Source organism: Cannabis sativa, chromosome 9 (genome assembly GCF_029168945.1).
Source record: "Cannabis sativa cultivar Pink pepper isolate KNU-18-1 chromosome 9, ASM2916894v1, whole genome shotgun sequence".
In the NCBI taxonomy this organism is placed as follows: Eukaryota; Viridiplantae; Streptophyta; class Magnoliopsida; order Rosales; family Cannabaceae; genus Cannabis; species Cannabis sativa.
The window spans coordinates 23,293,775-23,356,528 of record NC_083609.1 but is presented as its reverse complement, the minus strand read 5'-3'; the positions used below and the strand labels follow the sequence as shown (position 1 = coordinate 23,356,528).

The following is a 62,754-nucleotide window of genomic DNA, read 5'->3' as shown; positions in this document are numbered from 1 at the left end:
CAGTTTCACTTTCACAAGTGCTTAATAACCATTTTCTATCAATGGATTCAAACTGTATGGAATATGAGTTTAGTATTCTGTGACCAGGATCCACTTGGACTATCCTAAGAGCTTTTTAATATAACTATACCTAAGTCATCAAAAGACTACAACCATATTTTCCAAATCTATGGCATTTGTATCTTGTTCATAGTGGTTTTGACAAGATCAATCTCTGCAAAGAGTTAATATGCCTATATCCACTAAAAGTAAGTTCATCTCATTCGCAGATGGATGTACATTCAGGGGTGGATATGAGTTTTTCGTTGTATTCTTAAAACAATCACTCTAGATTATACCTTATGCAAAGAAATTTGAAATGTTTGAAAAATTTCATGAATTTCTAGCAATGGTGAAAACCCATTAAGGTAAGTGGTTAAAGATCTTGCGAACTGATAGGGGTGGAGAAATAGTTAGTAGATATGCAGTTCAAAGATCATTAAATTGATTTTTGAATTATATCCATACTTACCTCCCCAGAAATTTCGATTTGCATATTGATGATTAGTTACTAGTCGTTGCCTAAGTCCTTCTATGGTAATACAATTTCAGAATGATGCAATGGTTGGGTACTTAGTGTAAACCATTACTAGATTCATGGATGACCTAATCAAAATCTTAAGAAAAGCTAGAACTGTTAACCGTGGTGTGCATGTTTGTTAGCTATTCTAAGTGATTAGGGGTGGACCATCCCATAGTCAATAGATAAGAAAGTGTTTGTTTAAACAAATACTACTTTTCTAAGAAAAATAACTAAGTCTGAAAATAAAGTAGCAATTAAAGGAGATATTTTTTTTCTTGATTTCAAAAGTGTTCTATCATCTTATTTGACATATGATGATCTCACTCCCTCTGTTGTCTTGTCACAACCGAAGAGGTTAATACCATTTAGTTTTCTTAGACATAATTCATGGTACCTTGTGGTAGTGGGAGAGTCTCAAGGAACTTCACTTCTTATGACTTGGAAGACACTAGTGATTAAAATCCATTGTGAGTTTAAACAAGTAATGGATTGTCAAGATAAGAAACTAAGAAGAAAAGCCAATAGAACTATTGTTTGATCCATTCACATGGAATAACCTAAGGTTTTCTATTACAAGGACGTGAAAGAAAATTTTAGTTTATAAGTCTATTCAATGGACTTAACAAAACTTCATGTTCCTAGTATTATAGGTTTGAGTTTATCTAAACTTATGGCTTGTGGTATACCTGGTAATTACTTACTCTAATGCAAGCAACTTACTTTAGTAAGATGCTGAAGCATTTTCTTTCTAATGGCAATCTATAGAAGCTTCTCGACTTCTAGGCATAGATTTTATTTATCTAAGGAAAAGTCTCAACTATTCCAGAAAAGATAAAGCCATGAAAGAATTTCTTAAATCAACAGTGAGAGGTCTCAGGTATGCTTTAGTATGCCTTAGACCAGACACCTGCTGTTGAGTAGGAGTAATGAGTAGGTATCAGATTAATCCAGGAGAAGAACATTGGAAGACAATCAAGTAAATCTTAAGATTAAGAAGAGGAACTATCTGTTAGTCTATAAGGGTGTGTTTAAAATCTTAGACTACACCACATCAGATTTCGAGACTTGCCTTTGTGCTAGAAAGTCTGCTGATAATATGGTGATTACTCTAGGGGTGGAGTAGTGATTTTGGAAAAGTGTAAAAACCTATCTGAAATCTCTAGGTCTACCAAAGAGAGACTGAATGTTAAAGTTGCAGGAAACGTACTTATTCAGTCCAAGGAAAGTTCTATACAATTGTGGCACCGTTCCAACTTGTCTTAACTACTAGTGTTATTTCCTGAATAACCAAAAGTAGTTGCCAAAGGTATAGAATCCAGTATCCCAAAAGAGTAGACATATAGAGAGGAATTTCACAATATCAAGAATTTTGTGATTAAGGGAAAGTAATGGTGGAGAAAAGGTTGTTGTTAATTCAACCTGTCAGATCCTATTACGAGGAGTTTACTACTACTACACTTGATTAGTATATCAAGGTGTTAATGATTATTTGAAATGCACATTTTTTTTATATTAGTGCAAGGGGGAGTTTGTTGGGTTTTGTGCCCTAAATAAAACCCATTTCAATATAATCAGATTTACTTATTAATAAAGATCAGAAATAACATTTTATGTTGCATGGTTCACATGATTTATTTCATGATTATATACATATAATGTATGAATTCTATTTAAGTCCAGAACATATGAATTTGTTAATGATTATAGTGTTGTCAGCACAGTGGAATATAATCTTAATTATATGTTCGAAAGTTTATTCCTTGATTTGTCAGTTCACTGGATTTAGACTGACATGATAATCAGCGATAGGTATTCTTACACCTTGGATAAGTGTTATGTCCTTTCCAAGATATTGGCAAAGTTTACCAACATCGGATGTATGGAGTATACATCGGAAGGGACCGATATTGAACTTTAATTAGATATATTAAAATTTACCATAATATCTATTCAATTCAATATCACCCGTTGATCCTAGATCAAATGATCTTAATCTTGATATGTTTAGGTTCGATCTCAAGAGTATTATACATGTTCTTTGATTTGTTAGTTAAGCCTACTTTTGGGTCAGGGTGATGCGTACATTTTGGGAACATGATAGTATAATTGAGTGGGAGCACTAACATAAATATGGAATCTATAACTTCTATAGGAATTTAGAAGTGAAACGATGATATCCTTCGAGCTTGGCTAAACAGAGATAAATGGTGGAGATCTCATTTCACTTCGCTGAAATATCATTTATACGGAGCTAAGTGTTTTAAGGATAAAATACAATGAAGGTGTAACGGTAACTTAGTGCCTATTCAATGTAGATCATCTATTAGAGGATCATTGATCAAATTAGGATTATAACAATGGATAACTGATGAAGTATCTATATCGTGGAACATATAGAGCGCTCTATATACTGAGAGTGCAATTCTAAGTTCTATGCGTGGATTCAACGAAGAATTAATAAGTCAGTGAATTTAAAATATAAATTCTTGATCTGCTTATTGGAAGCTTGGATATATAGACCCATGGTCCCCATACTAGTTGAGACCATACTGCTTGTAAGACTCAGTTAATTGATTTTGATTAATCAATTATAATTCTAAAGTTAGACTATGTCTAGTTTATGAATTTTCACTAAGCAAGGGCGAAATTGTAAAGAAAAGAGATTCTAGGTTTATTTATTAATTAAGAGACTTTATATGTCTAATTAATAAATATATTAAATGACAATATTATTTAATAATTAATTTTAGTTGTCAAATAATTAGAATTGGCATTTAAATGGTTGAATTTGAAAATTGGTGTTTTTGAGAAAATGAGATGCAGAAATGATAAAACAACAAAATTGCATAAGTGAGGCCCATTATCCAAAGCCCAGGCCGGCCACTATTGTAGGCTTTTATCATTTAATTTTTCATTATTTTAATGCCAAATAATTTTAACTTAAACTAGGTGGTTACCTATAAATAGGTAGTGATGGCTTCAGGAAAAGATGATACATTTCATTCCTTCAGAGAAAAATTTCTAGCCGCCACCTTCTCTCTTCTTTTCTTCTCTTAATTTCGAAATCCTTGAGTGAATGAGTGAGTGCCCACACACATCAAGTGATATCTCAATCATAGTGTGTAAGACTATGGAAAATCAACCAACAAGAAGGAGAATCAGCATCAAAGGAAGAAGAGAAAGAGATCCAGGTTCAGATCTTGGTGATGCTCTGCTACAGAAAGGAATCAAGGGCTGGAGATCTGAACGGAAAGAGTCATTATATTCCGCTGCACCCAATGTAATGTTTCCTAAACTTTATGTGTTTATTTCATTGTTTTAGAATTCATATTAGGATGTTAATGAAACATACTTGTTAGTAAATCTAGATCCTGGTAAAATATATCCAACATCCACGAATGCCTAAATGAGAGGGAGTTAGTTTACTCTGTACTCTTTTTTCTTTTGGCTAAGTTTTTTAGCAAGGTTTTATTGAGACAATTATGTGGGAGTATTATGAAATATTATTTATGGATGTCCAAATCACAAAATTAATTATTATTATTATTAATGTTTGATTGTATTTTCCTTTATTATATATTAATTTAGTTTCCTATTTTTTTAGTCATTTGTATAAATAGGGTTCACCTATTAGAATAAACAATTTAAAAAAATTTATTCACTTTCTCTTTCTCTCTTTCTCTTTTCATCATCTTCTTCTTTCTTCTCATTTATTTTATATTATTTTATAACATAAATAAAATTTTCTTAGCATAAACGGCTGATTTTGTTGATTAAAGGGGAATTTTTTGACGTAGGGTCCAAATTTCCCTTCGACCGGGTAGGAATAAAGATCCAAATGGGCAGCACATTCATCATGACCCGATTCTTTGACCCGAATATTAGAAACAGGTCGACGAAACAAAACCACCGCCACCACCATATATGAACTCAAAACAACTCAGTCCAGGCCTACGAAGCTTACTTTGCACCGACCAAAACAAAGCACGGCCTCATTCAATATCAACCTCAATCATACTTTCATCTTCGTTTCCATAGTTTGATTTAAAGTTTTCTTGAGGTTTTTCTTCTTAGTAGTTTTTCTTGTTTCGTTAATTTGGCTTGTCATGGCGGCGAGGGCTTGGAAGAAGTTTTATAGAGATTTTGGCCACAAAAGGGCGTTTTTAAGTCCTATTGCAAGTGCTAGGCATTGCTCTTCTACTGCAGAAACGGCTCCCAAAATCCCGCATTTTTCCAAGAAAGTAGGCTCTCTGTAATGTCTCTTAACTGTTTGTTATTATGTTTTTACGAATTTTTTAGTTATTGCCTTATTATTTTATCAATATGGACACTCAACTTGCTAATTTGGAGTTCTCTGTATTGGGTTTCGATCAATGATGGTATAAAGCTCAGAACTTTTATCTTTCTAGATAAAAATAAAGTAACTTTTTGGTTAGTTTATGAATTGTGAATTGTAGATAAAAAAAAAACAGTACTTTTCTGGGTAGTTTATGGATTGTATTTCAAAATCTGGGTTGCGAGAAGGAACGGAATCTACCTTTTCATTTGTTAAACATAACGATGTCCTTTATTATATGCATGAAATACATTTTGTTCCATATTTTCTTGGAGAGCAATGCATTTATGTTTGTATGTCCTATTGCGTATTTTGGAAGATTTCTATTTAAATTCTCTATAAAGTGTCATCTATGGAGATTACTGTCTGATTCTGAACTGCATTCTGAATATTTTGAACTTGTAGGGGAGATTACTGACAGGGGCAACAATAGGGCTAGTTATAGCTGGAGGAGCTTACGTTAGTACAGTGGATGAAGCAACTTTCTGGTACCATATTGTGATTTGAATCCTAAGCATGGCAGTTGATAGTATTTTTAATCTCATGCTTGTCATTTCCTAGTCACTCCTTTCGTGATTACTGCTATCAGTAATTAAAATATGATCTATGATGATAATATACGTTCGTTTTTTCCTAAGGCGACCTCGATATTCATTTGAATGTCTTCCTTAACATGTTGCTAAAGGAGGAAAAATGAGCGGAAACTTAACTCAGATATCCTTTAAATTCTATAACAATGTTACTACTTTTTTAAAGGATATTTATATATAATTACATTTTATTAGTTCTTGCATGTATTGGATTTTCTTAGTACTCTTTTAGTTTGTGGTCTGCTGTGACATTTGAATTACTTTACCTTGAAGACATCATTCTAATCAGTTAAAAAAAGGGTTTGTGTTTCTATGGATTTAAAAGTTTGATACCAGTGTAATTTGTCGCTGACGTTGTATTATCAAACCTATGCAGTGGCTGGCTATTTTCTGCTACAAAATTGGTGAATCCTTTATTTGCCCTGCTGGATCCAGAGTTTGCTCACACACTAGCTGTCTCAGCTGCATCTCGTGGTTGGGTTCCAAGGGAGAAGAGGCCTGATCCATCAAATTTAGGGTTAGAAGTTTGGGGAAGAAAGTTCTCCAACCCTTTAGGTCTTGCTGCAGGATTTGATAAAAATGCTGTAGCTGTTGATGGATTACTTGGTCTAGGCTTTGGCTTTGTAGAGGTTGGTTCTGTAACCCCTGTTCCACAGGAGGGAAATCCCAAGCCTCGTATTTTCAGATTGCGTGAGGAAGGGTAAAGTTAAAATTCTTGTTAAATACATAAACCTTGTCATAATGACATCAGAGCTAATACAGGCTTTTATATTCACTGTAAAAAAGTTTGCAGATGCGCTTTAACTTGAAATGTACAGTGTTTAACTGCTTTGAAGTGGTGAAAGATATAGCATATGTCTCTGTTTATGTGCTCAGAAAATGTTTTAATTTTTCAGTGCAATCATCAATCGGTGTGGCTTTAATAGTGAAGGAATTGTTGCTGTTGCAAAGCGGTTGGGTGTGCAACATGGCAAAAGGAAATTGGATGAAACTTCAACTGCTACATCTTCCTCCAATGAAGATGTAAAACAAGGAGGCAAAGCTGGTCCTGGCATTTTGGGGGTTAATCTTGGCAAGAATAAGACAAGTGAAGATGCTGCTGGAGACTATGTTCAAGGAGTACACACATTGTCCCAGTATGCTGATTACTTGGTAAACCCTCATGTTTACTTTATAAATTACAGTGATTGTATTATTATTATCTTTTTTAAGATAAATGTCAAATCTTTTCTCACAAAACCAATGTTTCAACTTTCAATATAACTGTGATGAGTGCTGACAGAAGACATCTACAAACTGTTATTTGTAACTGAGAATGTATAGAGTTAGGTAGTTAATGTTTTCTTGTTTGCAGCACCTTTTTTTTTTGGGTAAAGAACATTCCTAAGAGTATGAGTTGAAATGATATGGTAAATTGGATTGCATCTTTCCTTATTTTATATTTTGAGCTTTTTCAATTTATTTATTTATTTTAAAAATAGGAGACAAAGGTCACATGTCCATGAGTGACCTCCTCCTAAATATATTGGGAACCCTCACTTCAGGGGAGGAAAGTGTGGTTACAAACACCAACAAAGATCAGTACAAATTTTGTCCGAAAACAACCAAAACAAGCATGATATTCTAATAATACTGAAGATGATATTAAATCAATAGAAAATAACTGCTTAGTGCAGAAAAATTCCCAATCTCTGCTATGATTTAGAAAGGATAGTTCCTCAAATCCAAATTTTGAGCTTCTTTAATTATTTCATCATCTGCATTTTTCTTTCTCTCTTTCTCTTTCTTCTTTTTTGAAGCCTTGTTTTTCAGGTTGAGTTAAATGTCTTTAGTTTGATAATAAATGCATTATTATTTTTAGGTGATTAATGTTTCGTCGCCCAACACCCCAGGGCTACGAATGCTTCAGGGAAGAAAGCAGTTGAAAGATCTTGTAAAGAAGGTAGGGGGGCAGTGCAATCATTTGCATCTTTGTAAAAGTAAATAACTTTTTTAATACATATGTTGGCTCTTATACTTTCTTTTTGTCAAAGGTCCAAGCTGCTCGTGATGAAATGCAGTGGGGAGAAGAGGGCCCGCCTCCATTGCTTGTGAAAATTGCTCCCGATTTGTCTAAAGAAGATCTTGAAGATATTGCAGCAGTATGTACACATGCTTCTCATTTAGTTGCTTCTTCTGTATAATTTAATTTTATTTGTTTTGTAATTTCTGATTTCTTTCCTCTGATCATATTTTTTGCTTCTCTATTTTCTTAGGTTGCCTTAGCCCTTCGCTTGGATGGATTGGTATGTTATTTGGGAATGTCCTTCAATTATATGCTTCATTTACTTTGCCTTAAGTGTTTGAACATTGCTTTTAGAGGCTTAACTTTGCAAATGGTAAAAGTTATATCTGGAGTACTTGTGTACATATTTGATTACCACATTGTGGCATCCTTCAGTAGCATATTTCATATCAAGTCCATAATCATTTTACAAGCCAATGTATTACTCTAAGGGATTCTTTCTTTGTGACTCTCGCATTATGACATTATTTGGTCAGAACATGGGTTAAATGAAACCTTGCTTGTCATAGATTCCCATCAATGGTAGCTGTAGTTTGCAGTTCACTTTGCCCAACTGAGAAGATGCATTAGTCTAAGGGTCGTATTCTCGACAAATTGAGCTATTGATTTTAGCAATTTTCAAGTTTCCTTAAATAAAATAGCTCCCACATTCAGCTTTAATGAGCCCCCTCCCCTGCTTTGTAGCTGAAACCATGTTGTTAGCTAATAAGCAACTGTTTCATCTTTGGTGCAAAAAAATCAGTAATCAGGTTTTATTGGATGTTTTAGCTGTGTTACATCAAGTGATGTATAATTGATGTAATGCTTTCTGCAATGCATATTTCACAATGAAAATTGATCATTTGAAACATTATCAAAGAGAGAAATAACCAATCACCTTAAGCATGTCATTTTTATTCAGACCGTTAATGATTATATTTATTCTAATCAACTTCTACAGAAAATGCTCCCTTCCAAATGCATCTATCCAAGTGCATCTATGACTCTTTTCTGGTTTTGTTCCCTAGATAATATCAAATACAACCATTTCAAGGCCAGAGACTATAGCTAAAAATCCAGCAGCTTCGGAAACTGGTGGTCTAAGTGGGAAGCCTCTCTTTGGTATCTCCACTGATCTATTGAGAGAGACGTACATTTTGACAAGGGTATGCTTCCTATTTTGTAATAAGAAAAATTTTCTACTGACTAAGCTTTCGTAATGAAAAAGAATTGCACGGAGGAGAATGTGATGTACAAAATGATTTACATTTCTCCCATAAATAATATATTACAAAGATAAAGAGTTCGAGCTGGCACTATTATCTTCTTAATATCTTTTATGCTAGAAGGAAAGGATTGCACTATTGACTTGAATTTATATTTTAAGACCTGGAAGCTTCCATACTCTAGCTTCATAGTCCACGTAATATATCTTATCATACTGTGTATGAATTAGATGAAAAGGTTTTGCATTAAAGTATACAAAGTTTACATTATTACGTTTACATTTACAAGTTACTAGTTACTTAAACTTTAGTTCGTTATTTTGTTACGTTAGAGGGTTTAAAACTTTTTCGTTTATTCTTACCAGGGAAAAATTCCATTAATAGGTTGTGGGGGCATAAGCAGGTAAGATGATAACACTCCTTGATGATTACTACAAGCAACTTTCCATTTTTAGTCATTACTTTTCTTACCCCTTCTTCTGTGTCTTTTAATTTAGTGGTGAAGATGCATACAACAAAATAAGAGCCGGGGCTACTCTTGTTCAGCTATATACAGCGTTTGCCTACGGAGGACCTGCCCTCATTCCCCAAATCAAGGTATTTTCTAATGCATGCTGAAATTTAAAAGTAGTTTGTGCATGAAATTGTCTGATCAATGTGTTTGGTGCTTGGATTTATTAATTGGTGTGGAATTTCATTGATGGTTGGAAATGACTTAAGCTGATGAGATTTCGAGTTCAACTTTCTTTCTGAAAAAATGTGTACTTCTAGTTAAAGCCTTGCCCATTAACACAACACAAACCTAAGCCAAGAATCTGAAGACAAAAGTGAATATATAAGACATGTTTGATGTCAATAGTTACTTATTTTGGGCTTGGATGTTCACTTTTGTGCTACCTACTGGTACTATATAACTTTGACTAGAGATGCTTATATTGAGGTATTGTTTTCTTTATTAGGCGGAATTGTCGGAGTGCTTAGAAAGGGACGGCTTCAAGTCCGTCATTGAAGCAGTTGGTGCAGATTGCAGATAACTAGGGATCTTGGATTGAGTATGATTACTTACAAGACCCTTTTCATAGCTATACCTATGCCATTGTTGAATAATAACCATGGGTTTTTCCATGGTCGATTTATTTATGCGGGTCTTCATTTATCATTAAATGTTTACTCTTTTGGGGGTATTTCAAAAACTTGGACTTGTAAAATATGATTTTTTTTTCCTTTGGTGGAAATGAATTAAATGGGCAGTTGCTTTTCCAAGTTCATAAGAGCTTTTTAGTAACACTAAGGTGGTGTTTGGTGGTGTTTGGTTGGAAGTAATGGAATAGAATGGAATGGAAAAGAAATAATTTTTAATTTCATTCTTTTGTTTGGTTGCATTTTATTTTATTTCAATGCAAAATAATAAAAAATTTAATATTTTTTTTTCAATTGTTTTAGTCAATTTAAATTCAAATTTAATTCTATTCTTATTTTTATTTTCATTCTTATTTTAATATTTTTATTTTTTCCAACCAAATAACAGGTTGATGTTATTTTTACTGATTGTTATATAATTCTTTTGCTACTTTCCTTAAGAGCATAGCTTCTTTGTTTGTTTATTCTATCAAAACAACCTTCCATTTCCTGTTTACGTCGCGAAATTAAATGTCAATGTGTTAACTGTCAATTTTGGTGATAAATTAACACAAAAATGTTGCAGTTTTAGCACTGTTTTTTTTTTTTCTTTTTCTATATATACTAGGAAAATAATCTGTTTGGCTTTCACAATAATTGTATTTAGGATATAATATAAAATATGACATAGAATTCTGAATTAACCTTATCTTTTAATAGTTGGATCTCTTTAGACATAATATTCATCTATTTATCAATATATACTAGATAATGATAATCAGGTCATATAATAATAATAAAAAAAACTTAATCTATAAATTTTTACACATCAAATTTATAAAAAAAAAAAAATAGCATAGGTATGATCGACACTACACTCTTTCATGTTAGTTTCTTGAAAATTTTTAGCTAAAGAACAGCCCATCCCAACACCTTCGATATCGAGAAGCTTGTAATTATGAACCCAATAATTACACCAATACCAAATACGTCAAAGAAGCACTATAAGTTTCTCCATTTCATCACGAGTAAGGACAAACTCATGCTCACGGAGCAAAGAGAAGAGATTTATCCTTGGAAAAGATGTCGACGGGATAACAAAATCCACCAACTTAACCATCGGACCGAGACTAGCATAACCCCAAAGAGCATGGAATGAAGTCTCATTATCAACGCTACAAACTGGGCATGTAAGAGCAGTAGGCACTTTGTGAGTAGCAAGATTAGAGTTGGTAGGAAACCAATCCAAAAAAGCTTTCCAAATAAACACCTTAACCTTAGGAGGGATGGCAAGGCTTCAAAGATACTTCCACTAAGAACTAGGACCTGAAGAAGAATCATGTTGACCCATACCCAAGAGACGAATCGCATTCCAATATTCACTCTTAATCATGTAACTCTCGCAGAGTTATAATGCCAAATAAGATGATCTTGGGACTGATTAGACCGAGGCATGCCAAGTATTTGTGAAGCTTCGTTAGGGTCGGACCTTAGTTGAAATAGGCCATAGGCAAAAAGAAAAAAATTTGGGCCCTTATTATAAAAATAAATGGTATTTTTAAAAATTATTAAAAAAAATATGTATATTTTTTGAAAAGTAAATTTTTTATTTAGGCCCCTAAAATGAGTGGCCCTAGGTGTGGGCCTAGCCCGCCTATACCAAGGGCCGGGCCTGAGCTTCGTTACCAAAAACAAAGCATCAACAAGGTTTTTCTTTCAATCTCCATTAGCAAGTTTAAGATCACTCGCTATAGAGATAGGAGGATGGCCTCAAATATTGGAAATATTTTACCAGGATCTAGATTTATTAACAAGTATGTTGAATTAACATCCTAAATATGATTTCTCTAAAACAATGAAAATAAACACATAAGGGTTTAATAAAACCTTACATTGATTGCAGCAGAATATAACTCCTTCCGTTCAAGATCTCTAGCCCTTGATTCCTTTCTGTTGCAGAGCATTATCAAGATCTAAACCTGGATCTCTTTCTCTCCTTTGGGTTTGGTTACCACCATCTTACTCATTATGATTGAGTACTTGACTTGCTATGTGTGGGCATGTCACTCATTCACTATGGGTTTCGAATATGAAGAACAATAAAGGAGGCTAAAATCACTAAGGAACTCTCTCATCTAGGTTGGTTGAATAGTCAAGTTGACAATCGTTGGATGAGTGAAAGCATCATGTTCCTTTTATAGTGTTTCAACTAGGGCTTAGGGTTGAATTATATGGATTAAAAAAGAATAAAATATTGGGCAAAATAAACACTAGGGCCAATCTCTAGTTACAATTTTGCCACTTTTTTCAACCACTTATTCTTCTTTCAATAATGCCATATTTTCTAATTCAATCATATAAATGCCAAAACTATTTATTTAATAATTATAATTAATTACTAAATAAAATTATCATTTATGTAATTTTTTAATTTGACCATACAAAATCTCTTAAGTAACAAATTGACCCCAAAACTTCTTTTCTTCACAATTAAGCCCTTGCTTAGTGAAAATTCATAAATAAGACATAGTCTAATTTTAGAATTACAATTGATTAATTAAAATCAATTAACTGAGTCTGCAAGCAGTATTATCTCAACTAGTGAGGGGACCATGAGCCTATATAACCGAGCTTTCAATAAGTAGATCTAGAATTCACCAAGTAAATCACTAACTTATTAATTCTGACTTGGGACACTATAGATTTGGAATTGAATAATACTCTCAATTATATAGAACGCCCTATATGTACCACGATATAGATACGTTATGATTATCTATTGGTACAATCGTAATAGTCAAAGATCCTCTATAGATGATCTACACTGAATAGGGACAAATTTACCGTTCTACCCTTCAATTTATTTTATCCTTAAAACACTTAGCCACCTATAAATGATATTTCAGTAAACTAATATAATTATTGAAATGAGATCTCAATCATTTATCTCTATCAAGCCAAGCTCAAAGAAAATCATCGTTTCACTTCTAAATACTTATAGAAGCTATAGATTCCATATCTATGATCAACGCTCCCACTCAATTGAACTACCATGTTCCCAAGATGTAAATATTGCCAGAACTAAAAGTTAGCTTCCACGAACAACTTGAAGAACATAAATAATACAACTAAGTTGAACCTAACCATATCAGGATTAAGAACCATAGACCTAAGATCAACCATTGATATTGACTTAGAAAGATATAACGGTAAGTTTATGATATCTTATCCAAGATCAATATCGCTCCCTTTCAATGTATACTCCATACATCCGATATTGGTAAACTTTGCCAATGCCCTGGAAAGGACATAACACTTATCCAAGGTGTAAGTATACCTTATCGCTGATTATCATGTCAGTCTAAATCTATTGAACTGACAAATCATGTGAATCAAACTTTTGAACATATAATCATGATTATATTTTACTGTGCTGACGACACTATAATCATGAACAAATTTATATATATTTATATATATTCTGACTTAATAGAATTTTTACATTAAGTATAATCATGAAATAAATCATGTGAACCATGCAACATATAATGACTTCTGATCTTTATTAATTAGTAAATCTGATTATATTGAAATGAGTTTTATTTATGGCACAAAACTCAACATAAAAAACGATAAGAAAGAGCTGGTGAAATGTTTAGAATCCACACTTGGTTTCGGATATTAATAGAAGACCCATCACCAATAAGCCAACGACCCCCTCCACAAGCAATTCCTTACCCCATACGATACTCTTCCAAAGAAAAGAATCTTTATAAGTGTCTTCAGTAATAAGAAAGTGACCATTCAAAAAATATAAACCTTTCATAACACACACTGCAAGGGAACCAGGAACGTAGTGGATGTGCCAAGCTTGTTTAGCTAACAAAGCTTTATTAAAAACAAAGAAATCACAAATACCCATTCCACCACCAATCTTGTGTTGGAAATTGTTTTACCAGGATCTAGATTTACTAACAAGTATGTTTCATTAACATCTTAATATGAATTTATAAAACAATGAAATTAAACACATATAAAGTTTTAGAAAACCTTACATTGGGTGCAGCGCAATAATATGTCTCCTTTCAGAAAACAATGAAATAATATGTATCCTGTCTGTCGTAGAGTATCACCAAGATCTGAGCCCGAATGTCCTTCTCTTCAATCTGGATTCTTCACAATCTTCCACACTATGATTGAGATACCACTTGATGTGTGTGGGCACTCACTCTATCACTCAAGGGTTCAAAAATTTAAAGAAGAAAAGAGAGGGAATGGTGGTTCGGCTATAGAAGGATAGTAGATGGCTCAATTTTCTGAAGGCAAAAAAATTTCATCTCCTCTTAAGTGTGAGCTATCACTATCTATTTATAGGTAACCACTAGGTTTAGGTTAGGAATTATTAAGCATTAAAATAATGAAAATATTAGGTGGAAAATCCCTTTAAGTGGCCGGCCATGGTTAATGGGCCCCACTTGGATATTTTTCCAATTTTGACAATTTTCCCTTTCATTTTCTCAAAAACGTCAATTTTCCAATTCTAACCATTTAAATGTCAAAACTAATTATTTAATAATCAAAATTAATCATCAAATAAAATTATCATTTAATATATTTATTAATTAGACTTAATTGAGTCTTTCAATTAATAAATAAAATCTAGAATCTCTTTTCTTCACAATTTAGCCCTTGCTTAGTGAAAATTCACAAACTAGACATAGTCTAATTTTAGAATTTTAATTGATTGATTAAAATCAATTATCTGAGTCTTACAAGCAGTATGGTCTCAACTAGTATGGGGACCATGGGCCTATATAACTGAGCTTCCAATAAGCTGAACTAGAATTTACCAAGTAAATTCCCCAACTTATTAATTCCTTGTTGCATCCACTCATGGAACTTGGAATTGCACTCTCAGTCATATAGAACGCTCTATATGTTCCACCATATAGATACGCTATCAACATTTAACCATCGTTCTAATCTCAATAATCAAAGATCCTATATAGATGATTTACACCGAGTAGAAATAAATTTACCGTTTCACTCCTCAATGTATTTTATCCTTAAAACACTTAGCTTCCTCTAAATGATATTTCAGTGAATATAATCACTAAAACAAGAGCTCTTCCATTTACTTCTATTTAGCTAAGCTCGAAGGAAATCATCACTTAACTTCTAAACACCTATAAAAGCTATAGATTCCATATTTATGTTTAGCGCTCCCACTCAATCATACTATCATGTTCCCAAAATGTACATATCACCCTGACCCAAAAGTAGGCTTAACTAACAAATCAAAGAACATGAGTAGCACTCCTGAGATTGAGCCTAAGCATATCAGGATTTAGATCTTTTGATCTAAGATCAACTAGTGATATTGACTTGGAAAGATACAACGGTAAGTATTATAATATCTTAACTAAGATCAATATCAGTCCAGTCCAATGTATACTCCATACATTCGAAACTAGTATACTTTGCCAATGTTCTGGAAAGAACATAACACTTATGCAAAGTTTAAGTACACTTCATCTCTGATTATCACATCAGTGTAAATTCAAAGCACTGATGAAACAGGGACTTAGTCTTTCGAATCATATAATCACAATCACATTCCACCGTGTTGACACCACTGTAATTGTGAATGACTATATGTTCTGGACTTAACAGATTTTGTACATATATTAAACCATAAACATGAAAACTACATGTTAACATAAATAACTTCTAATCTCTTATTGATAACAAATCAGATTAGATTGTAATGGGTTTTATTTAGGGCATAAAATCCCAACATTCGGCCACGACCACGACCTCGTCCGTAATTATTATAGCTTGTGACATTTACTTTTATAAGTGTCATTGAACCAATAGGTCGTGATTGATGATTCTTCATTATTAGTTCATTATTTTTCTCTGCTACAAGGAGACATGTAATAAGTTCAGAATATTTCTTAAAATTACGCATCCTATATTGTTGTTGCAATGTTAAATTTGATGCATGGAATGTAGAATACGTTTTTTCTAACATTTCCTCTTCTGTGATTTTCTACCCACGGAATTTTAATTGAGAAACGATTCTAAACATTGCTGAAATTTAATCATTGACCTTTCTAAAGTCTTGGAAACGTAGACTGTTCCATTCATCACTTGTGATTGGAAGAACAACATCTTTTGATGGTCGTATCTTTCTTTAAGATCCTTCCATAATGCACTTGGATCTTTTATAGTAAGATATTCATATTTTAAACTTTCATCGGATGTTGCACTATTTATCTCCTTAATGGTATCAGTAAGGCCCATTGATTCTAGATGCATTTCAACATCAATAATCCAAGACATATAATTTTTTTCTCATGATATCAAGTGCAACAAATTCATTCTTCACAAGATTTGACATGGCAGCAACTATATGAGTTTGATGAGATAGAGTGATCGTGCTGATAACGTGTTATAAATTTAGACTGATATGAGTAATAATACTTGTTTTCTTTTTTGCTCTTCGCTTTGCTCTACATTCTTCATCAAACTTACACATATATAGGAGAATATATGCATGTATATGTATATAATCATTATACTTTACTGCTACAAGTTGAATACTATTCCTATATTATTGTAGTTTTATCATGTAGAGTATACTACATATCTATCCTATCTAGTCATTCATAACAATGTTATAGTTCTGGTGACAAATTTTATTTTTTCTATTATTATTATTGGGATACGATTTTGTCCCGTGATGTACTTTCACGGAATATATTCCGTGGTACATTAGATGGGTCTCAGTGTACATTAAATGAGTCTCAGGATACGTTACTATTTTTTAACTCTAATTATCCCTAGATCAAATAACTCCTCCATCTAACGGCTGCCGTACATCACGAAATACATTCCGTGAAAATACAATGCGGGACAAAATCGTGTCTCTATTATTATTATTGGAAAATAAAAATAGCAATCTATATATATATGAAGGAGAAGTATGAGGCGGTGACATGGCGGTCTAAAATCTCTCCAAAACTATTTTTCTTTTTTCTCCTTAATTCTCTCAATATTTTAATATCTTATTAAAGGATAAATTTACAAATTAATATATTACTATTAGTTTAATAAATTTTCTATAAATATATATATAAAGGAGAAGTATGAGGCGGTGACATGGCGGTCTAAAATCTCTCCAAAATTATTTTTCTTTTTTCTCCTTAATTCTCTCAATTTTTTAATATTTTATTAAAGGATAAATTTACAAATTAATATTTTACTATTATTTTAATAAATTTTCTATAAAAATATTTATCTTAAATTAATTATTTATTAAAAAATAAATTATTGATACAATGCTCATAAATACATTTAGAAATAGTGATTTAAAATCATTGAAAGATTTAGAAAAATCTTAGTGTAGTATCGATGCTATTATTTTTTATTATAAAAAAAAAATCATATAATTATATACAATGGGATTATGTATAGATGTATAATCATACACCTGCTAATCAAAATAAACACCAAATTAACATTGTCATCCAAATTTCCCAACTACAACTACTATATTTATCAAAAATAATAGTAGAAAAAACTACTATTATCGAAAAAAAGAAAAAAATTACTATATTTATCAAGATTTATGCCAAACTGCTAAACAATAACATATCAGTACAATAGTAGAAAACAGCGGAATAACGATTTTTTTAAAAAATAAATAAAAGTGTGAAAAACAATCAAAACGATACAAATATATATATTTTTATATATATAAAGGATCTATATATTTATATATCTATATAAAGGAGAAGTATGAACCGGTAACGTGACGGTCTAAAATCTTTCCAAAACTTTTTTATTTTCTTTTTTCTCTTTAATTCTCTCAATTTTGTTAATATTTTAATATAGGAAAAGTATTTATTTATAGAAAAAATTTATTATAAATTGAACAAAAAAAAAAAAAAAAAACAGGTATGAGATTATGAAAAGATAAACTTTAATTCCCATATGAAAAATTAAACTTTCAATCCCAATAATCAATAGAAACAACATCAAATTTCAAGTTCTTAAAATCTATAAGGTGACGTGGCGGTCTAAAATCTCTCCAAAACTATTTTTCTTTTTTCTCCTTAATTCTCTCAATTTTTTAATATTTTATTAAAGGATAAATGTACAAATTAATATTCTACTATTATTTTAATAAATTTTCTATAAAAATATTTATCTTAAATTAATTATTTATTAAAAAATAAATTATTGACACAATGCTCATTGTTGCCCCTGATTTTGCCCAATATACGTGGACCAACCAGATAAGGACACGTGGATCAAGCAATTTACAATATTTGCTAAGTCTTTATGCCATAAGGTAGCGTCCAGGACGTAGCTCCCGAAGAAGGCATATGGAACTCCATATGCTCCCGGAAGCTCGAGTAACGCTAAGGCATCTCCGCGAGGTGTCAGGTTTCTCCTGAGCAATCAAGTCTCATTAAATGTCGCATGGGAGGAAGCGTGTTGGGACTGCTACACGCAATAAAGTCTGACGGCACAACCTCCAACCAACAGCTGCACAGTAATGATCATTTAAGTCTAGCGACGGCTACACTGTGAAGAGTCACATCAGTCAAAAGGCAATAAGGACATTCCACATAAAAATCCTACAGCACCTAGGGATTTGACCATGCATTACCCATGGTATATTCATTGGGAATGCCCAACTTTATGGATACTTACAGATACACTTGTAAGGATAATTCTGGGGATCACCCCACCAAAAACACTATAAATACCCCCCTCAAAGCTCATTAAAGGAGATCGAGAATCTGGGGCTGCATATGAGCAAGTAGAGAAAATACTCACCAAGAACATTCTCTGTATTTATAAGAGTGAAACACTCCCCAAATACATTCTCTGTATTAAAGACATCCATAAATAACAAAGACTCGTGGACTAAGGCTCATTAACGCCCCAACCACGTAAAAATCCTTCTCTCAATTTCTTACAGCTCACTAACTTTATAATATTTTATTAGTTGCCGAAAACCTCGGTCAACATTTTGGTGCTTTCATTGAGAGCTGAAGAAAGCTACTGTAAACGAACACTTGACTTCACAAACATGGTGGAGACTAGAAGTACTCGTCAGCCTCGCCCTCTAGAAGATGCTCAAGACCCGAATGAGGAAGATGTAGCCTCAAGAGCAGCAGAGGGTTCCGAGGAAGAAGAAGGAATTCCAGATGATGACTACGAGGGAAACCTCGATGAGTATGCCTACGACGAAGGTAGTTACTCGGAGTTGGTGCTTCTCAGACAAAAAGCTATCAATCACGAAACCGAAATCGAAGCTCAGAAAGCGCGAAACTAGAAAACGCAAGAAGTGATGCTGGCCATGCAAAAAGCCATGGAGGCGGCTGGCATTCACGTGCACCCCAAGGCAATGACCGCTGGACTTGGCAAGGAACCAGCGACGTCCTCGCCTAGTTCCCAACAGCAGAAATCTAGGGAGCCTAGCCCTATAAGGTACCCTGCTGAAGGGAACCAAACAAAAAACCCTACCTCTACCCCAGGGCGAAAGAAAAAGGCGCAGGATCCGCGAAAGGTCCGCTCAGATTTCCCTAAAGGGAAAGGTCCGCAGAGGGGCAAGCCCCAAAAAGGGAGCTTTGGCCCTCAGGATCGAGAGGACCGAAAAAGCGTTTCCGTGCACCAAGAGCCCGGGGGTAGAGGGAGAAGAGGACAGAGGTGTCCTCCCGTTGATCTGAGAAATCAAATCAATGGGAACCAAGGTGATCTCCGAGATCACCTTGACCAAAAAAGATACGGACCCGCGGTCTCCACGGGTACGTTAAATGAAGGAATTATGGCGGAACTCGCCATACTTCGAAAAGACATTGCCCGAGTCTCCCGGAGACAGAAAGGAGACGACTCCGACTCAGACAGCGAGGATCGGGAGCCATGTGCTAAGCACATCTTAGAGGCGGAACTCCCTAAGAACTTCAAGATGCCCGAAATGGCAGCTTATACCGGGAACTCCGATCCTAGCGACCACTTGTCACGGTTCAACCGTGTCATGACGGTCATGAGGGTCAGCAATGACGCCAAATGTCTGTGCTTCCCGCTTACTCTAAGTGGGTCCGCGGAGGAATGGTTCAAAAAATTGGAACCGGGATCCGTGGGCTGTTGGAACAAGCTACAGACCAACTTCCGGAGACAGTTTGTCGCCGCAAGAAAGGTCAACCTGGAGGTCAGTGCCTTGACTAATATCAAGCAACTGCCCACCGAGACCTTGAAGAATTATATAAAGAGGTTCCGAGAGGAAGCCTCGAAAACCAAGAAAGTTGACGACGGACAACAGCTTGCGCTACTCCAAGCAGGCATCCGCACTGGGACTCCTTTCTGGAATGAACTACAGCAAGAAGGAGCCGCTAGCCTTCAGGACTTCCAGAAGAGAGTCCAAAAATATATCAACCTCGAAGAAGCCCAAATCGTGGCTTACGGAGGATACTATCCCACCGGGATAGCAGGATATACGCCCGGAGTATCGCCCTCGGGTATTACCCCGACCGCAACTCCACAAGCAAGTGGCATACAATTCTCTGCTACCCCCGGATATAGTCAGGGCCAGGCCTTGGCACCAGCATCATCCCATTTCGGCAACCCGTCCGGAATAAATGGACAAACTCCTTCGCACTCTGCTCCGGCTGCTAGCCTGGCAGGCCCTTCCCAGGGCTCGAGGAGTAAAAGGTCCTCCAAGGGTAGCACCCGGACGGGGGAGAAGCGCCAGAAAAGGGGGTACACCCCCCAGTACACTCAATACACGGAGCTGTCGGACTCCCAAGAGCGTGTGTACTTTGCTACTAGGCAAAATACACACTACCGGAGGCCACAACCGTTGTACAAGGATAGCTCCCGGAGAGATCCGAGCAAAAGATGCGAGTACCACAACGACATCGGTCATAGCACCAATGAATGCAAGAATCTCAAGGACGAGATTGAAAACCTAATCCGGTTAGGCCACCTCTACGAGTGGATCAAAAATAGGTTGCCCCACCTTAATCCGGGCCAGGCGACTGTGGGTATGCCTCAGGGAACACCGGGGGGTACAGCAGGGGCATTAGCTCCAGCTGCTCCCACGGGCGACGCCCAGCACATCCCCGGTCTGCCGCCCAGGCCTAATGGGAGGGTAGCCATGATCTCCGGAGGTCCCCATATCGGAGGAACTACTCGCAAGGAGCTTAAACGATACGCAGGGGCCGTGAAACACAATGAGGTTTGGGAGGTTACTCAACTCCCAGCTCAAAGGCCCCGGCTGATGGACCAACCCATCACGTTCACGGAAGAAGACGCCAAGACAGTGCGCTTCCCTCATCATGACCCATTGGTCATAGAGACCCCCATCGCGAATAAAGTGGTGGCCAGAGTCTTAATTGACAATGAAGTTCCGTGAACCTACTCTTCAAGGAAGCCTTCACCGCAATAGGCTTGACGGACCGGGACCTCTCGCCCAGTGGGTCCCAGCTCACAGGGTTTAACGGGACGACACTTATCCCAATGGGAAAAGTAAGGCTCCCAGTCACCTTGTGCCCGGACACCCCCCAGAGCACATTTAAATACTGCACTTTCGTGATGGTGGACTGTCCGACTGCTTACAACACGATCCTCGACCGACCGACCTTGGTAGACTTTGGCGCAGTCACATCGATTCGGCACTTGTGCCTAAATTTCCCTACCCGGGAAGCCGGGATCGGAACGGTGAGGGGAAACCAGGGGGAAGCAAGATAATGTTACAATGTCACAACCCACCTGCTCGTACTAATGGTCCAGGAATCAGTTGAGCTAGAAGTGGCTGAAGAAGATGAGTTAGACCCCCGTGTGGGGTCCGAAAGAATTGTGGAACCGATGGAGGATGTCGAGGAATTATCAGTGTGCGACCTCGACTCCACCAAAGTACTCCGGCTGGGGAAGAACCTAGATCCGGAGGAAAAAGAAAAAATAATAAAAACACTGAAGGGCGCCATCGACATCTTTGCATGGCGCCAAGAAGACATGACTGGCATAAGCCCTCATGTCATCACCCACGTACTCAACGTCAATCCGGACATGCCCCCCGTCCAGCAAAAGCGACGCCCGCTCGACTCGGTGAAAGCCGAGGCTCTGGAGAAAGAGGTGGACAAACTTTTGACTAACGGCATGATCCGCGACGTATACTATCCGGAGTGGCTAGCCAATCCGGTCCTGGTGCCCAAGCCGAACGGAACTTGGCGAGTTTGTATAGATTTCACTGATCTAAACAAAGCTTGTCCGAAGGACTGCTTCCCGCTGCCCAGGATCGACCAGATAGTAGACGCCACTTCTGGGTTCAAACTACTATCCTTCATGGGCGCCTATGCTGGGTACAATCAAATAAAGATGCATACGACAGACTAGGAGTGCACTAGCTTTAGGACCGATAAGGGGGTATACTGTTACCTAGTCATGCCCTTCGGACTGAAAAACGCCGGAGCAACCTACCAGAGAATGGTCAACCGGATGTTCAAAGGCCTCCTGGGACGAAATATGGAGGTTTATGTAGATGACATGCTCGTCAAGTCCAAAGCATGCAACAGCCATGCAAGCGACTTAGAGGAATGCTTCGAAGTGGTCCGGAGATACGGCATGAAGCTCAACCCAAAGAAATGCACCTTTGGGGTCAAGTCAGGAAAATTTCTGGGCTTCATCGTCAGTCAAAGGGGGATTGAGGCAAATCCGGAAAAAATCCAGGCCCTCCTGAGCATGCCATCCCCCAAAAAGCATAAAGATGTGCAGAGCCTGACTGGAAAGGTAGCTGCCTTAAGCCGCTTCATCTCACGGTCCACGGACAAGTGCATACCCTTCTTCAACATATTGAAGAAGTGTCAAAAGTTTGAATGGTCGGACGAGTGTGAGGAGGCATTCAAAAAACTAAAAGAGCACATGGCCAAGCCTCCTATCCTATCAAAACATGTTCTCGGAGAAGACCTATTTCTATATTTGGCTGTCTCTGAACACGCGGTCAGTGCTGCCCTAGTCTGGGAAGAAGAGAAAACTCAGCATCCTGTGTCCTATGTCAGTAAGCGCATGATAGGAGCCGAAGCAAGGTACCCAATCATTGAAAAGCTGGTTTTTTGCCTCCTGATGGCATTAAGGAAATTGAGGCCATATTTCCAAGCACATCCGATCAAGATACTGACTAACCACCCACTCCAGCAAGTCCTCCAAAAACCTGAAGCATCCGGAAGGCTCCTCAAGTGGGCGATGGAGCTAAGTCAATTTGACTTGCACTACATACCCTGAATTTCTATAAAAGGCCAAGCCTTGGCGGACTTCATTACTGAATGCAACGAAGCCGAGGCGACCGCAAATATGCCGGTACCGCCAATCCCCACATGGAGAGTATTTGTGGACGGAGCCTTCAATGAAAATGGTTCCGGGGCCGGAGTGGCGATGATATCACCAACCGGACTGCGGCTCCAAGCGGCCCTACGGTTCAACTTCGCAGCTTCAAACAATGAGGCCGAATATGAAGCCCTAATAGCAGAGCTGAAATTAGCAAAAGCTGTAGGAGCCAAAAGAGTGGAAGTCTACAGTGATTCCCAACTGGTCGTAAACCAGATATGGGGAGAATACCAAACACGGGGCAAGCAAATGGCCGCGTACGTAACAATAGTCTGGGAGCTACTCCACGAGTTCACGGACTACAAAATAGAAAGAATCCCCCGGAAAAAGAACGCTCACGCGGACTGTCTGGCTAAGCTAGCCTCAGATAGCGAAATCGAAGAGTTGGGGGTAGTACCAGTGGAACGCTTGGAAGAGCCAAGTATCAAAATAAAAGAGACCACAATAACGGTTGGGCAAGAACCCAGCTGGATGGTCCCCATCATAAAATACATAACAAAAGGTGAGTTGCCCCAAGAAAGGGCACTGTCTCGGAAGATTCAGTATCAGGCTCATCGTTATGTAATGATGGATCAAATTCTCTACCGAAGAGGACTCAGCATGCCTTATTTAAGGTGTGTATCGGACCCTGAAGCTAGACAAATCATGCTAGAGGTCCACGAAGGGTTCTGTGGAGATCGTACGGGAGGACCCAGTCTCTCAAAGAAAATATTGAGACAGGGGTACTTCTGGCCAACAATGAAAAAAGATTGCATAGACTACGTCCAAAAGTGTGATTCGTGTCAAAGGTTCGCGAACATACCGAGAGCTCCTCCAAATGAAATCACCCTGATGACTAGTCCCTGGCCCTTCGCGGTATGGGGAATAGATCTTATTGGGTCCCTGCCAACAGGAAAAGGAGGAGTAAAATATGCAATAGTAGCAGTAGACTACTTCACCAAATGGACGGAGGCTGAGCCCATGAAGACCATAACTGCTAAAAAAGCAGTAGACTTTGTTATCAAAAACATAGTGTGTCGATATGGCTTGCCTCACAAAATAGTTTCTGACAATGGAAAGCAATTCGATTGCGAGGAATTTACTGACTTCTGCAACCAACACGGAGTAGTGAAAAGCTTCTCCGCGGTGGCCAGACCTCAAACAAACGGTCAAGCGGAAGCAGTCAACAAAATCCTAAAGGTCACCTTGAAGAAAAAGCTGCTGGCCTGCAAAAACAACAGGCCTGAAGAGTTGCCTAGAGTGTTATGGGCCTACCGGACGACCCCCAGAACCACGACCGGTCACTCGCCTTTTTCAATGGCGTACGGTTGTGAAGCGATGGTCCCGGTAGAAACGTTATTCCCGTCCCACAGGAGAACGACTTACGATCTAGCCACGAATCAGGCTTTGCTTCAAGAAGCCTTGGATCAAGTTGAAGAACTCCGGGACGAGTCTCAAATACGGATGGCAGCTTATCAAAAGAAGGTGACCAAGTATTTTAACTCTAAAGTTAAAAACAGAAAATTTGCTATTGGGGATATGGTCTTAAGAAGAGTCTTCCCAGCCACCCAGGAACCCGGAGTGGGGGTACTTGGGCCAAATTGGGAAGGACCATATGAAATCGAGGACGAAATCGGCTCAGGCACTTACAAGATAAAAAGAATGGATGGAACCATTGTGCCAAGAGCCTGGAATGCCGATCACCTCAGAAAATATTACCAATAGCCAAAAATGTAACTTAGATCTTGTTTAAAGAGTTTGTACCGTCTAAATGTATACATCTTCCACATGTTGAATAAAACCGAGTGCCTTAAAAACAAAGTTTCTATGCCACTCAGGGGGGTACTAGGGTATACCGCACGGACAGACAGAAAACAAACTAAGTAAAATATCCTGACCCAAAGGGCAGGTCAAAATGAGTATGCACAAAAATAAAAAAGCATAAGTATAAAAATCCTGATCCAAAGGACAGGTCAAAAAGAGAAATATGTGCATCAAAAAAGATCACGTATAAATATCCTAGCCCTAAAGGGCAGGTCAAAATATATACAAATGGCCCAGGGACAGGCCTTAGAAATTGTCTCCCCTTTAAATAAAAACAGCTATATAAATATTGTCTCAAAATAGCTGTATATAAACAAATATATATATAAAAATGAAAAAAAAAAAAGAGAAGTGGGTGAAATCCTGGTTGTACTGGGTTAATCTCGAGCGGCCTAATCAATGCGCGGAGGGAGACGAGGTCCGATGCGTGCCTCCACCATGGCATCAAGCTTTTTCTTCTTCTCCCGAAATTTGGCGATCATCTCCTCAGGTTTGGGGTAGAAGGTAAGCTTGATATTCTGGTCATTGGTAGACCAAGCCATGAAGACGCCATCGTCAAAGCGCTTAGTGCACCGGCTGCAGGAAACGGGAGAAAGAAGCTCAGCCCTTTTTGCCTTCTTTGAGGCTTGTTCCTTGAAGTCCCTGAGCTCCTTCAGCTCCGCGGCCAGAGTGGCCCTGGATTCTAAGTTTGCCTGGTGAGTTTCCTCTAAGGATCTCACCTTGGCAGCCATCTCGTCCAAGGCTTCCCTGGCCTCCCGAAGCTCCCGCCTGGCCTTTGTAGTGGCCTCGCCCTCCGCCCTCAGCTCCTCTTGGTGCCTGGCCTCCAGCCTGTCTCTCCGCAGGGCCTCCTCCCGGATCATCGCCTCTGCCTGGGCTTCCCTCCGCTTAGCCTCTTCCTCATTAGCTTTGGCAGCGGCCTCCCGGCGCTCACCAGCCTCTTGGTAAAGCCGCCTCTCAGCAGTAAGATCCTGAAGAATTTTCCTGACTTCGTCCATGTCCCCAAAATCAGACAGGACGAAGCCATGGTTGATTATGTTCTTGGAGAGACGGCCGGCTTCAGCAGCAAGCTAAAAAACAATACAAGTATAAGAAAGAATCTCCAAAAAAAAAAAGAAAACAATAAGGGGAAAAGCAAATTACAAAACACTTACCACAGTGAGGGAGTGGCTGAGATCCTGGACTTGGAAGATGGAGTTCAAGGATGCACAAGCAGCGAACCGCTTAGGTGCGCACCGGGTAAGCTGAGACGCAAACTCGCCAGTCATCTCCGCAGCAAAGGGAGCTAAGGTGGGCCCAAGGAAGCGACCGAACCAGTCCGACAGGGGGTCCAAATTTAGGTCCCACGGATTCTGGTATTCCGGGTTGTTGATGGTGTTTTGCATCTCAACCCGCAAAACCCTCCTAAGGGCTTCCACCTCAGCATACCCCCGGGAGTATTCATCCATGGCGTAGTTGTGTTTAGCTATCCAGAGCTTCTGTCTCGCCTCATCTCCAGGAACCGGAGTCAGCACAATGTTGGGAGGGGCAGTATGTTCTTCCATGGGAGAGACCCCACCATCAAGACCGTGGGCCGGAGTATCAGCCCTCCGAGGCCGCTTGGGCTCCTCCTGGGCAATCATTTTGCCTTTACGTTTGCGAATCAGAGCAATTTCTTGCTCTTCTTCACCTTCTTCAGCTTCCTCAGGAAGAGCCCGGAGCCCTCCTGCACCTTCTTCAACTTCCTCAGAAAAGCCCCATTGCTTTTCTTGACCTTCTCCCGGCAGCACCTCCTCGTCATCCACTAAATCAATAGTGTCTGGAGGAGCACTGGAAGAAATCTTTAAAGCGGGGGCCATCGGGGAAGAAGTAAAGGGAGGAGGAGCCTCAGGAGTGTGAACCCCGGCAAGTTCGGCCATAATGGCGTCCATAGAAGCACCTGCTACAACAAAAGAAAGCAAGTGTTAGAACATCCGTGGGAAACCACCAACACAAGATATGACAAGCAAGCTAGTCCTACCCTGACTCTCTAATTCGGCCCTAGCAAAGTTCCGAATTTTGATGCTGGCAGCATCATCTCCGAGGTAGCTGTCCGAAGGCCGGAACCAGTTGGATGTAATGTAAGCTGAAGGGCCTAAGGGAACGGGCTCTGGAGGACCAGAACTCATCCGGGACCGACCTAGGAAATCTCCTAAGTTTGAAAAATAAAATTCCTTCAAATGGTCTCCCCACCGGGTCGAGGGCATCCTAAACCTATAAAGACGCTCGTCGAACCCTACGGGCCTAAGACTGGCATACTCGCCAACAGAAGGGACATAATGAACTACTAAAGGAGACTTACCGCCGGCGCCGGAAGTGCTGGCACCAGGAGCCCCAGTGTTCGGCTCCTGAGCCGAAGGCTGTGGCCTGGGAGCCCTTCTCTCCGCCGAGTCCCCAATATGAAGGGGCTTCCCGGCGATCGCCTGGCTTCTTCTCTCAACCGGGCTCCCCACGCGAAGTGACCTCCCGGAAGCCGCCTGGGCCTTAGAGTACGCCTTCTCCTGAGCCTTCCGGTAGAGATACTCCTGGTACTTCTTCTCTGCAGTGGCAATGATCTCGTCCCGGAAGGTCTTCTCCGCGACCGGCGCCCTCACGTTGGGACAGATAACCCGGGAAAGGTTAGAGTCCTCCACGGATTGGTGCGGAAGGATGAGTTTTGCCTTCCTGCAGTTCTCCGTAGTGACCAGGCCCCCGACGTCAAGATCAGCCCGGTCGTAAGAGGCAAAGGCCTGGGCTCTCCGAAGAAAGACCTGAGTAGGTGCAGTCCGTTCATAGGGAGGAATCCTGACCCACTCAGTAAGGAGCTCCGGATGGTCCACTGCCCGGAACCCGGAGGAGAAGAAAAAACGATGGCGATACTCCTTAACGTGAGTTTGCCTATTATACGGGACCACCCCTTCATTAGCAGGGTGGGCCCGGAACCCGTAAAAACCATCCTTAAGTTTGTCCCCCTTCTTGGGGACGGAAACAAGTTCGTAAAAATATAATATTTCCGATGGGTGGGAGATCCCCATCCCCGGGCGGAATAAAAAATAAATAAGCCTGAAAGCAGGCGGTATGCTTGGGGAATAAGTTGGTATGGCGCAAGGCCGACAAAAACTAAAAAATTAACAAAATAATCTTGAAGAGGAAGCATGGCCCCAGCCATCAGATGCGTCTGGCTCCAGGCCCCGAAGCCGCCGTAATTGTGATTGGGCGTCTCCGCATCGCGAGGTGGCCGATGGTAGGTCCCTGATGTGGAAGGCTTGATTCCAGCTACCTCCACGATGTTCTCTAACTGATGGGGACAGGTCAGAGTGGAGTGAAGCTCGGCCTCCTCCCATCCGGTCGCCCGAGACTTGTACCCCTCCTGGGCAACGGGACCCAGGGAGACCTCCTCGACAGTAGCCAGGCACTTGCCGCTCTTCTTTGATGATTTTGAGCCAGAAGCAGACATTTTTCGATTCTGTAAAAAGAGTAAGATTCCAGCAGTTAGGCCCCATACCAAACCCCAAATCAAGAAAAAGGGAATGGGGGTCCCCTAACCGCTGGAAAGAGGCCCCCTCCGGACACCTGTCATACAGGAAACCCTAGGAGGATTCCCTGGACAAGAGTCGGGTGCAATAAATTCACAGAAGACGGCCTTACACGCTAAAGAAAAAGAAAAGGTAGAAAACAGAAAGAAAAAAGTCTGTCCTGTGCCCTAAGCAACCATTATACGAAGAACGTATGGTCTTCTACAGAAAACAACAACAGATGCGTGACAACAGTAATCCTATCACTAGAGCAGTAAACTCAAACCGATTATATGAAGGATTTAAACACTTGCATGCCTAGAAACTTCGAATGCAAACCCACAAAAGAACAAACAAATAAGTAACAGCATGCCATTCAATAATAAAGCAAAGGGTGCAAAGAACTTACGATGAAGTGTTGAAACTGGGGGTCCTGCTGTGAATCGAATAGAGACAAGAAGGACTGATAGTAACAAACGAAGAGGAACTGGAGAAAATTGCAAAGTGTTTAAAGGCGTTGTTTTGGGTCTGAGAATTTTCTCTCTGGGAAATTTGAGCAAAGTTGGCAAGAAATGGGAAGTAACCGAAATGAAGAAAAGGTGGTGGCTTTTATAGGCAAAGCTGCATGAGGAACAGGCGTCATCACCTACCAATCAAACGGTGGGGGAAGCGCACGATTCGAATGCTCAAAGATCAACGGACCAGATTGATTTGCAATAAAGGCGGTGGAAACGTTTGAGTATCCGTCTGACACCATTAATGCGCCGTATCAATCAATGGGCGCGAAACGAATCGACCCCTGCAAAAAGTGAATCGCTGCATTAAAAGCCATCATTAAATACACCCTCACGCGCTCAAAGCTCGTGCCAGGAAACCGAGGAGTCAACCGGAAGTACTTGAACAAGCCTTGTTTTATTTTTCAAATAAACAAGGCTTGGGGGTAAATGTTGCCCCTGATTTTGCCCAATATACGTGGACCAACCAGATAAGGACACGTGGATCAAGCAATTTACAATATTTGATAAGTCTTTATGCCATAAGGTAGCGTCCAGGACGTAGCTCCCGGAGAAGGCATATGGAACTCCATATGCTCCCGGAAGCTCGAGTAACGCTAAGGCATCTCCGCGAGGTGTCAGGTTTCTCCTGAGCAATCAAGTCGCATTAAATGCCGCATGGGAGGAAGCGTGTTGGGACTGCTACACGCAATAAAGTCTGACGGCACAACCTCCAACCAACAGCTGCACAGTAATGATCATTTAAGTCTAGCGACGGCTACACTGTGAAGAGTCACATCAGTCAAAAGGCAATAAGGACATTCCACATAAAAACCCTACAGCACCTAGGGATTTGACCATGCATTACCCATGGTATATTCATTGGGAATGCCCAACTTTATGGATACTTACAGATACACTTGTAAGGATAATTCTGGGGATCACCCCACCAAAAACACTATAAATACCCCCCTCAAAGCTCATTAAAGGGGATCGAGAATCTGGGGCTGCATATGAGCAAGTAGAGAAAATACTCACCAAGAACATTCTCTGTATTTATAAGAGTGAAACACTCCCCAAATACATTCTCTGTATTAAAGACATCCATAAATAACAAAGACTTGTGGACTAAGACTCATTAACGCCCCAACCACGTAAAAATCCTTCTCTCAATTTCTTACAGCTCACTAACTTTATAATATTTTATTAGTTGTCGAAAACCTCGGTCAACACTCATAAATACATTTAGGAAAATCTTAGACGAGTGTAGTATCGGTGCCATTATTTTTTATTATAAAAAAATCATATAATTATATACAATGGGATTATGTATAGATGTATAATCATACACCTCCTAATCAAAATAAACACCAAATTAACATTGTCATCCAAATTTCCCAACTACAACTACTATATTTATAAAAAATAATAGTAGAAAAAACTATTATTATTGAAAAAAAAGAAAAAAATTACTATATTTATCAAGATTTATACCAAACAGCTAAACAATAACATATCAGTACAATAGTAGAAAACAGCGGAATAACGATTTTTTTAAAAAATAAATAAAGATGTGAAAAACAATCAAAATGATACAAATATATATATATAAAGGATCTATATATTTATATATCTATATAAAGGAGAAGTATGAGGCGGTAACATGGCGGTCTAAAATCTCTCCAAAACTTTTTTTTTCTCTTTAATTCTCTCAATTTTATTAATATTTTAATATAGAAAAAGTATTTATTTATAGATTAAAATAATTATGAATTGAACTAAAAAAAACAGGTGTGAGATTTTGAAAAGATAAATTTTAATTTCCGTATGAAAAATTAAATTTTCAATCCCAATAATCAATAGAAACAACATCAAATTTTAAGTTTTTAAAATTTATAAAAATAAATAAATAAATAAATAAAAACAGAGTTTATAAACACAAACTCAAACATTAGAACCCCAGTAAAACACTAAAATTTAAACATTAAAAACACATAGTAAAATTCGAACCCAGAACTTAATACACACATCAAAATAAAAATTAAACCATAAATGAGAATTTATATTACTATTTTTTGAATTTCGATATTTTATTAGAAACAAATTTAATATTTTAAATATTTATGTCATAAATTTTTTAATAATAAAATTAAAATTTTAATATATTTTTATTAAATAATTATTATTAATTAAAATATACCATTTATTTTTTATATATAATTTAAAATATTTTATATATTCGCCCCTGGCCGAAGCAATGTTTAGTAGTTTGAAACTAAAAGATTAAAAATAAAAAAGGTCACCATTTTATCTTCTTCGTTGCGGTAGCTCAGTAAAGCGGGAAGCAGGAAGCTCGAAAGTTTCTTCAGCTAAATAATCAGTATCCACCATTAGCAGCAATTACAAGCTTCACCGAGCGAAGCGAACAAGATACACCCTTTTTGCAAACTCGACTATCCCTCACTTTAGTCCAATCCAAGCTTTTTCCGCATTCGGTGAAGGTATTTTTTTTTCCTATATCTCTCTCATTCACCCAAATTGCTTTCTTTTTTTGTATAAATGTCTAGTTTTCTCATCTGAGATTGAGACTAGGAAACGATGTTGTAAAATAAATTTGGGTTTTGAGCATAGCATGAAACGAGTGTCATTACTCAGGCTTTCTAAGAGAACCTGTTTGGTTGCCGAGAATGTTATAGAAAGATGAACAATTTGGTAGTGTGATGTTTCCTTAGGATTGTCTTTAAAAGCACTGTCTGCACTACACCATTCTTATCCGTGAAGATTTAGGAAAAAATCATTTATTATGGATAATGATATTACATTTTTGCAACTTAGTCAGAACAGGCAGTATTGTGTGGCCAAGTACAACATTGTTCTGTTTTAGGATTAATTATCATTTATTATGGATAATGTCTTCTTCTTTAGCTGAGATTATGACCATGGCTGTACAGATATGTTTAACTAGTTGCTGGAGTAGAAAAGCGAAAATGACATTTTGTTGTTATTATTCTTCTCCTGCAAGTTCACATCTCTTAGTCACCAACTTTTCTCAGCAATCTAAGAGTCTAAAGCTTCCTGCTCAGGTATATTACCTTGTTTAATTATTTTCTTTAATTTGAGTAACTTGTTTGTAATTGATTTTGCTCCTAACCAAAGTTATTCTTTATTCTAACCAGCAAGAAATCTTAGTGTTTGCTCTGTTGTGTATGTTGATATTGTCTAAGTGTATCAAGACTTGTCACGACTCACATTTGAATGTCCATTTTAATTGTTTACTCTTTTAGTAGTTCTAGTAAAATGTGCTCACATGTAAAATTTTCCTCTAGTAATATTGTGAAAAAAAAAAAAAAAACTTAGGTTGTGTGTTTGATTTTTAATTGTTATTTGCCATTGCTTTTTTTTTTTTTATATGATTACACTCTGTAGCAGGACTATCATCTAAAATTTTGTATATGTTTGAATTCTTCCTGACATCTTCAAGGGTTTTATATAACTTTTTGTTAATGAATTTGACATATAGTTGGTGTGTGGTGCAGAAAAGATGGCTTAATGAATCTAGTAGAGCTTCCAAAGTTTATGCTTATCATGGCTTAAAGACACCGCCATATAAACTTGTAAGTAACTGCAATATATGTATTACTTAGCGGCGTAAAATAAAAGGGGGCATAATGACTTATTCAATCAAGTACTGCATAGAAACAAAAATCAAGAATGAAGCTGAAAAGCTGTTGTGTAGGTCAATTACTAAACTACTTGTAGGAACACTATATCATGTTATTATACCTGTAGCCTCTCCCACAAATAAGTTCATCAATAATATACGCAATGTCATCTGAAGAGATTCATGATGTTTGATTTGTTTTCTTAATGTCGGATATATGAGATGATTTACCTCCTGACTCATCTAACTGTTATCCTGTGGCCCATTTCAATACATGTCATAATAACCACCCCTGTATATTTAAATCCTTTTTACTTTTATCAAAATAATAATTATGATAATAAAATAAAAGAAAAAACAAACAAGAGAGGAAGACCACAAATGTGTGCATATAAAAGATAAAGCTGTGTTTGCTAGTTGGGTTGATGTATTAGAAGCAATGAGGAGGAAAGACAGTTAGTGACCTAAATAAGAGTAAGGATTGTATGTTTTTAGTATTTGGAATATGTCCCATGGCTCCAATAATTGAAAAGAAAAATGAAGTTATGTGAATTCTAAGTAAATATTATCAAAGGAATCAAAGTTATGGGCATCGCTTTGATTATTTGCACACAGTTATATGATAAAATGGAAAAAGAATTGATGAAAGAAAATCCTTTACTGATTTGACTTCGAAATCATATTTTAACTGTAGACTGATATTTATAATTTTGTGATAGAAACTTATCATACATGTAGCTGATTTGGAGTTCTGGACTTAAAAGTTATAAACTTGGCTATTTTACTTTTATTTGTAGGATGCTTTAGAACCCTATATGAGCCAAAAGACGCTAGAGGTGCACTGGGGTGCACATCATCGTAATTACGTGGATGGTTTGAACAAACAGCTGGAGAAGAATGACATGTTGTATGGTTGCACCTTGGATGAACTTGTCAAACTAACGTATAATAATGGAAACCCTTTGCCTGAATTTAACAATGCTGCCCAGGTATTACAATTTTGTCAAATATTTACTTCCATGACTTGATATTGGAATCTGTTTTGTGTGAGTTTGTCCAAGTAACACGTGGAATAGTGGTTTAATACACAAGAAACAAACTACATTTCTTGTCCGTCCTTCTCCACCTCCAGGCCCTGAAGTCTATCTTTAAGGTCAAAATCTGATTGTCAAAAGCTGCTTCACAAAGTTCATACTGGTTTGAGTTCAGTATCTTGTTTTGATAAGAAACATTGATGTAAAGATAATAAAAGATGAATTAAAGCAACTTACATCGTAAAAGCCCTAAAAGCCATTATAATCAACTACACCCTAAGCAACATTTAACAAGACGAACACACTGCTTGGTCAAGACATTTTCAAAGCCATCGTGCCGCAATTCAAAAGGCAGTATGGTGTGTTGTTATTCTTGATAATCGAAATTGCTACCCCGTATTTAACCTTGTCCTAAATAACTTTCACATCCTACTCAAGAGGAGTAGCTCAAGCAACATATTGTGTTTGCTCTAACCATGTTTGAATCCCTCTTAGGCACCTACATATTGATTGCTATATTTTTCTAAATCCATATCCTTTTCTTTGTCATTGAAATTCTACCATTTCTTTCCAACCATACTGCCTAGAGATACCAATGTATGTTTGCATTTTACATTTTGCACTCTAAGTCCATCTGTGTGAGGTATATTTTGTAAACCAAATATAGCTCCCAGTAACTCCTAATTATATGATACAAGGTCTGGAATCATGACTTTTTTTGGGAATCCATGCAACCTGGAGGAGGGGACATGCCTGTACTGGGCTTGCTTGAGCAAATAGAAAAGGATTTTGGTTCCTTCACAAATTTTAGAGATAAGTTCACAGAAGCAGCACTTTCACTTTTTGGCTCTGGATGGGTTTGGCTTGTCTGTAAGTCTTTCACAACTTTATTGTGATTTATTTTGTTTTTGAGTTTTGTGACAAAAGGTTAACATATTACATTAACTGAATTTTGTGTTAGTTTTATGTGTTAAAATGAATCTCATCTCTAGCACAATCTGTTTTATCTGAGAATCATAAACCAGAAATACTAATGAGTGCTTGCATTTTACATTTCTCCCTCTTTTATGTTTTTTTTTCCTATTTCAAGTGAGTTATGTTTTAAGGGATCGTTATCATTACCATCATGGGAATGTTCTGTCACCAAAACCTAATTCTGCTGGTGTTATGTTGATACACTCATCTTTTGGTTACTTATTATTTACATGTCCTTGTTTGTTTGATCACTTTAGTGAAGAGGAATGAGAAGCGACTTCAAATTGCCAAATCATCGAATGCAGTTACCCCACTTGTGTTGGATGATATAGTAAGTCACCATTTCTATGTCGATTCCTTACACATTATTGTCTTGCAAAAATTAAAACTTAAGAATCCTTTTTTCATCTCTTCTTATGCAGCCCATAATCAGTTTGGATATGTGGGAGGTACGCTTTCTCTCTCTAGATTATTTTATGTTTAAGATTACTTATTCTCTATAGTTTGATGGTATTGATTATATCTTTTCTCTCATGCAGCATGCATACTATCTGGATTACAAGGTAAGTGAAACCGCCATGTCTAAGTCCTTCTCTGAACAGTATGATTTTCTCTGTGTGACCCTTTTTCTGCATCTCTTAATAGAATGATCGAGGGAAGTATGTTGATGTGTTTATGAACCACCTCGTCTCATGGAACATGGCAATGGCTCGCATGGCCCGCGCTATGGCTTTTGTGAATTTAGGCCAGCCTCAAGTCCCTATTGCGTAAAGTGAAACATTTTCGTAGTAGCTCATAGCCCTTGCGAATAAATGTTGGTGAAATATGCATAGCTTGTCTTCAATTGCCTTTAGTGTAGCAAAATGAGAGTTTACAGTGCAATATCAAGTTTGTCTGCGCGAACTTAGTGAAAGTAAAAACCTGAAAAATAAGACACCATTTTATTTTGTTAGCAGTATCTGTAGATCTAATAGAAAATAAAACAACAGTTGTAAATGCTGTGTTTATGAATTTATTTTTTACTCCTAGATTTTTTTGAAATATTTGAGGAAATATTGATACCAATTGGAAATTTTTGAAAGCTTTATCAAAATTAATAGTAATTCTTAAAAGCCTTAACAAAAAGAAATAGTAATTCTTAAAATGTAAATGACCATTTATTCTTTTTTGACCAAAAAAAAAATCACAGTTAAAAGTGCTATATTCATATAAATGTAGTTTATACATTTAATAAGAAAAAAACAATCTGTCATAATCTATCCATCTATAATGTATTTATTAAGTGGTCAAAATTCTTTTCACCTAATTTAGATTTAATTTAAGGAAATGTGTTGAGATTTGGGACTTATGATTCTGATCAGTATTATCTAAAATTATTTTCTAAAAATTTGCTTCAATTTTCAACTCTGATTTGGGCCATGAAAACCAACATATGGCCTATGTTCTAGCCATGAAACAATCTGTTGCACCTGAAGAGCGTCTCAAGTCTACCTCAGTAAGTCACAATGAAGGTCTGGTCGCAATTAATCGTGATTGACCTGCCCAAAAATTCGTAAGCAGTGGAGATTTGTCAGATATCACTAGAGATCAAACGGATACAACTAGAGATCCAATAGTTTGTCTCTTCCATCATCAAACTGCTCAAAAATATTTGTTCTTAGGCGCTTGAGATCAGACTGAGATAATTAGTGATCTCATATAAGTGGCACTGTAAATCCTACAAAGTTAACTAGAGGTCAAATAGTTTTAGCTGCGGAAGAAAGAAGGAGAAGAGGAAAGTAACAGAGGAAAACAGAGAGAATTAAGAGAGAAGAGTGAATGAGAAAACAATCTGTTTTTCATTAATGAACAATGTACATGAACAAAGCCTTTATAGCTTGATTATACAACTCAAAACAGTTAGTTATAACAGCTGTCATAACAGTTTGTTTAACCAACTAATCAACTAACTATACAAACAACTCTAACTAACCAACTAACTTTGATACTCCCCCTCAAGATGGATGGTATATATCAACCAATCCAATCTTGTCCTTAAGAGCCTTAAACTGATTAGGAAATAAGGCTTTGGTCATAATGTCGGCTAGTTGTTCCTTAGTAGACACATGTATAGTCTTGATTAGTCCTTCTTGAACTTTTTCCCTTACAAGATGGCAGTCAATCTCGATATGTTTTGTTCTCTCATGAAACACAGGATTGGCTGCAATGTGTTGAGCGGCTTTTTTGTCACAATACATCAAGGCAGGCCTTTTGTGCTCTATCTTCAACTCTTTCAGCAATGACAATAACCAAATCACTTCACTAGTTGTGTTTGCCAATGCTCGATATTCAACTTCAGCTGAGGATCTTGACACAGTGTGTTGCTTTTTGCTTTTCCAAGAGATGATATAATCTCCAAGAAAAATGCAAAAACCTGTTGTAGATCTCCTAGTGTCAATGCAAGTAGCCCAATCAGCATCCGTAAAAGCTCTTAGCTGAATTTCTGAAGTTGCAGCAAGCAAAATACCTTGTCCTGGACTTGACTTTATGTATTGGAGAATCCTTTGTGCAGCAATAAGGTGTTTAGCTCTTGGAATAGTTAAGAACTGACTAAGCTTATTGACTGAATAAGCTATATCAGGTCTTGTAATGACAAGATATTGCAACTTCCCAATGATCTTTCTATAAAGTGTAGGGTCGACCAACTTGTCTTTCTCATCTTGTGACAATTTTAGATTGGGCTCCATTGGTGTGCTTACTGGTTTACTTCCCAAGTAACCAAGTTCCTCTAAAAGTTGAAGAGCATATGGTCTTTGAGACACAAATATGCCCTTGCTTGATCTTGCAATTTCTAGCCCAAGGAAGTACTTTAAATCCCCCAAATCTTTAAGTTTGAACCTCTCATTCAGCCTTAGTTTTAAGGCCTCTAACTCGCTCATGTTGTTGCTAGCTAGAATGACATCATCAACATAAACAAGTAGGATGATGAAACTAGTAGAAGAGTGCCTTATAAACATGGAATGATCAATGGCTGAATGAGAAAAACCTTCCTCTAAAAGGGCTGTAGAGAACTTGGCAAACCATTGTCTTGAAGCTTGCTTCAAACCATAGACTTCTGAAGCTTGCAAACCGCATTTGGAGGCAATTTATTCTCCCTTTTAGGACTATACCCAAGAGGTAGAGTCATATAGACATCTTCATGAAGATCTCCATGAAGAAAAGCATTATTTACATCAAGCTGATGTAAAAACCAGCCATGAATAGCAGCTAAAGCAAGTATGAGCTTGACAGAAGCAAGCTTGGTGACTGGGGCAAATATATATTTAGTGTATTTTAACTTTGAAACAATTCAAGAACTTTAACAAGATACTTACATTGGGACTTGGGCAGAGACTCATGCTTGAAGCTTGGGCAGAGACTCGTGCTAGTAACGTGTTATAAAATAATATAAAGTAAATGAGAAGAAAGAAGAAGAAGAGAGAAAGAGAAAGTGAATGAGAATTTCTAAGTTGTTTATTCCAATGGGGTGAACCCCTATTTATACAAATACAAGAGTGAAATATTAAGAAACTAAGAAAAAAGGAAACTAAGAAAAAGATGAATGTTGATTACAATTAATGGTAATAAATAAAAAATTTGGTCATCTACATAATTATTAATATTTATGACATATGAAATATTTTTTTTTACTTTACTATAAGCTCATTTTTTTTAAACTTTTTATGATATCAAATTAATTTTAATTTTCCATTAAAAAAAATAATTTCAATTTGGATGTACAACTTTTCTTTTTTAATAAAGTAAATAAATAAGGAAACACAAATAAAGAAAATGAAGACATCGACAAAGAAAAAGTTCGTAGATGAAGATAGAAAGCAAATGCAGTTGGGGCATTCTAGTAATTTTCCGAAATTAAACTTTGGGAAATTTTATTTACACCCCAAAATTTTCTAAAGGCACCCCATTTTAATAATTTTTATTTTATATAAAATTTATATCTTTAATTGTACTAAATTTTTTTAACTTTTTTTTTCCAATTCATATTCTTAAAAAATATAATATTTTAGTATAACTTAAAATTTGACATAGTATTATATAAAAATATAATGTATAATCCAATTCAATATAATACAATACAATACAATACGACCTAATAAGGCATTCCAAACGAGCCCTAAATAAATAAGGAAACACAAATAAAGAAAATGAAGACATCGACAAAGAAAAAGTTCGTAGATGAAGATAGAAAGCAAATGCAGTAGGGGCATTCTAGTAATTTTCCGAAATTAAACTTTTTCTTTAAAAAATTAACTGTTACAAGACAGTATTGGTTTCACCTATATATGAAGAAAGCTCAAATCGACAGAAACAGTACTGCAGAGACGAACTTGTACGGGAAAAAGTAATTTTGATTAAATTATTATATAAAACTAAAAAGAATACATAGAAAAAGGCTACAGTTCTTGAGTAAATGGCGAGTTTACCCCAATCTCTTACACTTCCGTTTGGAGGAGGAACGAGTGTGTCTGCAGCAGGAGGAGGTGGTGCTGAACTTAGCAGAGAAAGAAAAATGGCTTCCGCAGAACAGTTGGTACTTGATCTCAGTAATCCTGATCTCCGAGAGAACGCTCTCCTCGAACTCTCCAAGGTTTTTTATTTATTATATATATACATTCATTTTCGTTGTTTAAAATCAATCAATTTCATAACTTTACATTACCAGTTTCGGTTACGATGATATAACTGTTGATTTCTTCTTTCATTTCTGGGTTTGCTTATATGGGTTTTGATGTTTTTCTTATGGATTCCGATTTTATTTTTATTTCGTTTGGTGTATCAATTCCAATAGTTGTGAAAGGTTTTCTCTTTATTAGTTAGAGCAGTGAAAGTGAAGTTGTGGGTCAAATGGGTTTATGCTCTGATGCATCACCTTCATTGTGTTTGGTTTATCAGTTGATTTCCTCGGTTTCATTCTTCTGAGTTTTGGTTATTTCGTTAGTTTCAAGGTTTTTGTGTGCCCTTGCTTTTTTTTTTTTTTAATTAGTAAGAACTTTCATTAATCAAAACTTGCACATTGCATCAAAATCCGGGGCATTACCCCTTATACTCTGTGAAGACCTACAGGTCTTTAACAAAATTCAGAGCAAATCTATCCTTCTTAGACAACTTGCTCTCATTAACAAAACTTAAGCGAGCTTTAATACTCACCTTAACAATGTTTTTTTCAAACACACAATTGTTTCGGTTAAGCCATATACCATAGACAGCACCACCCATAGCCGCATAGAATATATCATTCATTAAATTGTTAGGCCTCCTGGTATTCAACCAATGAATCCAATTGTCAAATTCACTAGGCCAGAGGAAGCTCCCTAACTAGCCTCCAATTTGTTGTAAGCCTTTCCAAGAGAAAGGGCATGAGAAGAATAGATGAGCCCTTACTTCTTCTTCTGTTAATCTTTGGTGGAAAGTGGAAAGGTGGATATAAAAGTGTAGTTTTTTTTTTCTTCAAGGAATCAATTTTGAATATTTTCTTCGTTATAATGTCTACTCGGATTATGAATGGTAAGGTTGTTTCTTAGATTGTGATGCTTTGGTGTTTTAATTCTTCATTCGTTTTAATTAAAAAACAAAGGTTTGGTTTTGGTATATCAGCTCCATCACTTTCGAGAAGTTATTTATGTAGTATGCAATGAAAAATTTACGGAGAAGCTCACCAAAGCTTACTTGGTACCTTTTTCTTTTTTTGTTACAGATACTACTTATGCTAATGGACAAAAGTGATTTGCTTTAGGTTCGCTTAAGCATCTATATAGTTGAACAGAATTTTTGTGCCTTTCAGGCACATCTTAGCATGAAACCACATGATTGGATGATTTAATTTGTTTTTATGTTCATTAGGAATCACTTGGTGGAATTGTCCATCGTGGCATGCTTCAGCATGTTTTTATTTGTGCATTTGTTAAGAAGGAAATTGTAGCTAGATGTGCTTTGAGTTTTCCTAATTGCTTGAAAGTGTTGCTGCACTATGGAATTGACATGGACACAATTACTACATATATAGAATAACAGAAAGCTTTGAATAATATCATTTTAAGTGATGATTATTTCGGTAATGAATTCTCTATCACTCAATGGTTTCAATCTTTTAAACTAATTTCAGGATGACAAAAGCAGTTTCTCATCTATATTTTGGTCCTCATGTGTATGAGGTTTTATGTACACATAATCATATGTATATGTATATATATATATATATTAAGTTTGCTGGAATAATTAAATTGGGCTCTGGATAGTATGTAATTGACACTAGTACTTTGAGAAATGTTTTAGCAGTATATTATTTCATTTACATTCCATGCAGCCACTTTTTTGGGACAGTTGACCTTATGTTTCTTAGGTGGCCCAAAAAATATCTTGGTATAAGCGCAATAGGTGTTGATGTAGGAACATGTTAACTGGATTTGTTTAGAACTTATGGTTTGACAGGGTGGATGGATTTTGAAAGGTCTATAGGTCAATTGTGTTGATTGTAGCCTTAGATTGTGTCTAGTTTTCCTGGGTAAGGAAGGGGAAAGACAGATGGAGATGTTTAGTTTTCTGTAGAATAAGCATGTGGATCAAATATATTAGTCAATATCTTTTTTTTTTGCTGTTGTAATATTGTTCTCCATTTTGGATATTTATGCAATTTTCTGTTTCAATATTGGTATGTTTAAATGCATAATTCATTTGGTTTTATTTTTATTTGCGAACAAGGAGTTCTTAAAGATCTTCCCCCTTTTTAATGGATTATGTTTTGGTACTATTGCTGAAATCATACATGAATGCATGGTAACATTATGTTTGTTTCTTGTTTGGTAGAAGAGAGAATTATTTCAAGACTTGGCTCCTTTACTGTGGAATTCATTTGGTACTATTGCTGCCCTGTTACAGGTATGTCTATTATTGATTAGTCTACCACTTTTGTTCCTGTTATTACAGTTCTGAAATCCTTCCAAAGGTAGCCAGTTCACTTTACAACCTTTTATTGCTATTAATGCTTTTACCAAGTTCTTACACGCCATATATATTTGGAATGGTGATCCTTAGTTTCCCAACGGAAGTAAGTTTGAGCTGGAAAGAAATGGTAGAGTAGAAATGTAGTAGTAATCATATTTAGGCAGCTTTGCCCATTGCTAAATAATTAATCTAGTTTCTTTTTTGTTTTGGATTTTATTTAAAGTTATTTATTGTGGACAATCTTGTGGGTCACAAACAACTTACAATACTCCTGTTGTTTTATTAATGTTATGCTTTTGTAGAGTTGAAAATTTCAATTTTGAATATATAATTCCTAGTAACTGCTTGCAATGGATCGATATCTGATTTTGATTGTTTTTTTTTAATATCTGCAGGAGATTGTATCAATATATCCTGTTTTATCACCCCCAAATCTTACTCCTGCACAATCAAACCGAGTTTGCAATGCCCTTGCTCTTCTTCAGGTTACATGATTTCCTCTTTCTGATTCATATGTCATTGAAACGATGGATATCAAATTTTCACTATTCATTGCTCATGTTAGATTTACTACCATCTAATTGATTCACATGTTTATTAAATTTTTAATTTTTTCAACTTATAAACATACGACACTAAATTGTGTTGAAGTGGTCTGAAATGTTCGGATTAGTCATATTGATTAATGCTAATCTAGTTATGTTTTTTTTGTTTTTTTGACTAGTGCAAGTGATGTGAAACAAGTATTTTAAAAATTTAGGATGGAATATCAAATGATTTTGTTTGCCTTTTGTGGCTGACATAAGGCTTTCAATGATTCATGATACATGTGTACATGTAGGCACAAGCACAGGCGCACACACACGTATGAATATTTTAAAGAGCATTATTTGTCTTAATTTTGTACTTTTCTTGTAACTTGCAATTCGTGCATTCATAACTATTTTTTTTTTGGGAAATGAAACAACATCCCACGAGTTATTATTGGTAGTTTAAATTTAGACATGATTGTACAACATTTTATTGTCTTTTTGCGACAGACTTGATGAATGCAGACTTTAAAGCTTCTTTTTTTTTACTTTCTTTCTGTAGAAAATAGTGATTCGAATTGTGTATTGATTTCATAGAATAATACATATTTATATACAAAGTTAGGAGACATAAAAGGGAAACTACCAAAAAATAGGAAACTACTAAATATCTACTAAACAACTAATTCTTTTACAACTAAAATCTAACACTCCCCCTCAAGCTGGAACATAGATGTTAATCATGCCCAGCTTGTTACAAAGATAATCGACCCGCACCCCATTCAAAGCCTTTGTAAAAATATCTCCTAGTTGTTCTCCGGTCTTCACATATCCTGTGGAGATTAGACCTTGTTGAATTTTCTCACGAACAAAATGACAATCAATCTCAATGTGCTTAGTTCGCTCGTGGAATACGGGATTCGAGGCAATATGAAGAGCAGCTTGATTATCACACCATAATTTTGCTGGAATAGAAGTCTTAAACCCGAATTCGGTCGAAAGTGATAAATCCATATTACCTCACACACGGAGTGGGCCATGGCTACGTATATTCGATTCGGCTTCTTGGATGCAGATACAACATTTTGTTTCTTACTCTTCGAGGGAAGTTGCCCCCAACCAAATACACGATATCACGAAGTGGATCGTCTATCTACCTTGGAGCACCGATCGGCATCGAAAAACACTCGATACGGGTATGTCCATGATCCTTGTAAACTATACCTCGTCACTACGGTGCTCCTTTTAAGTAACATAAAATTTGTTCTAATGCGCCAATGATGAATTGTTGGGGAAGACATGAACGGCGATAATATGCTTGGAAATGCAATATGCGGACGAGTCACGGTTAAATAATTCAACTTTCCAACTAACTTTGCGATATTTCTCGGGATCTTCAAATGGTTTCCCATCACGTGTAAGATGCACGAAATTTTGGATTCATTGGAGCATTGCAAGGTTTTGATCCCAATTTCCCTGTCTCGGTTAGCAAATCAAGTACATACTTTCTTTGAGACGAGAAAAATACCTTGTTTACTCAGAGTAACTTCAATCCCCCGAAATACTTGAGTTCCCCTAAATCTTTCGTGTTAAGCTGGGTGTGAATGAAAGACTTAAGGGATGAGATACCTTCGGTATCATTTCCATTAATAACGATGTCATCAACATACACCAGCAACAAAATGATACCAACGAGTTGATCTTTTATAAAACACGGAATGATACGACTTACTTTTCAACAAACTAAACTTCTCGACGAGCGACTAAATTTACCAAACCAAGCACGTGGGCTTTGTTTCAATCCATATAAAGATTTGCGAAGATGACAAACTCGCCACTAACTCCCCACGAGCAACAAACCCGGGAGGTTGCTCCATATATACTTCTTCCTCGAGATCTCCATGAAGAAAAGCATTTTTAATATCAAAAGGCGATGCAAAGGCCAATGATGAGTAGGCTTGCCATGGAAATGAACGGTCGAACGGATGTGAGTTTAGCAACGGGGAGAAAAAGTATCACAATAGTCCACTCCATAGGTTTGAGCATAACCACTTGTAGCGACGAGACGGGCACTTTAAAGCGAGCAAGCATGCGTACGAATTGAATTTAGTGAACACCCATTTACACCGTGCTTTGTTTTAGGAAGGTAAATCAACCAAGACCCAGTACCATTATGCAACAAAGCATTCATCTCTTTATCATTGCGGCAAGTCAACCGGGATGAGACATCGCTTCTCGAACGAGTTTTAGGAATAGTGATAGAATCGAAGCGATAAAAGAACGAAGAAGAGGAGAGATGATTATAAGACACAAGAAGTAATAGGAAAAGTACATTGGCGTTTACCTTTACGTAGTGCAATGGGAAGATCATGCGAGATGTCCGGATACGATGACGAAGATGCGGGTGCGGGACATGAAACGGGGGAGGTGGAGGAGGGGGCGCTGGTGTGCAACATAGGAGGCGAGGGAGTGGTGGAGGTGGTAGAGGTGGTGGAGGTGGTGGAGGTGTAGACATTGTGGGGGTGACGGCAAGGCGGGTGAAGGAACAAGAGACCGTAGGAACATGGAGCGGGCGCATAGGATGTGACGGGAATAAACCAACAAATCATCATCCTCCCCCGACTAGTAGAAGTAGTGGAAGATGAAAAATAAGGTGTATTTTCTACAAAAGTAACATCAATAGAAAGCAAAGATATTTGTTGAGATCGGGACGGTAACACCTATGCTACCCTTTACGAAGACGAGAATAACCGAGAAAGACACACTTTAGTGCCTTAGGGTCTAATTTGGTGACGGATGGACGGACATCGCGAGCGAAACAAACCTTTGCAACACCAAATACTCGCGGAGCAAGCTGGAAATAATGACTTATTAGGAAAAAGAATTTTAAATGGAATTTCACCATTAAGAACGAGAGGGGGCATGCGATTAATAAGAAAGCATGCGAAGTGGAAAGCTGCATCGGCCCAAAAAGGTTTAGGGACTTTCATTTGAAACAAGAGAGCACGTGCGGTTTCAAGAAGATGTACGTTTTTACGTTCGCAACACTATTACGAGGTGCGTATCAACACGAAGTTTCATGAAGCATGCCATTAGAGGTCATATAAGATTGAAATTGAGCGGACATGTACTCTTTGGCATTATCACTTCTCGAAAGTACGAATAGATACATTAAATTGAGTTTGAATCTCGGCCACAAAAGCACGAATATAGAAAACAACTCGAACGATTTTTCATTAAATATAACCAAGTTAAACGAGAATGATCATCCACAAAGTAACAAAATGCACGAATCCGAGTTGAGACAAAATAGGAGAAGGACCCCGAACATCGGAATGAACTAACTCGAAAGGAACAACAGCACGTTTATTGACACGTGGACTCGAACTAACACGATGATGTTTGGCAAGCTGACATGACTCACATTCTAACGAAGATAAACTACTATATTGGGGACACGATTTCTTGAGCAAAGGAAGGGATGGATGACACAACGACAATGAGCCTCGAAAGCGGAAGCAACACTCGAACAAACGATAGAGGTTGGCGGAAGTGGGTCGAGAACATACAAGCCACGATTCATGTCCTTTACCAATAATCTTCTTCGTCATAAGATCCACGAAACAAACGATGATCGGGGAAAGAATGAGATGCGACAATTTAGATTACGAGTGAGTTGACTAACGAGAAAGCAAATTAAAGGACAAATCGAGTAAATGTAAGGCTGATGATAAAGACAACATAGGTGTAGGAACAATAGTGCCGGATCCAAGAATAGAAGGCATTGACCCATCGAGTAAGGTGACAACGAAGTGGGGTATGAGGCGAAAAGTGGAAAAGAGACGGGAATTGCATCATATGATACGTGGCACAGGAATCAATGACCCATTTTGAGGATTTGGAAAGAAGGCGAGGCATTAGAGTTACTGAATCGACGCAATCGCGATGACGAAAGAAGATGAAGACTTAAGTGTTTTCTGATACCTTGAGAACTTGGCAAATTCATCGAGCGAAATAAGGACCAGGATTTGTCGGATGCATCCTTAGTGCTTGCAATATTGGCGAGTGTTGTTGTCGATTCTTAAATTGTAACTTCCTACACTCAGGAAACTTGGTGTGGCACAGTTTCTTACAATAATTGCACATGATGCTCCCGGAATTTGGTGTGCGGTTATCGAGTCCTTGTGAATTACCTCCTTTAAATCTACTTGGAGTAGAGTTTCTTTCCGTGCGAAATTATTACGACTCACCAAAGGCGGCAGTAAGAGGAGTTGAAGAGGTAGTCTGTGCGAAGAACACGAGTAAACACATCTTGTAAAGAGGAGACATCGGAACCGAGAGAGAACTTGTGACTTTGCGAGTCAAATTCGGATGAGAGTCCTGTGAAAACTCATAATAGCCATCATTCTCGTTGGCTTTGTTGAACTTTTACATCGAGGACTAAACGGTAATAACACGTTAAGTTCTTCATATGTTTTCTTGAAAGCCATAAAATAATTCATAAGAGACTTATCTTGTTTCTCAGCGCGATAAAAAGCTTTGCAAACATCATATATGCGAGATATGTTGTCTTTGCCGAATACGAAAAACTCCGAAGTAACCCATTAGTTCTTTAACCGATTCACAATGATTAATCAAACTAATTACCTCATTATCGATAGAATTTCGAATTTGAAGGACCAAGCGAGCATCCTCACGGAGCCATATTTTCCTTGAATCGTTTGTTTCTTCGGGGAGGATCGTCGATCAGTGATCATCTTTGTCAATACTCCTCAAATACAGTCGAATCGTCTTACTCCATTCTAAATAATTCGAACCAATCAACTTATGGTCCGTGATTTTAGACATCACGGGAACCACATCAGAAACAACGATTGATTTCGAATCTGATTTTATCTCTGCCATAATCTCGAAACCAAAAAAAAAAAAAAATTGACGGAGAAAAAGGAAGAAGAGCAAACTCGAAGGAATAGATACCCGAACACAAAGAAGACAAAAGTATCAAACCACAAAATGCGAAGAACGGCAGCGAAAGCAGACGAGGAGGACGAGAAAGGAGCAGGAGTGGGACGGGCGTCGACCGCCACCGGAGAAGACGCCGGACGCGCCCTCACGCGCCAGCGCGTGGGACGGTCGGCAGCGGCGGACGACGGCGCGTGGGCCCCCCGCGCGGTGAATCTAGACGCCGGACTTTTGGGTTTTGCAGTCCGGGCTAGGCGGTCCTCATGTGGGCGGTGAGAAAAAATGGTCACTCAGAATAGGGTTTTCGAAAAAACAACCACTAAACTTAAACCACAATTTTTTTTTTTTTTTTTTTTTTTTTTCAGAACCCTAATTTCGAATTTCGAATTTTGAATCACAATGCTCTGATACCATGTAGAAAATAGTGATTCGAATTGTGTATTGATTTCATAGAATAATACATATTTATATACAAAGTTAGGAGACATAAAAGGGAAACTACCAAAAAATAGGAAACTACTAAATATCTACTAAACAACTAATTCTTTTACAGCTAATATCTAACACTTTCCTTCTTTTCTTCTTCCTTAATTTGCGTTTCTTGCAGTGTGTAGCCTCTCACCCAGATACAAGGAAGTTGTTCATTAATGGTATTTTTCTTCACCTTATCAAACTACTAACGTATGTATGTCAAAATCGTGTAAAATTCTTTGCTTCATTATCTCTTCTTCTGCTCCTCATTTCCTGCCGTGGAGGTTTTAGCACCTTGAATTGTCTGAACATACTCGACATCCCAAATAGGGAATTTTTGTGTCACTGTCAAATAAGTCATTTACCTGTATTGCAACCACAATAAGCACTAGCTATAGAAGCTATAGGTCTTGCATCTAACATAAGAAGTAAATCTTGGGCCATATGTAGTATTTTGTTTTCCATGCCGCAGAAAGTGGTCTTTCAATATATTTATCATCCATTTTATTATTGTACTAAGTTTGTCAACTAAAAAAGTTGTATCACTTTACTCAAGTAAGAGCAGTGTAGAACAAATTTCACCTTTCTTAAAAAAATACATTAGGATGCCATACACACATGCAAGTCAAATATTAATTAATAATTTCTCTGCGGAGTCCCAAGAGGTAGCTCTAATGGTCAGGCATGTGGTTTGCTCCGACAAGGTCCAAGTTTCTAGTCCTTCTTAAGTACCTACCTAGCAATTGCTATAGTTTCCTTGTCCCCAAGTATTGTAGGGTGAGGCGGGGATCCTAGTTTCAAAAAAGATAGTTTCACTACAGTGACATAATATTATTAGTCGAAGAATGGCGTTAACTTAAATTGTAATTTAGCCAGCTTGACAGTACATTGTTCTTTTTTCCTCATTTTGCCTCACTTAGTACTTTGCCACACTCATCAGTCTGACACTCCATTCGACTTCAGGCTGTTAGGATTTATGGTTTTGCTGATTACAATTTTTCACGTGTTTAGACATCATGGATATAAGTTGTTCTAAGTTTCTGGGATCTTCGGCTAGTAACAAATTGTTCTAGTATTATTAAAGACAGTTACTATTATGAATATCAATCTTTATATTTATGTATATTGCTATCAACTCGTTGCTTAGTCCTCAGTCTGCCCAGAGGCTTATGCCTCACCTAGCTAAGGCAAACTAGGGAGAATAACTACTATTTAGTGTAGAAAAAGAATAAGATTACTACATAGCATGTGTATTAAGTCATTAACTTGTGCCGGAAAAGTAATGACCAGTAGGATTTTATTAGGATCAAGTACTTACTTTTCATATCATAACTGCACTTTATTTTTACTGTTCTGAAAAGATCCTGTGAATGGTATATATATACACACATATGTATATATATATTTATTTTTTGAAAAAGACAAAGGTCAATTGACCCCTCCCAGGTTTATTAGGGAGCCTTGGCAGAAAAAAACCATTGTAACAAGATAAACATAAGATATTGAAGCATAAAATACAAGTGTAAATTTTCAGTATAAATCCCTATACAATTAGAACTATCTCTATATCCCAAGATGGAGGAATTAGTGCAAAATGGGACTCCATTCTCTAATCAGATATTGAAAGATAGACCCTCAAAACCTTTTGTCTTGTAAACCCACTGGGAATGGTAGAGAGAGAATGAGGGAGAGGGAGAGGGAGAGGGAGAGGGAGAGGGAGAAGGAGAGGGAGAGGAAAAGTAGTTTTACGTGGTAGGAGATGCTGTTAGAACACCCATGTTAGGACCCAAATATATTCACACACAAAACTAGAGACCACTACATAGCAATACACCTCCCTTGGCATATTTAAATATGCCCAGTATAGACTCTTACACTTCCCAATAAAATGTAACCAAGCCCTTAAAAATTCTTTCACTTTCCGTTACGTAATTTATGTCTATTGTATCGACTATTGGGTGCATAACAACCCATTCTATTTACATATTCTAGAAGAAAGAATGTAACCATGTGAAGGATTAGTGAGAAATATATAAAGATAACTAATAAGGGGGTTAGCTACTTGTTTCTGTTCAGTTGTGAGGGTATCCTAGGAGATTCAGAAGAGGGCAGTTGAGTGTCGACTTGTTTAGAGTCTTGCACTTGGGAGGTTACCCAGGACTCTACTGAAATTCCTAGAAGTGACAACCAGCACAAGAGCTGGCACAGATTAATAGACAAACAAGTTCAGTGCCATAGTGGATCCATCCTACTATGCTGTATGGTGTTTATTTATTGTTTTTCATAATAAAATATGTTCTGGAGTATATTTCTAGATTTCATAAATTTACAGAGGGTAACAAATGCATATGTTATTATTGTTTTAATTCCAAGTAACTAGTTCGTTCTACTGAAACTTTCACTTATTTGCAGCACATATTCCATTGTATCTGTATCCTTTCCTTAATACAGCGAGCAAGTCAAGACCCTTTGAGTACTTGAGGCTTACTAGTCTAGGGGTCATTGGGGCTTTGGTGAAGGTAAATCATCTTTAGTACTATCTTTTTATTTTTTTTTTGTGTGTGTAATAATCTAATACACATGGTTTTTCCTATTTAGTGGTTTTGGACTTTGGTTATTTTTTGTGCTAACAATTGCATAGCTCATCTGCATATCCCGCATTAGAATGTTCATAACTATCAGAAATAGTCCCACACTGTTAATGTGTGGAAAGATTATACCATTTATAAGATGAATAGACTACTCTTCTCATTGCCAATTGCTTTTGAGATGGAATCCCATGCACCTTACTCACACTCTCAGATTCTAACAATAACATTATTGATCCAGAGGCTGAAATTTGTTAAGCAGAACAATGTTTCTGACCTGAGAAAATTGCATCTTGTTCCAAATTTATCCAATGTTTCAGTCTTATATTTTGTAGATCTTACCCCATTGCTGGTTTTCACTGAAAGTTTGAAGGTGGGGATTTTTCATGCCTTTAGAGACAACAAAATCATGGGAGTCATCATTTTACACTTCTATCTTTCTGCACCAGGTGTATTGTACAGATTTTCTTTTTGCTCAATTTGTTCTTAGGATTGTTGGGATTTAGCAGGATTTACATTTCATGATTATCATAATGAACAATTTTTATTGGGAGGAATATGTTTAAAAGCAATGTTAAGTATCACACAATTTCTTCGGTTTCCTGTCAATGTTTATGTGGGCTTTCCTTTCCTTCCTTGCTTTTGCACACTCATTGAGGCCATAAGGAAATTTGTAACTATATCCAAGTTACAAATGATCAGCCTTTTCTTGTTCTGAAGTTGTAATATTTGCATAATATTCTATTTTACAAGGTTGATGAGACAGAAGTTATTAGCTTCCTTCTCTCGACAGAAATAATTCCCTTGTGCCTGCGGACTATGGAAATGGGCAGTGAGCTATCCAAAACGGTATGACCTCTTCAATTGTAAAGATCTGCATGTAGTTGGTAAATTGTATACAAGATGCTTTGTTCAATTACATGTGTACAAGTACAAATACAAATATTCTCTATCCGTATTACATGTTTCACTCTGTCCCACAACTCGAAATTTGACAGATAAAATACACATTTTCATACATAAATGTATTTGTCAAATTGCAAGTGGTGAGATAGAGAGGAAACGTATAATTTGGAGAAATTTGACAAATCAAATATTTGTTTATTCGATTTCTCACATAGTTATGTAAATACTCATTTCCATACATAAATGATTATTTGTAACCATTTCAAAAAAAGAAAAAAAATGATTATTTGTAAAATTTAAAGTTCTGGGAGAGAGGAGACTACATGTAATTGACAGAGTATTTCTATTCGTATAAATACATATAAAATTGTTCTTACAATTGTATACAAGGATGCTTTATGCATATACATATATCTGGTCTTACGGTGTATATACTTGTCCACTTGTATATACATATTGTGATAAAAGCTCATACTTTTCCATCAGTCATGGTTTGAGGTATGTGGAAGTGATCTGCAATTATTTCTGTACTTTTAGAGGTCAAGTAACATGGATCTTTAACTAGTTATCTATCATTTTCAGCATGCATTTTGTTAGAGATGGAAGGTATTCTACATGTTCAGAAATTGCTGAATCTGGTATTGGATTACCTTCATTGTAATCAAGTTGGCAAGTGCATATTACATGTTATTTGAAGCTAAGAAATGTAGTCTTACACTTCGTCTTCACGTTTTTAACTTTTGTCTAATCGAAGGCCCATTGAAGGTCGTAGATTTGATGACACATCTTGCTTGTACTAATGAAATAAACAAAATGCACCAAGGGAAACAATTCATTTGTTTTGGAATTCTCACTGTTTTGTGTTGCCTTTCCCTTTGAATAAATAATGCTTTCTTCCTTTTGTTTGGAGTAGGATTTGAGGTTTCAATTTGATTAAAAAAAATGGTTCTTACTGACAGGTTGCTACATTTATAGTTCAAAAGATTTTGTTGGACGATATGGGCTTAGATTATATCTGCACCACAGCGGAAAGGTTTTTCGCGGTTGGTCGAGTTTTGGGGAGCATGGTGGCTTCACTAGCTGAGCAGCCCTCATCGCGTTTGCTAAAACATATCATCAGATGTTATCTCCGGTTGTCAGACAATCCAAAGTTGGTGTCTCAACTCTCAAGACAATATTTTTACTCAAAAACTCCAAGTTGCTTCACTGTTTAGCTTTGTTTTCTGTATTGATACTCTTATGCCTTTTGTTCTACAGAGCGTGTGATGCATTAAGAAGTTGCCTTCCCGACATGTTAAGAGATGCTACCTTCAGCGGTTGCTTGCGTGTGAGTATTTTAATAGTTCATTTACATCCTTTTAAGTACTACCTTCAGTAGTCGTGACGGTTCATTTCCTACAAATCTGCTTAATTGTGGCCATTGTTAGTCCCTTACACACCATCTTAAAAAAATGTGTACAGTTTTGTTATGACATTGCACAGTTGATGCTGCATTGCGTGGCTTAATATCTTTGCTGGATATTATAAATAGCATCCATAAAATAAAATAGGGGCTTTAAATTACGGCCTTGATATTTTAGTTTATCCCTCTATAACTTCATCGTTTTTTATCCTTGTTTTTAGGAGGACCCAACAACCAGGAGGTGGCTGCAACAGTTGCTACACAATGTTGGTGTGAGCCGAGTTCCAACACTTCAAGCTGGAACGGGGTTTGAGCACATGATGGTGAATTGAACTCCAAAACTGGAATATTTTTAGTCTCATCATCTTATTTATCTAGGGTTTAATGAAGCAGTCAAGATATGTGATTGGTAAACAAGAACCCAGCTTTTATTTGCCTATCTTTATATTAATTATGAAAAGTTCGTCCCGATAACATGATTATCAATATACCATTTTTTTTTCATAGTTTTGTGAATATTGCACCAGATCATATATCCAAATTATATATTTTTTTTTGCTGAATATATCCAAGTTAATTTTAATTATGTTTTATGTTACTAAATATTTTACTTTGATGTTTCATGATAACACCGTTCATATATATGGAACACAAAAAATATATTTTTTTATTAATGTTTTCCTACTATTTTTATCCATTATTAAAGTTATTTAAATTTTATTTGTTACTAATTAATATTAATTAGATCTTTCTAATTAAATGGTGTAAAAGATTGTGTACCAATATGTTCATAGAACTTGTTCCTATCCTATGTATGTATAGTTATATAATAAAGAGGAGGATCAATATCATTTTGAATTTTGTGTTTTGTAAAAGTTATTAAATGAACCCTCTGTTTTGTTAAATGATAAAATAGATCTTATATTTTTTAAAATAGTAAAAATAGAACTTTGAGCTCGATTTTTAAAAATTTTATTTTTTAATATAACCAACTTTAAGATAATTTCTAATACGAACAGATACAAAAAATGTAATCAGTTTTGACATAACATCTTTAAATCAGATTATTATTAAGTTTTATTTTGATAAAAAACAGTTCAGGGTTTTATTTGTACACTTTTAGAAAAATAGGGTCTATTTTATCATTTAATAAATCAAATAGTTCAATTGATAATTTTTGTAGAACATAAGGTCCAAAATAGTATTTACTCTAAAGAGTTCTCATGTTATTTATGATAAGGTTAGAATTGTCAAGTGTATATTTCTATGTACACACTTATATTTATGCCATCATGGTTTATATTTTTCGTCACCAAAGTGATGAAATATTTTTTTTTTGAAAGGTATTTACTAATATTATAAATCAATAGTCATTTAGCGTTTTGCTAAACCATGAACAACTTGGTTAGCGTTCCCCCTAATATGAGAAACAACAACTTCAGAGAAAAAAAATAAAAGACAACGAATATCGAGGATTAAATTAGAGAAACAAGATAAATCTTTTGATGTAGAGTTCAAAACATCAAAGACGCATAATGCATCAGTTTCAATATGTGTAATCTGTAATTGCACATTTCCTCTTTCGCCACAAATATAACTATAAATGTAACTGTCATTGTAATTGTCACTACAACAACACTCAATTAATGCTATGAAAAAGGACTTTAGCTTCCATTTCATCAAGACGAAATTAATCTTGTACTGGCTTTGAAAGAGCAGCGATGACATGGTCATTATGAGATCTAATAATCGTCCCAATACCTAGTACTTTTTATGCAGAGTTTAAGGCATCATCTATATTTAGTTTAAGGCATATGTTATTTGGAGGTTTCCATGGCGATTCCTCTGTCCTACTACTGGAGGTTGTTGTTGTTGTATGCACAGGAGCAAAATTAATCACAGACTTTCCTTTCTGGTTCATGTTAGAAACAGAATGAAACTTTGCTATGTAATTCATAGCATGAGTATAAAATACGGGCTCCATCAGTTCTATTTCCACCATGAAAGACCTTGTTTCTTTCCGTCCAAATCGCCCACATGACACAGATGATAAGTTCAAATTTAATTTTGGAATGTAATGTTGAAAGATGGATTATGTAATCACCATTATATATTTGTTGAGCTTTTTGATAATCAATAATGAAGGTTGAATTTTTCCAATATGACTTTGCTTGTGAGTAGCAGAAAAGAGCATGCCCAATTGAATCCCATGCGTTTGTACATATCGAACACACTGTCGAGTCGATGACTTTCCTTTGATGAAGGGCTGTTGCTGTTGGAAAGGCATTATGCAGTGCTTTTCAAGCAAAAAATTTTAATTTTTGGTGGTAGTATTAGACTCCAAAAAGTTTCCCACCAATTCCTATGGTTGTCCGAAGAGAAAGATTGTTGCTGTTCCTCTAAACTTACAGCCAAATGGAATCCTAATTTTTTACAATATAAATTCATGTTGTGTGATACCAAATCATTCTACCATTGGATGAAAAAAAACTCAGGGGAATCATAACTATTTTTTCAATATCCATCCGTCTAAGAAACTCCTGAAGTAGCTCTATGTTCCATTCCCTTTCCTTTGTGATGAAATGTGCAACTGGGAGTGAGGCAGGTCCTCTATATATCATCTGTTTAAATTATGTTAGTCTAGGAACCCATTTGTCCAAACCACTCTAAATATTGAAGCCATTTCCTATTTCATACCGAAGCCCTTGTGTTAACAACTCTCTACCCTAGTGAATACTTTATGGTAAGTGTCCCAACCTTGCTTTCAAAAAGGAGTTATTTGAAAAATACATACACTTCAATAATCATCTCAACAAGGAAGTTAGCATTTCAAAAATTCTCCATCTTGTTTACCTAAGAGAGTTTAATTATAATACACGAAAGAACAGAATCCCATACCACCCTCAAATTTGGCTTTACAAAGTAACTTTTATCTTTTTCCAATAAATTTTTGTGTTGTCCTTATTAGATCCCCACCAAAAATTACTATCATACTTTCCAATTGTTGACAAAAAGTTTTTTGTTAAGCGAAAACAACTCATAGCATAAGTTGAAATTGACTGGACAACCGCTTTAAGTAAACCTCTTTGCCCCCAATAGAGAATAATTTTTCATTCTAAGCATGCATTAACTTCCAAATACGCTCCTTGATGTGACTAAACAACTCCATCTTGTTTCATCTAAAATATGAAGGAAGACTAAGATATCGTTCATGACACTCACTAATTAGCATGTTCAAAGTATGATGGAAGAAATGTTTCGCAGCCTCGAGAGTATTAGGAGAATTGTATTTTTAGTTAAGTCATAATTGTGATTTTTGCTATTGTTGAAGTTGTGATTTATTGATAAGATGTTGAAGCTTTTAATGTTAGATTCTTGGTGAATCATGCTCAAGTGTGGAGCTTTGAATTCTTTATTGCTTAATCTGAATTCTAGGGTTATATTTGTTGGATTTTAAGGCTTGAAAGAGTGTTTTTAAGCTCCCTGTATGATGATAAAAATCTATTTGTTGGTTTGGAGGTTTTGATTAAGTTTTGGATTGAATTGGGTGTGTTTAAGGGCTGATTTTTTAAGTTCATGTTGCTGGTTTTCTAGGTTTGGAACCCAGGTGCTGCGGCATGGCTTTTGCATGCCGCGGCCCACCCCTATTTTTTGAGACCTGGGAGTTGGCCCTAGGTGCCGCGGCATGGCTTTTTCATGCCACGACCCGCCCTCATGTTTCTGGGCAGATTCAAGTGTTAACTTTGAAAATTCATAACTTTGTGATTCGAACTTCGTTTTTGGAGTTCTATATACCGTTGTAAAGATCGTTCCAAACTCTATGTGATTATCTGTATTTTGAATGCCATGTATACATTTTATCAATGTGGAATCAGGGGTTAACCCTATTTGTGTAAATCTCGAAATTGTGACTAGGATTACCGGCACTTAGTCAAGAGCACCCAGAGATTTAGAATCTCTACTATTGCATGACATCAAGTAAGACAGTAGTTTAGCACGTAGAGTTATGCGCAGTGGGGCTTATATTGGAAGAGATATATGTGAGTAATTAGTAACCAGGATTAGGGTTATTAGCCTAACATGAGCGGTTCAATAGCCTATGGTTATTACCCTAGTGATATATGTTGTGTAAATGCTATGCCATGTTAAATATATGAGTATATTGAGATTCAGGGTTATGTGTTCAAGGCATAACTGTTAGGTTTTATGCCCTAAATAGAACTCATTTCAATATAATCAGATTTACTTATTAATATAGATCAGAAATAACATTTAATGTTGCATGGTTCACATGATTTATTTCATGATTATATGTACATAATGTATGAATTCATCTGAAACCCTTTTCACATACTTGATCCTGTTTATTGTGTTGTCAACATATTGGAAAGTAAACATGACTATGTGAATAAAGTTTCCTAGATTTATAAAACACAGGGTTTTACTGATATGATAATCTACAACAGAGTTTACTTGTATTTGGAGAAATGCTATGTTCTTTCCAGAGCATTGGTTAAAGTAAAGCTCAGGTTGGATGCATGGAGTATGCATCGGAAGGGACCGATATTGAACTTTGACTTAAATTTATTAAACTTACCGTAATATCTATTCAAGTCAATATCGCCTAGTTGATCCTAGATCAAATGATCTTAATCCTGTTATGATTAGGCTCAATCTCAAGAGGCTATTCGTGTTCTTTGATTTGTTAGTTAAGCCTACTTTTGGGTTAGGGTGATACGTACATTTTGGGAATACAGTAGTGCAATTGAGTGGGAGCGCTAACATAAACATGAAATCTATAGCTTCTATCTGGCGAATAGTAAGTAAAGGATGATCTCCTTCGAGCTTGACCAAACGAAAATAAATGGTGGAGTACTCATTTCACATAAGCTGAAATATCATTTATACGAGGTTAAGTGTTTTAAGGATAAAATACATTGTAGGGTGTAACGGTAATCTAATCCCTTTACAGTGTAGATCATTCATATAGAGGATCATTGATCAAATTAGGATTATAACAATGCATAACTAATGATGTGTCTATATGGTGGAACATATAGAGCATTCTATATACTGAGAGTACAATTCTGAGTTCTATGCGTGGATTCAACGAAGAATTAATAAGTCAGTGTATTTAGGTTATAAATTCTTGATCTGCTTATTGGAAGCTCGGTTATATAGACCCATGGTCCCCCCACTAGTTGAGATAATATTGCTTGTAAGACTCATATAATTGGTTTTGATTAATCAATTATAATTCTCAAATTAGACTATGTCTATTTGTGAATTTTTCACTAAGTAAGGGCGAAATTGTAAAGAAAGAGTTTTAGGGGCATATTTGTTAATTATGATACTTTGTATGGTTCAATTAATAAATATGATAAATGACAATATTATTTAATAATTATTTATAGTTATTAAATAGTTAGAATTGGCATTTAAATGGTTGAATTTGAAAATTAGCGTTTTTGAGAAAATGAGATGCAAATATGATAAAACTGCAAAATTGCAAAAAGTGAGGCCCATATCCACATTGCCTTGGGCCGACCACTTTTGTAGGGTTTTACATATGATATTTTCATTATTTTAATGCCAAATAATTCAAACCTAACCCTAGTGGAATGCTATAAATAGATAGTGAAGGTTTCAGGAAAATTACACTTTTCATTCAGAGAAAAATCAGAGCCTTCTCTCTCTAAACCCTATCCGCCACTTCTCTCTCTCTCTTCTTCCTTGAAATTTCGAAATACTTAGTGATTAGAGTAGTGCCCACACACAACAAGTGATACCTCAATCATAGTGAGGAAGATCGTGAAGAAAGACTTTCAGCAAGAAGGAGTTTCAGCACTAAAGAATCAGAGAAAAAGATCCAGGTTCAGATCTTTATAGTACTCTACAACAGAAAGGATACAAGGGTTAGAGATCTGAACGGAAGGAGTCATATTATTCCGCTGCACCTAATGTAAGGTTTACTAAACTTTATATGTGTTTATTTCATCGTTTTAGAAGTTCATATTTAGGGTGTTAATCAACATACTTGTGAGTAGATCTAAGATCCTGGTAAAATAATTTCCAACAACTGGCCTTAGAGCCATGGTAATTGATTTGCTTGCAAGAAATTTGGACTTAAAACGATTGTTTGATGTTTTGGATGGTATCATGTTGTATTGAGTGTTTTATGATGATTGATTGATGTTTGTGAATTTTCTTAAAAAATAATTGAATATCTGTTTCTGGAATTATTTTTATTGGATAGTATGGAAACAATTAAGCAATTTACTTTTTTCAGAACTCAATTTCGATTTAATCTGAATTAGTTATGATTTTTTGAAGTTTCGAAAAAAAATCAGGAATCGTGCATCACCACACGCGCGCGGGGACGAAGGGCAACCTTCGGACAGCACGCGTTCAGACACGGTTTCGTGCCTGAAAACCAGCTTCCGCGCACAGAAATCATGCTGGTACCCCCCTTGCGCCGAAAAACTTCGGCTGAGCACTCCCCTACGCGCGCGGACGAGTATGCACAACATACCGTCCGTACAGCTCACATTTTTTTTCGTTTTTCTTCGATTTTTCATGCTATTTCATGGATTTAACTTCCGATTTTTTGTGTAGTTTTGTATTTAGACATTTACTATTCCTATTTCAATTCTAAATATCATAAATAAATTAATTAATATTTTTTTTAATTTAATTCATGATATTAGTGTAATTTGAATTTGAAAATAGTAAATATCTATCTTTTTGTTTAATTATCTATCTTATTTTTAAATTTGATTATATCTTATCTTATTTTTAAATTTAGGTCAGATATTAAATTTTTTAAATTAAATATTTTTTTTAAATAATTTGACCTTATTTAAATTTAAAATAAGATAACTATAATCATGTAATTTTAAATAGAAGTAAGATATTTGCTATTTTTTAAATTTTGCTATTTTATTTATTTAAATTAAATCATAAAATCTGAAAAAGATATTTATTTATCTTTCTTATTTTTATTGAATATTTAATTTATAAAATAACATTAAATTTTTAAAAGTAGTTAGCAAATTTTGAAATGATATTTAGGTTAGTTGAAACCTAATTTTTCAAAATTGTAGGTTTAAATTTAAATATTATTTTTTAATTAATTTCGAAATATATATATATATTTTTTTACATTTTTTCGAAATATTAAATGTTTTTTTATTATTTAATTATTTTTTCGAAATTTAATTATTTAAAATTAAATAAATCCTACATCCAACTATCCAGCTAACCTTGTTGCAGGAGTATGTGTTTTTAGCTTGTTTGTAAATTTTTTAAAACCTATTATTGCTTGATTGCAAATAGCCATGGTTAACTTGTTGACAGATCCAATGATATGATTTTAACTCATGGCTCCCTTGGTCAAGTAAATAATTTTTGTAACAGGTAATTTTCACAATCTTCTTTCATCTGTGTATGACCTAGCAACATGATAGGATCCATCCAAATTGTGTGCTTGTGTGAGCCTATAAGTTTAATTTTATTATAGATGCATATAAGTTGTTGTTGCTAAATAAAATATCATAGTTTTTGATAGATTTTATTTAGGCCCATTTAGTTTTTGGGCCTATTCAATTAATAACAGTTGTTCATTTTAAGGTTAAATTCCTCTCTTTTGGGCCTTGTGTGAGAGTTGGGAGCCATAGAAGTGGGTACGACATATTGAACCCATCACCCCCTCACATGAACCACCCCAATTGTGAAGGCCCATTTGCCTGATTTGAGTATGAGTTTTTTGTTGTATTCTTAAAACGATCACTCTAGATTATACCTTATGCAAAGAAATTTGAAATGTTTGAAAAATTTCTTAATTTCTAGCAATGGTGGAAAACCATTAAGGTAAGTAGTTAAAGATCTTGCGAACTGATAGGGGTGGAGAAATAGTTAATAGATATGCAGTTTAAAGATCATTAAATTGATTTTTGAATTATATCCAAACTTACCTCCCCAGAAATTTTCGATTTGCATATTGATGATTAGTTACTAGTCATTGCCTAAGTCTTTCTATGGTAATACAATTTCAGAATGATGTAATGGTTGTATACTTAATGTAAATCATTACTAGATTCATGGATGGCCTAATCAAAATCTTAAGAAAAGCTAGAACTGTTAACCATGGTTTGCATGTTTGTTAGCTATTCTAAGTGATTAGGGGTGGACGATCCCATAGTCAATAGATAAGAAAGTGTTTGTTTAAACAAATACTACTTTTCTAAGAAAATGACTAAGTCTGAAAAGTAGCAAATAAAGGAGATATTTTTTTCTTGATTCCAAAAGTGTTCTATCATCTTATTTGACATATGATGATCCCACTGCCTCTGTTGTCTTGTCACAACCGAAGAGATCAATACCATTTAGTTTTCTTAGACATAATTCACGATACCTTGTCGTAGTGGGAGAGTTTCTAGGAACTCACCTTCTTATGACTTGGAAGACACTAGTGATTAAAATCCATTGTGAGTTTAAACAAGTAATGGATTGTCAAGATAAGAAACTAAGAAGAAAAGCCAATAAAACTATGGTTTAATCCATTCACATGGAGTAACCTAAACTTTCTATTACAAGGACATAAAAGGAAATTTCGTGTATAAGTCTATTCAATGGACTTAACAAGACTTCCTGTTCCTAGTATTATAGGTTTGAGTTTATCTAAACCTATGGCTTATGGTATACCTGGTAATTACTTACTCTAATGCAAGCAACTTACTTTAGTAAGATGCTGAAGCATTTTCTTTCTAATGGCAATCTATAGAAGCTTCTCGACTTCTAGGCATAGATTTTATTTATCTAAGGAAAAGTCTCAACTATTCCAGAAAAGATAAAGTCATGAAAAAATTTCTTATATCAACAATGAGAGGTCTCAGATATGCTTTAGTATGCCTTAGACCAGACACCTGCTGTTGAGTGGGAGTAATGAGTAAGTATTAGATTAATCCAGGAGAGGAACATTGGAAGACAATCAAGTAAATCTTAAGATTAAGAAGAGGAACTATATGTTAGTCAATAAGGGTGTATTTAAAACTCTTAGACTACACCACATCAGATTTCGAGATTTGCCTTTGTGCTAGAAAATCTTTCTGATAAGATGGTGATTACTCTGGGGGTGGAATAGTGATTTCAGAGAAGTGTAAAAACCTATCTGAAGTCTCTAGGTCTACCAGAAAGGGACTGAATGTTAAAGTTGCCGGAAAGGTACTTATTCAGTCTAAGGAAAGTTCTATACATTTTTGGCACCATTCCAAATTGCCTTAACTACTAGTGTTATTTCTTGATTAACCAAAAGTAGTTGCCAAAGATATAGAATCCAGTATCCCAAAAAGAGTAGACATATAGAGAGGAATTTTACATTATCAATGATTTTGTGATTAAGGAAGAGTAATGGTGGAGAAAAGGTTGTGTTTAATTCAACTTTTCAGATCCTATTACGAGGAGTTTACTACTACTACACTTGATTTGTATATCAAGGTGTTGAGATTATTTGAAATGCACTTTTTGTTTTATAATGTATGAACTCATCTGAAACCCTTTTCACATACTTGATCCTGTTTATTGTGTTGTCAACATATTGGAAAGTAAACATGACTATGTGAATAAAGTTTCCTAGATTTATCAGACACAGGGTTTTACTGATATGATAATCTACTACAGAGTTTACTTGCATTTGGAGAAATACTATGTTCTTTCCAGAGCATTGGTTAAAGTAAAGCTCAAGTTGGATGCATGGAGTATGCATCGGAAGGGACCGATAGTGAACTTTGACTTAGATTTATTAAACTTACCGTAATATCTATTCAAGTCAATACCGCTTAGTTGATCCTAGATCAAATGATCTTAATCCTGTTATGATTAGGCTCAATCTCAAGAGGCTATTCGTGTTCTTTGATTTGTTAGTTAAGCCTCCTTTTGGGTTAGGGTGATATGTACATTTTGGGAACACAGTAGTGCAATTGAGTGGAAGCGCTAACATAAACATGGAATCTATAGCTTCTATCTGGCGAATAGTAAGTAAAGGATGATCTCCTTCGAGCTTGACCAAACAAAAATAAGTAGTGGAGTACTCATTTCACATAAGCTGAAATATCATTTATACGGAGTTAAGTGTTTTAAGGATAAAATACATTGTAGGGTGTAAC

The 62,754-nt window shown here is 36.4% G+C and overlaps 3 protein-coding genes across 6 annotated transcripts; all 3 read left to right on the top strand.

Moving 5' to 3' along the window:
• The first annotated feature begins 4,338 nt into the window (after positions 1 to 4,338).
• LOC133031141 (dihydroorotate dehydrogenase (quinone), mitochondrial) lies at positions 4,339 to 10,120 on the top strand. Its single transcript, XM_061104532.1, has 11 exons — positions 4,339 to 4,803; positions 5,304 to 5,386; positions 5,865 to 6,188; positions 6,385 to 6,640; positions 7,350 to 7,430; positions 7,522 to 7,629; positions 7,744 to 7,773; positions 8,561 to 8,698; positions 9,124 to 9,161; positions 9,256 to 9,355; positions 9,718 to 10,120. The coding sequence occupies exons 1-11, from the start codon at positions 4,669 to 4,671 to the stop codon at positions 9,790 to 9,792; spliced, it is 1,368 nt and encodes a 455-aa protein (XP_060960515.1). The 5' UTR covers positions 4,339 to 4,668; the 3' UTR covers positions 9,793 to 10,120.
• Positions 10,121 to 31,347: 21,227 nt separating this feature from the next.
• Positions 31,348 to 35,779, top strand: LOC115721697 (superoxide dismutase [Fe] 3, chloroplastic). The gene is made up of 9 exons (XM_030650763.2): positions 31,348 to 31,582; positions 32,033 to 32,164; positions 32,618 to 32,695; positions 33,540 to 33,731; positions 34,475 to 34,646; positions 35,009 to 35,082; positions 35,174 to 35,200; positions 35,291 to 35,314; positions 35,397 to 35,779. The coding sequence occupies exons 2-9, from the start codon at positions 32,069 to 32,071 to the stop codon at positions 35,520 to 35,522; spliced, it is 789 nt and encodes a 262-aa protein (XP_030506623.2). The 5' UTR covers positions 31,348 to 31,582; positions 32,033 to 32,068; the 3' UTR covers positions 35,523 to 35,779.
• Positions 35,780 to 38,942: 3,163 nt separating this feature from the next.
• On the top strand, positions 38,943 to 53,156 carry LOC115722515 (uncharacterized). 4 transcript variants are annotated; one of them, XM_061104533.1, is made up of 9 exons: positions 38,943 to 39,378; positions 41,595 to 41,666; positions 42,128 to 42,217; positions 47,832 to 47,874; positions 50,108 to 50,214; positions 51,037 to 51,132; positions 52,149 to 52,339; positions 52,447 to 52,516; positions 52,813 to 53,156. In XM_061104533.1, exons 1-9 carry the CDS (start codon positions 39,202 to 39,204, stop codon positions 52,921 to 52,923), a joined length of 957 nt encoding a protein of 318 aa, XP_060960516.1. In that variant the 5' UTR covers positions 38,943 to 39,201; the 3' UTR covers positions 52,924 to 53,156. The 4 variants fall into 4 exon arrangements, with proteins under 4 accessions (XP_060960516.1, XP_060960518.1, XP_060960519.1 ...); XM_061104534.1 differs by having other exon boundaries at positions 39,076 to 39,378; positions 41,598 to 41,666; XM_061104535.1 differs by lacking the exon at positions 51,037 to 51,132.
• The last annotated feature ends 9,598 nt before the right edge of the window (positions 53,157 to 62,754 follow it).

What these genes read in the sequence shown, in the direction of transcription:
- LOC115722515 (XM_061104533.1), top strand. Translation starts at nt 39,202, where the DNA reads ATGGCGAGTTTACCCCAATCTCTTACACTTCCGTTTGGAGGAGGAACG. An exon ending in CTATTGCTGCCCTGTTACAG is followed by an intron (nt 41,667 to 42,127) that starts GTATGTCTATTA and finishes TAATATCTGCAG; the next exon opens with GAGATTGTATCAATATATCC. An exon ending in AAGGAAGTTGTTCATTAATG is followed by an intron (nt 47,875 to 50,107) that starts GTATTTTTCTTC and finishes ACTTATTTGCAG; the next exon opens with CACATATTCCATTGTATCTG.
- LOC133031141 (XM_061104532.1), top strand. Translation starts at nt 4,669, where the DNA reads ATGGCGGCGAGGGCTTGGAAGAAGTTTTATAGAGATTTTGGCCACAAA. An exon ending in CCCTTCGCTTGGATGGATTG is followed by an intron (nt 7,774 to 8,560) that starts GTATGTTATTTG and finishes TTTGTTCCCTAG; the next exon opens with ATAATATCAAATACAACCAT. An exon ending in CCCTCATTCCCCAAATCAAG is followed by an intron (nt 9,356 to 9,717) that starts GTATTTTCTAAT and finishes TTTCTTTATTAG; the next exon opens with GCGGAATTGTCGGAGTGCTT.
- LOC115721697 (XM_030650763.2), top strand. Translation starts at nt 32,069, where the DNA reads ATGACATTTTGTTGTTATTATTCTTCTCCTGCAAGTTCACATCTCTTA. An exon ending in AATTTAACAATGCTGCCCAG is followed by an intron (nt 33,732 to 34,474) that starts GTATTACAATTT and finishes ATATGATACAAG; the next exon opens with GTCTGGAATCATGACTTTTT. An exon ending in TCAGTTTGGATATGTGGGAG is followed by an intron (nt 35,201 to 35,290) that starts GTACGCTTTCTC and finishes TCTCTCATGCAG; the next exon opens with CATGCATACTATCTGGATTA.